Genomic DNA, 52,461 nt, shown 5'->3' with positions numbered 1-52,461 from the left:
TCAAGGGCGAAGAATTTCCGCACGCAAAGAGCGTTACGGAGTTTCTCTGTTTGCTTTAAACGATAGAGAAACAGATAGAGAGGAAAGAAAAAATACTTTTCCAAGAGCTTAAAAATTAGTCCCCACATGCGACGGACAAGAAAAGTGTTTGAAAAATTTGAAATTCCGAATATCTGTCCATGGGGCGCACTCTGCATTAAATTTTCCACCCTGATCATATTACCCAGCCTCGCATATGACGCACTGCACTCACGTGGCCTGGTGGAACAGAAATAGTTCTGTTGGCATGACAGGGGAAGTGAGGCTTGAAAATAGAATACCATTTCTATGAACATGAAGGAAATTGGGTAGGAGACGACTCGCTGGCTCTCGTAGACTGTATACCCGTGCCTGCTTTGTCCTGCTCCGTACGCCGCTATGTACTGATGAGTTCACAGTATTATCCGCGGCCCGAATACCTGCCCCGTAGATTGGAAAACGTTAGGTAAAGTTTCAATTTAAATCACAAATTTTTTGAACCGTTAGGTCTAATGCTGTTCTACGGCAGCAAGAACTGTGAAGAATATGACATTTATATACACGGAAAAATAAATGCCGGAGGCAGGGGACTCAAGGGTTAATGAGATATTGATAATTGTATAAAAATATAACATTTTAAAGACGAGATAATAACTTGTTGAAAGAAATAGTACAGACTGGGCCTAGCAATATCTCCTGATATTTTCGGAGACTGGTTTGACCTTTCACAGTTGCAATTAAATGGCGATAGAGGTATTAAAATAAATATATGATAGACCCAAACACACCCATACTTTCTTATCAATTTCTTATCTTTCTATTCTTCCCTGACCAAATATGGATTACTTTGCCATATCGGAGGGAGGGGTTCATACAGGGTAAACGATATTCGAGTCGCCATTAGCTTTAATCTGTAAAATTGATAAGATTCGCTGCACGCACTTTGATTGACCCGACCTCGTTGTTGTCCCGTTATTAACCCCTCCCTCGTCCCAGCCGTGAACTCGCAAGCATATAGGTCAGACAGGCAGATTTTTAATTTCCTCCTGTGACTTTTGAGTTGTTCATGGGGTCTGTTCTGTTTCGTTTTAATTTGCGTCTAAGTTGATTGAGAAACAAATATTGAATCATCAGTGTCCCGGAATACGTGATGTTATGAAGTGGTTTACTTGCGCGATTTGATGTTTTGGTTTACTTCATGGAGGGCGCTTATAACTATTTGTTGAGCCACAGGTAATAAAGGACGCTTATAAAAATATTTGTTGAGCCACCCTAGTTTTTTGATATCGTTTGATACAAACTGATAGACAGTTTTAGCGAAATATGTCTAAAAAGCAAATGTATGAGATCTTGCGACATAGCGGACACGTGATGGTGGTGGCGTGTTCGGGACACCTGTTCCGGTACGAACGCGTATACTTTGTGCAGTCTTCGAATCACTTTGCGCCGACGTTTTGCGTAACCAAATACCAATTATCAATTAAAAGTTGTATATTATTTATTTTAATATACATATATGTGGGTCAATAACAGGTTAACCACGAGCAACTGTATATATGGCAAATTTGTTAGAATATTTGCTAAATTAGTTATTTCGATTCGGTAAACTGGGGGTCAGAGACACGTGATCACCGTATCATTAACCGCGAATTCCATCGCTGTGTTTAAAAACCTCTGAAAAAATTGAATAATCTTTCGAAATTCGAGCTTGTTCTCGCAGTACCACATGCTGCAACCATATAATAAGGGCAATGGTCTGTCTTATATCACGAATATTTATGACGTACATTGTTGACACTGCCTTAAGAATTTCTTGAGAAAAACTAACACAGAAGAGCATCTGTGGTTCTCTGGCGGAACATTAACGATTTTATCTGACCCATTTCTTTAATTTTGCGAATAAACATGTGAATATGTCATGTTTTACTTCGTTTTAGCAAGTTGAATATGTGTATGTGTGTATGTGTGTGTATATGTATGTATGTATGTATGTATGTATGTATGTATGTATGTATGTATGTATGTATGTATGTATGTATGTATGTATGTATGTATGTATGTATGTATGTATGTATGTATGTATGTATGTATGGATGGATGGATGTATGGATGGATGGATGGATGGATGGATGGATGGATGGATGGATGGATGGATGGATGGATGGATGGATATATGGATGTATGTATGTATGTATGTATGTATGCATGCATGCATGCATGCATGCATGCATGCATGTATGTATGTATGTATGTATGTATGTATGTATGTATGTATGTATGTATGTATGTATGTATGTATGTATGTATGTATGTATGTATGTATGTATGTATGTATGTATGTATGTATGTATGTATGTATGTATGTATGTATGTATGTATAATGTATATGTAGTGAGAGAAACAGATGCAGAGAGAGTAAATTTGAACAGTAAAGGACGATGGCTTGGCCTGTGCAGTCCATTCGAATCATAAAAAGACTCTTCAAATGACTAAACTAAAAGTTTGAAACCGCGATATTCATCCCCTCAGTTATTACTTCAAGTATGCTCGCTGGAAAGTATGACAGACTTTATTTTAGGCTGCTCTATTTGGCGCAAATTGGTGTTTGTGACGACGATGTGGTTAGCAATCACAATTGTACAAAACTCTCCCGCAATGCGCATGTACAATAAGGTCACTCATATAGTGCAGAGCAATCTGCAGACAAGCGTGAGTAAAGAAAAGTATGGCAGAACTTTTGATAAACATTAGAATGATTGTGTCGATTTTACTTATCTCGGACGTAACTTTCTGGTCACTTTTACAAAAATTACAACACAACACACTATACTGAACTACGCGTCTGATAACTAGGGATTCGGAAACGTCTATAAAAAGGTAAACTTATTATTAGATCACGCGATAAACTAGCATCTATTCCATAACCTGGAACAAATCGGAAAATGCAAACATAGTGAAGATATCGTTTGTCAGATTTAACGAAATTTCACCTTCAGTCTAAAGATCCCACGGAAATGTCACAACCGGGAAAACAACAGATGTCTGTTACCGGATACGCCCTACTTATTTTAATTTCCTAGTCCCCCTCAGACCCCAGAAATCGGACAAGAGAATACCTAGGCCACATAATCTGATTTCATACATTCATGTACACGTAACTGCGTGACCATGGCAACAAGACAGCTAGAAGAGGATCGTGTTTCTCCGTCTCATGGAGTACTTACAATCTCTGCTACGTGACTCCCTGCCATGGCTTGTATTTCGCGCTCATTTGCTTTCATCAAACCAAAGGCCCCGCCGACTTCTCAAAAGTTTCAATCGTAAAGTTCGCCATTACGGTTCCCTTTCATCTTCTTAAAGTGTCTCTCTGCGATTCGTAGATGGGAAATAAAACACCGTTTGTAATCTTTTGTGAACTTAAAAGAAATACAAGCTGCATATCTTCAAAATGTCAATTGTATTCTTTTCTCAATCAAAGGGTGAGTTAGCGAGCCGTCATTATTTACGGCCTGGGGGTGGGTCGGAAGAATTTCGTCGGAAACTACGAAATTTCGAATAACCCTTCTGCCAACCATGATGAATTTGAGTAACCACCTCTCTAACTCAGAAATTTTGACTGACCCCCCCCCCCAATTTGAAAAGTTAAATACCAATACATGTATATAAAATTTACAAAAATACAGCAATAGTAAAGGCCTTTCAAATCGTGATTTATCCTGCTAGATTATCATCGGTTATCTTATGACGGTTGAAAAAGGTGAAACAACAATACAAAGTGACAACAAAATACGTATACGTATACAGATATAAAAGCTCCAGCATCCAACCATACAGTATTGTTCAATTCGGATAGGTATCATGACAGCTCTGAGAGGATTTTCACAAGGATATCTAACTGGACAGAATTTGAAAGTAAGCTTACAGGGAGAACACGCGAGAGGGGGTGTCCCCTATCTGGCGTAGAAAATTTTGAGAAATTGATGTGCGCAATGGTTCAGTCTGGTGCAATCTGAGAGGTGTTTCAGTTTATTTTGTACTCCGTAAAATTGTTTGAGAATGACATTGACCACTGATATTGAACACTGACATTACATTTTTGCATGATCAGTGTTTGAGTGACAATATTCAACAACCAAACAATGACGATACATTTTGTAAAAAACAGTTCTCAGTTTGCCAGAGATCGTAGACCAAATAATGGAAAATCTGTGACCTTCTTGTGTCATTTCACCAGCTGCCAACTTCTAACGAAAAGCCTGAATACCGTATGGTTCAATGTCAAAATGAAGCCAGTTAAAATGTAGGTTTCTGTGATAACAAAGGACTAATTCACAACAGTTCAGTTTTGTCCTAGATCCTGTGAAAATTTGAGAAATTGATGTGTGCAACGGTTCAGTCTGGTGCAATCTGAGAGGTGTTTTTCCCAATTTGTGTTTTTTACTTGCAAAACTGTCAGAACACCCTAGGGGGAGAGCTCGAGACGGGGTGGCCCCGACGACTTCTCAAAAGTCTCATTCGTAAAGTTCACCTTTACGGTTTTCTTTTATCTTCTTAAAGTGTCTCCATGCGATTCGTAGATGGGAAATAAAACACCGTTTGGAATCTTTTGTGAACTTAAAAGAAATAGAAGCTGCATATCTTAAAATGTCAATTGTATTCATTTCTCAGTTGAAGGGAGAGTTAAGTTTACAGATGTCCTTTCGGAGAAAATACGGTGCTCGATGCTAAAAGCAGAGCGTTATAATAATAACACGAATTACTTCGATTATAAATTCTATCTGTTACTTATAAGTTGATTGCTAGATGCATAAAACTTAAGTAACATATATAATGACTTTGTAATGAAGTAATTTCGTCATTATTGTAATATATATATAGATATATATATATAGATGTATATATATATATATATATATATATATATATATATATATATATATATATATATATATATATATATATATATATATATATTAACACAAAATTACTTCAAGTACAGAGTAATGATATCTGTTACTTAAGTTTCATGCACCCTGCAATCATTAGCCAGAAGAAGTGAAAAGATTCTTAGCTCGACACTCTTATGTATGTATGATCGGATTTCAAAACCACCTACAAATAGAACGGTACGTCCCTATCATACATATATAAATACACTTGAAGTAATTTTGTGTTATTATTTATAACGCTCTGCTTTAGCATCGAGCACTGTTATATATATATATACATATATATATATATATATATATATATATATATATATATATATATATATATATATATATATATATATATATATATATATATATATATATATATATATATATATATATATTGAAAGTCTAGGACCTTGTGGTTGCCACTTTACAGGTCGATTCATGCACTGAGCGATCATCAGGAGTGACGATTTGCCGGGAACAGGACTGTGTATGTTGTATAGCAGGTGGGTTTGCAAATGCAAATAGATATAGGCGGCTGCGGCCAATGGCAGGTCACTTTTTAACGAGAAGAAATTTGCTGCTGTGTCTGCAGAGGAATTATGCTGGCTTGTTAAGGATTAATTTACTGTGTGAATAGATTATATGGACAGAAAGTAACATTTTGAACTGTTTTATTCACACCTGCTTCGCATAACGAGATCCGCAATTTTATGCAAGCGCGCAGAAAACTAAGAAGTGAGAGATAGCCCCCGTCACATTGACTGTGCTGACACTCTATGCCTTTAGAAAGAAAATGTGTGGGACTTACGTGTAAAGCTGCGAATTCAATAATCACGTGTGTATATTGAGCCATACTATTTATAGCACCCCCGAAAAGATAGAGTTAGACTGCTGATTGAAACGTACCATCCGGCAAATGTGCATACATTCACAGACAGGTTTTAGGTCAAAGTTCCTATCCTCGCTTGGAGAGAAAAAAGAATCGAAAATTAATACAATGTGCTTCATACGCAACGTAGGAGTAGACGCACTTTTACAAGATGTAGTTCAGGTCTCTATAATTCAATTATGACATTTTAAACGTTCCTCGCAGGGAAATTTTCCAGACGTGTACATAGCAATTAGATACACAGTAATAGTGTATAGTAATGGTGATAGATTGGGAAGTGTGAGCACAGAAAATAGGGCAGACGGCACCCGACGTTGGTATGAGCAGTGCCGAGTGGCAGTAATTGCCAGCATGAGATAATAGGATTGCAATAGTTACTCTGTCACCGTGCGTAAAATATGCATAAATCAACACATGCTACAAAATGTACTTCGGCAAAAGTTCACGCATGGAAAGTCCACGAGCAAATTCAAAACATAGCAAGAAAAAAAATAATTACATCAAAATATCCATTTCGCCCTGAGAGACTCAGTCGTGTGCGGGCGCTAAGACTGGAATCATGAATATGACCAAATCTTTTAGACTTCCATAGTCTGCTGAAGTTTTCACTTTGGTGTCTATAATCTGTTTAAATACAAGAATAGCCCGTCTACTTTAAAGGGATACAGTCGTCGGAACTGCTCTCAAAGGTAGTATGGGACCAATACGACCAATGTAAACACTGTATCAAAGGTACAATGGTGATTGATGAAAGTTAAAACATGTCTGTCATAATCTACATCGTATAATTTAAAAGTTGCAGCTATGATGATGAGGTGCATCTAGATATTGTGTACGAAATACGTTGTTTGTAAACAAGAAACTCGCATAGGCGCAGTTCCGACGACCGTTTCCCTTTAAGTGTTTTCAACGTTTAGGAATATTTGTAGAAAACTTCATTGACCCAACCAACCACTGAAAAATTTCCATTCTGAACATGCAAAAAGGGCGAAGATTGTCAGAAGCTCCCATTGGTAGGGGACTGGTCAGTTTCTTCGGCCTGGGGGCGGTGGATTCATGGGGGGGTTCACCCAGTTTTTGACTTTTGTGATAGGGGGTCACCATGTTTTTGAAATGCCAAATAGGGGGGTCAGTGTGTTTTTGAATTTTGACACAGGCTCATCATTGCCTAAAATGCATCGTGTCAGCCACAAATTTCATCATTTAGTTGCATTTTTTTAAAGCGCGCGTAACTTTAATAATCAGACATATTTTTCAGCACACCCGACTTTAACACATCAGGCATACAGATATCAGAGATATTTGTATGTTTAATATTTTTCAGCGTGCTCTTTGAGCACACTACTTTAATATATCAAACATTTTTCACCACGTCCTTCCGGTGCATGACTTTAATATACAAGACATATATATCAGAGATATCAAGATGTTTCATATTTTACGGCGCGCCCTTCGGGCGCCATACTTTTATACATAAGAGATATGTGTCAGAGATATCTTGATGTTTGCTAAGTGAAAGTGTACTATTATGAATCTGCAGTTCATATGAAAAGCATGACAAATTTCTGATACTTTTCTGTTTTCTCTATGAGAATTTAGTATGAGAAAGCAACATGCACAAATATTTCACAATATATATTTGATACAGTGACTTATTTTAGAGATAGAAAAATGACAAGATATCTTTCCTTCTCATTGATGCAACTATTTTCCTTTGTGTCTCAGGTTTTCTGTAGAAAGATGCTTTTTTATGACCAAAATAACAGTTCAAAAAAGGCAGTTTTCTCATTATTAGCTGTGCTTTTATGGTTTCAATGTTAAAAGAAAAGGTCCTCTCAGACACTGCACTCATCAGATTTGGCTAAAATACCTCTCTATGGCTCCTCAGGAGGTTTAATTGGATGGCTGGCAAGTCTTAACACCCATCAAAGTTTTTGATTTACTGACATCCATTTCTGTACAACAGTTCTGGACATCTGGTTAAGCATAGAAAGTGTGAAACACATTCACAGCTCATTCAAAATGTACGTATACTGTATTCAAACTTTAAGAGTGACACTTTGAAATTCCTATCTTACAATGTACTGTATTCAAACTTTAAGATTGACACTTTGAAATTCCTATCTTACAACTGACCTGTCAACAATTTCATTAAAACACAGAATGACTGTTTAAATATATATATATATATATATATATATATATATATATATATATATATATATATATATATATATATATATATATATATATATATATATATATAATTTAATTTATATATACATATGATATAATTTATGTACACCTGTTTTTTTACCATTGTCACGCGGGGGGGCGGGTCACCCTGTTTTCGAAATTTAGAATAGGGGGGTCACCCTGTTTTCAAAATTTGGAATAGGGGGGTTCAGCCACTTTTTGACGTCGGCAAAAAATAATCCAAATAAGCCCCCCCCCCCCCCCTCCCGGCCGAACAAACTGGCCAGTCCCTAATACTTTCGGCATAGTGTGGGTCCTTAATGAGATTTTTGTTATAGCGTCACCGATCTGTAGCATTTTCAGCAAAGAAAAGGCTTTTGTCGGAGTTTCCCTTTCTCTTATATGAAATAGCGCACATTTCTTTCTTGCACACATACACACTGACAACAAAATCAGACGTGCGTCGGCAGCCGTTGCACGATCTACCGTTGGTGGCGTTTGTTGATTTGCGCGATCAACCATCTTAGCCTTCTAAAATGCTGGAGTTGGGTCAGTGAGCGTTCCCCATGCCTATACAAAACTCCTTGAGAAAGTCTAGATTTACGTCAGCGACAAGGAAAAAATGGAAAATATCAATAAACTGAAAAGAAATTTGTCAGGAACCATTCACTATAGCAAGATTCGGGACGAGAGAACGCTCAATGTGTGTTCCAAAATTCGAGGATTTCAGGACCACAATGTCAGGGACAATGTGAACAAAGGACGCGTCGGCGTCAAGTAACTAGGTAGTAGGGTAGTGCGCGATCAGAGACCGATGAAATTCAGATGAATATTATCATTCGACATCTAGATAACACCTTCATTCAGATTTACAACCTATGCATAAGCCGATTGATTCATACAGCCTTGGTAAGTACTCAAAACATTACTACCAGTATTTCGAGCGCAGGTCGACACATTCAACACGTGTTTGAAAAAGGCCTAGAGCACACGTATAGGTTCCTTTGTAAAGATTGTGGTATACGCTTACTACACAAGGATATGCGAAACATGGGCTGTTTGTAGGGAGTCATCCGTCATCTTGGATGACTACAAATATGCTATTGCTTTTAATTACTGTAAAGCCAACATTCCACACGCCTGCAAATGAAGAGCTTAGAATATCGGTATTTGCCAAAACTTTCGGCGGTCAGAATTTGATTTCTTCAAAGCGTAGTGACTATGGTGTCACGCTCAAATAATCAACGGAATTAAGATGGAGCGGCCATATATCTTGAACTTCAAAGTTTATCATGATCGTCGTCGTCGTCGTGGTAACGAAAGTAAACGAGGCTGAAAGAGAAAGAAAAGTACCCAAGAGCAATGGCACAGCGGGTTTGCGTTTTGACGACATTTACATGTATTCGATTTCTCAACTGTCCATACAATAAATCATATATATATTTGGAAATTTTTCAAGTGGCCCAACGGCATGTACACAGTTTACGAAGCAGTCACCCATGTTTTCCTATGAAGAACGGAATGACGACTTAATGTAACAAAACCCGTTGCTCTAATTTAAATGACGAAATTTAAAGGGGCGATAGTTATAGCTTTTTATAATATTTCCATATTTTTGCTCAAGAAAACGAATATATTGTGTAAAATAGCCTATACTCTTGTCAAAAATTGAATGTTGTTCGCACTAGAATTATGCCCTTACCAATGAAATTTGACAGAATACGCAAACACGGGTTGTGTTGACGCATTCCGATATGACCCGGGATATTTTAAAGCGCAGCAAAATTCATGAAAAATACTTCTAAAGTTACAATTTAATGGATCTTTAGAAAATCTGTCATTGACAAAATACTTCTGCTTTTAAATACCTAGAGTTTCATTGGGCTGCGACGATTAAAATCTGCCACGAAGACTTCCTCGAAGTGGCTGAGGATCTCTCACTGAATTCGTATACGTCACTTTTGAAAAGCAGATAAACTAAGTGACTGGAACGGAAAGGTGAAAAGATGTGAAAGGCAAACATGAAACTTAAATGTCAACATTATTCAAATAATTGAATCTCCGAGGAACATCGGTTGGATCACAACTCTTCCATCATTGTGAATCAATTCAGTGCCATGACCATGAATCGAAAGCTCACATAAACAAGGTCACAAAAGCTTCTATTGTAAATGTGAGATTTCAAGTTTGAATTGCCAAACTCCCTTAAAGTTGTCCTTTGCCCATGGTTTGTCGACGCTTACATGCCTGGCCTTTGACGAAAAACCAAACGAACATCTGACGAGACTGTAATTCCCAGGGTCTGTTTCCTCTGAACCGAGTCCCACCAGGTTGTTGGTGCGCCAGCTAGTGGCTGAAAGAACAAAGCAAGTTACTCCTCGCCGAGGTGAACATCGTATCGTTCAGCTCGGGTGTTTCTAAAAGCATCTTCTTTCACAAATACGACACGTTTTCGACATGATCCTTATACTGCAGGACACAAAAGTTTCGCAATAACATGATATCATCGTTAGCAGAGTGTGCTTGAAACTTTCTGAAAGTAGGTCACTATCTTAAAATAAAATTACCTACACATGATTTACTCATGAGGCCTTCGCGAGGTTGTCACGTCAAGAAATGTGTAATGTTGTTTCATATTTTTTGTCTTTACAAGGATAAAGATTGTCTCACTATACGTGTTCTTATCACAGTTAAGCAAACACTCACACACATAACATTACATAAGCTAATTCTTCTATATTTGTGGTTTGTGATGTGAAAAATTAATCCCAAGGAGGCCGATGTCATTGGATACCCCTGCAGTCAAAACAATGCCACGTCTTGAAACAGCCAAGATATATATTAGTATTTGAGAACTGTTCAGCGGGTACGGGTGCCTTCAAGCTGCTGAGCGTCTCTTAGCCGCCGTCTTATCTGCGCCACCACTTCAAAGAATACACCATAATTTCAAAGATACTAGGGTCTGCCATACAGCCTTGGTAGATACTCAGTGATGTAGTTGATTGCCGCACACGTACACAGCACGCAGTGCTCAGTTTACAAAGGACACTGAAATGGATAAGCAAACGTTTACAATTCGTTCCCAGTTCGTCCTGCTCATTCATCAGTCCCCGGATCAGTCCGCTCTACCGTGAAATGCCATTTCTATTGTGTCGCCCACAATGCATCGTTAAACGCCTGTGGTCAGCATTTATATCACAATTTAAAATTTCATATATTAGCATCGATCGGTCCTAGCATAATACTGATAATACTGTTGGCGTTGTAGACCCGTGTTCTAAATGTGTTTAATACTCACACTCTTGTTTACGTCTCTTGGCAGTCGGGGTCACCTTGAACGCCTTCAGAATTGAATCAAGGATGGCACGTACCTTCTAGGTGAGTACACAATCATGATATATTCGTGTTTCATTTCACAATGGTTATTTAAATTTACCTTTCCCCGCCTTCAGTATTACCTGAACATTTCTAGTGTGTCGAATGTCTGGTGAAGTCCGTCTCATGTTTCTCGAAGAGCAATTTGCGTGTACATTACTGTTCAGTCCAGTAATAGTCGCCATTTTAATCACTTGTACTTCTAATTAGTTGATTACTTTTGGAAATAGATGATACCAAAAGTACCCAGGGGAGTAGCTTCGATACGTCCATCCGTAGCAACCGGGTAATGCTCGCTCTCTCAGAATGTATGATAATCAACGAGATCTGTTCGCTGCTGTGTAGTACTGATAAGGCCAAAGTAAGTAAATTCTTTGTTTTGCGTCCGCGCGCGCCTAGGTTTTTGGAGATTTTAAGGAAAAAAAACACAAACGTTCCTTTCCAAATTTCGCCGTTGGTGGCGCTATTTTGTCGCAAAAAGAGGTCGTGGCTTTTTACTTTGCGGCGAAAACCTCCTTTACGGCAGCCGGATTTCACTAATAGACCATGCGGTGACGTAAAACGGTACTCTCTACACATTTACCTCTGTCGATACTCGCCGCCTCACAATCATTCTCGCTGTCTGTTGTGGCTTTACATGTAAAACGGTTGTTGCTTTGCCGTCACGAAAGAAAATGGATGAAAGCAGGGAAATAATCGACGTTACAAAACAGGAAACCTTTGCACGGCAATTAACTTGAAGGCATAGTCATCGCGAGCAACCCGGACTTAAACAGAGAGAGATTCAGTCGGCCGGTTGGACTTGAGTAAGCTTATGGCAGACGGAAAAATCGGAAAGTGTTGAAGCCTATCATAGTTTATCAGTCTTTCAGGTTTGCCAAAAATTTGGTTCATCTGTCCATTTTAACTTTAAACAAAAACAAACCAGTGATCAGTCCTGTAAACGAAATGCCTTTACGTGCTATTTTGTTCAGTTTGGGCAAGGGAAAGTTATCCTTAAGGATAAAATTCCTCTGTGAAAGTTAAAACTTGTAGTAGGCAGTCGTAGCTGCTTTTGAAGGAGGTCACACTTTCTGCATTAATGACATCGGCTGGTAATTTATTCCAGGTGTCCACAACTCTTGTTGAAAAAAGTACTTCTTTGTGTTAAGTCGAACGGCAAGTTCTCGAGTCTGCTGCTAACTCAAGTGAAAGATTACAGTGGTCGTAGTCTTTTTGATAATTTGTAGAGTTGAATCATCACGCCGCGAATTCTTTTTTGTTCAAGTGTTATTAAACCAAGCTGTTTAAGTCTATTTTGTTAATTGTAGTGTTGGAGTTCAGGTATCATTTTTGTTGCCCTGCGTTGCACTTTTTCTAAGATGTTTATGTCCTTTTGTAGCCATTGTGACCAAGCTTGTACCAAATATTCGAGCAAAACAGCAAGTTGCTTGTAAAGACGAAGAATGACATTTTTTGATTTGATTGACAGTGATCGTTTGTTGAAACCAAACATTCTGTTTGCCTTTTGCAAACTTAACACACTTGCTTGACGGTTTTAAGGTAGAATGCAGAAATTTTTTTGGTTTGTCAAAATCAGCTTGTTGAATTTTAGGGTCACTACAATTTCGCAAGGGGTGATATTTCTTGGTATTGTCAGTAAGTTCAGAGTTCAGAACTAATTTCACCGTCAGTGTGATTGATGTAGATTAGAAAGAGTACTGGTCCAAGAACTGAACCCTGAGTGACACCACTTGTGACGTATTCTCCATTCAGATGATGCTCCATTTATGACTACTCGCTGTTTTGTATTCGTCAACCAAGCTTTGATCCACTGTAGAATATTTCCATTTATGCCATGATACTTCATCTTTTCAAAAATCTGGGGTGTGGTACTTTGAAAGTGCAAGGAAAATAGATGTGAAGTGTCCACCTAAATTCGGGTCTGATGAGTCTGTGCTTTGAGACTGGCAATTGCGAAATGATTTCATTGATTTGATGGAAAGGAAAGGTGCTGGTTTTACGGATTGTCCCGAGGAAGGTACAGGGAAGACTTTTGTCGATAATATCGCCAGTGTCTTGTTCTCTCTGATACCCCATCTTTCTAAAATTGAATACAGAGGCTTTAAGTTACCCGATCTGTTTGGTGTTTTCTTTCAAAACAAAGACACCTTTCAGCAAAACTATGACATTCCATCAGAGCATAAACATTACCCAAGAAAATTAAACTTGAAAGAACTTGAGGACAAAAGACTGCTACTGTATACCGTTATAGTGTACCCATTCCTCAAAGTGTCCAGATATAAGTTATTTGATGAGGCTGTCAAGGTGCTGTGCATGTGGATCCTTTGAATTAATGCACAAGAAAGACATCTAAAACTAATAAGAGAAAAGCAAACTTTCAAGAATGACTTTATTTTGATCCATTTGTTATGAAAATGCATACAGCGATCATACAGTGTGTCACACTGCGACAGGAGTCTGGGAGTATTCATGTGGTTGAGAAAAATTGTCCAATAAAGGCAAACAGGTTTTGTGTTAAATTTTCTGTGTGTGTTTTTAACCGCTTACCCGCGTACCTTTTAGGATTTTGAGTGGACGCAAAACAAAGAATTTACTTACTTTGTCAATGATCAATTACTGTGTGTGCTAATTAAATGATAGCTTTGTTCGATATATTGGTCACGTTGTCTACGTCGCTTTGAGGTACACAAACCGTGTATCCCTGAAGTTCCATTCAGTGGCATAGGTGGTTGCCATGGCAACGGAACGATGACGACACCCTCGATTATTCCTCTCTCTCTCTCTCTCTCTCTCTCTCTCTCTCTCTCTCTCTCTCTCTCTCTCTCTTCTCTCTCTCTCTCTCTCTCTCTCTCTCTCTCTCTCTCTCTCTCTCTCTCTTCCGCTTCCAACTAACGATATTAAGGCGCACGTCTTCTGCATAGAGTATTGCCGCCCTCTCTATAACCCTACATAAATATTGATGTACGTCTCATCCAAAAGGATGCCAAAAACGTGATATTGAATATGTCAATTCATTTTCCGTAATGCATTTCAACGCTCTCCAGATTGCTTTATTTGAATTCATCCAATGTCCACAGACAGACAGACAGACTGACAGGAAAGGAAACGGATATCCTTTGCTTTGCCTTGGCATCCTTTGGTAGCCCTTGTGAAACATGAAACTGCGTTCAAAGTCGTTGGAAAATTCTCTTCTGGTTTTATCTTGTCAGTCTGTGCAGAGTCACCCAGCATTCCTCCCTCCCCTCCCATCCATGTAACGCGTAAGTCTAAAGTTGGCCATACTGAGCACCTTATTACCTAGGGTTTAATATGACTTGTTTTAATGTTGGCTCTAATTCATATGTGAGGGAATGTGCGGGTGATCTGTGCAATATTGGATTGTCAAATGCTTTTAAGAAGATCGTCATCCTCGGAAAATTCTATCGAACTGCCCTTGAAACACGTTGACGTCGCCATGACAACATGCAATTTAGAGAAACATAATCAGCATAAGGTACAATCGTAAGATATTATGGAAGGTTAAGAGGTCATATACCGATTGTGAATATGATCACACGAGCACAAGCAGAAGCGGAAAACTGTTCATGTTACAGTGCCTTGTTATCATTTTCAGAATATTCCAGCATTTGGAGGCGACAATTGCAGTAACTTTACACGAAGCACGGCATAGAGCATACTAGACGATGCTAGCAGTATGGAACCAACGGAGGTGAAGGTTATAGGTTCGTAAAAAACATGTGAAGTAGCTTTTAATGACGGTAGAATATTAAGAATACTAGATTTGGTTTAAATCTGTGATTTGAGAATTTTTGTGTGCTGTTTTCATATGAAACGCCTTAGTGGGGTGAACGCGATGAGTGAGGTGGACGCTATACAGGGGAGTTTCTCCCGGAATTCGTCAGAAACTAACTCACTACTACCGCAGACTCAAAGGTAACGCGTTCAATCGCAAGGAAAACCTGGCCGGGGCTGCCAAATTCCAAATAGGTTTGTATGAAGTGGGAGAGACACAAGAGAAACTATTACATTTTTTTTTTAAATTCACCGACTTGAACCAAGTCTATGAGGGTACGTGCAGAAGAAGATAATCTCAACCATGTACAGTAAAACGGTATAGCGGTAAACATTTAACCGACAGCGTCCTCTCCACACATACAGTTACAAGATCTTTAAAATTTCGACAAATCGCGACCTATTTCTACTTCAGATTGTTCGAACACATGGCACGGCAGATTATTGTTTACTCATCGCATCAAATACAAAACACTGTTTCCAAAAAGCGTTCATACCTCAGAAAAAAATGATCGTTTCTTAGATGTTCTCATTTAATGATGTTGAAATTATAGTGTCTCTTCATCTCTCTTCACTAGTGTATGGTGCCAGAAACTTACAAGGAAAGAAGTCAGGTACGGTAACTCCCTTAATACTTCTCTTGAACCCTGAAAAGGTTCCGTCTTTCGGCGGTAGTTTTGGCTCATATAAGAATGGCCAGTTGCTGCGACCGAAGTAGAGAGTTGCGCCAATTATTTCCATAGTACGACATCTCCGAACCTTTATTCATGTACTTACCATAAGAAACAAAGGGACAATTCCTTGACTTATCATGCTAACCCAACGTATTTAAGGCGATGAGTGTCACCCACGGCTGTTAAGCGAATTTCTTGGCATGACCATGTAGCGTATTGTCAGCTACAACAATTAATGCTTGAACTCTGAACTAGAACAGAACAGTGTGTATCAGGAATGTATTTGTCACTGACCCATCGACACTTCTCCACAGGCCGGTGTAAAACATCGGTTATATTTGGTATTGGAGATGATAAATACCGAACAGCTGTCATCAACAGCAGCAACCCAGACTGGAACGAAGAATCTGTCTTGTGAGTTGGAAATCCTGTTAATTATACAATATCGATTCAGCTTTATAATTAATTAGGGACACTGTAAATTTTGATAATGTTTTCATTGTTTCCGTTCTGTACTGAATGCGAATCCACTTTCTCATTATTCTCCCTAAATTATGTTCAAATACAAAATATTAGCCTGTAGCCAACACATTGCATTCTATAAATTCAATCTTTTGACTGATCAATTACGATCCAGAATATAATACATTTTAGTAAATGACGTCGCTAAAACTCCTGTTAATTATACAGACAATATCCTCGGAGTAGATGGTAACATAATTGCATAATACTCATTCGTATGTTCATCACTCCATGTTGCATAGGGCTCTGCCTGTGTCGACTGGTCTGTAACAGTACAATGGCAATCAGTCAAACAGGCAGGGACATATACAACTCTGCCTCCATCACCCAGCTATCCAAAAAAGACGAACATGTGATCAGTATCAAATGTCACATTGCCATTTTGGTTGCTTGTGGCATTATACTTCCCTACAGCTTTGGGTATATAAGCACACTTGAAATTCGTCGTAAGTGTTAAAAGCGTTATTGTTAGTTATCGTTAGTTCCCGGCGTTAGTTGAACCACAGCCGGGTGCTTTGCAGCGTTGCTTGGATAGTTGATCGATGGCCCGGGATCGACGTGTTACTAGTGTTAGGCCGAAGCACATGCGCCCGTGCGCTGGGTAGTCTGCTAAATCGATCGATTTTCTGCTCTATCTATCGATCCCGTATATACTCTGCCCGCCACTACCTATTTAGGTTGCAGTGGCGGGCAGATCGAGTACGGGATCGATAGATCGAGAAGAAAATCGATCGATTTAGCAGACTACCTAGTACAAGGGCGCCTGTGGGCTACCCAGCTACCCAGGCCGAACCTGCGTAGCTGTGCAAAGAACAATCTTTACACAACTACCTAGAATAGTTCTTTACGCAACTACCGAGGTTCGGCTTTCGGCCTCACACTTCCATCCCGGGTATTCGATCGACTATCCAAGCAACGCTGCAAGCACCTGTGGTTGAACCACAGATGGTAGAGACGTCTATGGTCGAACTTTACCGTTGTATTGATTCGGATTCACAGTCGAATAAAAGATGACGATCGCATATTGCTTTACCTATGTCGACTAATTAATAGTACTACGCATACAGATTATATAGGTACTATATCGACAAATTGAACACTATAGGCATTTCGGCATGGTTTTTACAGCAGAGCAAGAAATATGATTTTACAGACAGGACAAAACTATTCGAAAATACATCAAAAGTTACAGGTAATGGAGCTTGATCTAGGATATTGTTGAAATGCATCCATTCTACTGTGCATAGATTTCCCGCATCTCTGTGTGTGTGTGTCGCATCAAGACCAATGTTATCGTTTGCTATCACTCTGACAGACAATATGATAATAGCATTAGAAAATGGATCTTATTATTAGACAATAGATACTTAGCTTCTCTAGTGAACATTTTGCTCTTCAGCAGTTAGTTAGGGAGCATTCATTGTTTACGGGGGGGCGGTTGAAATCAGGGCCCGGGTGAGCTTTACAAAACGGTCAAGGGTCAAATTTTACAGTAGTTGTACAAAGCTATTACAGTGATATTAAAAGAGAACTATACAAGTGACGAGATCTAGACGAGATCGTGCGCAACATGGAAATCACGCTACCATGAAGACTAGACTTAGTTATAGACACACCGATTATGCTGTAACATAAACCCTGTTTGACGGGTGACAAGAAGATTACACAGTTTAATGCTCGTCTACCTGTAACTTAATCTATAGTTATTCAATATTTGTATTAATTTGTCAACAATATCAATGATCGTGCCACATGTTAAAGCTATGTTTACCATCAGTATTCTGATAATTTAGGATTCTGTCAGGAGTAGAACAAGAAACTGGCAAAATTCTGAAAATAGCCAAAAATTAAATAACAGATAGTGTCCATAGTGCAAAGTTATGTGATTGTGCTGTTAAAATCCAGCGCCACACCTTGACAGCACATTATGGCTACATTATATTTTGATCAATTTATTATCAGACCAACAATTTTGACCTGGGGGAGGGGTCATATTTAATCGATAGGGGTCATGTTTTACAATGAATACTTTGAGGGGATTATTTTACATTTCTTTCGTCTCTTAAATTCCACCGCTTCCCCCCCCCCCCCCCCCCCCCTCCGCCCGTAAATAACGAAGGCTCCCGTTGGGCCTAAATGAGTTCTGTCAACGTGGACCATGAAAACCACTGCTAGTCATAACTGGTTCATAACTTTCTACGGGCAAAGTCGAGAACACCGAGTGACATGGTCGTATTTTCTGTATTTTTCTCTATACTCTAGCGAGATACAGGGCACATACGACCCGTTGGTGTTTACAGTAAGAGACAAGCAAGACATTTTAGGTGAACTAACGATTCCCATAGCAGCCATACCACACAGATGCCTGGGTCGGAGACGAACCGAAGATCTTCAACCTCACAGGAGATGCCCAAACCCAGTGGGGCAGCTGATATACGACTGCTGGGTTGCTAAATCACGGAAGACGTCCAAAGCAAGCCCGGGAAAAGATGAAACGCAAGTTGACAGGACAACTCTGAAAGGTAGCTTGTCAGGAACGCTGACATGGATGAGGGGGACCCTGCTCGGCTCACCTAGTGTTACCAAGAAGACTCCGTCTTTCAACTATAACCGACGCGGCTCGCGGTCTGTTTCTGACATCGCCGGACTGTTCGAAGACGAAATGAATCAGACACTTCTATTAAAAACGTCAAGCCATCAAGACATCAGAGAGCGCGCAGTGAGTGAGCCTAGCGCCAGCGGAGAGAGCATTGCCGACAATAGACCAGAGATTTCAGGCCTATCGCCGAGAGAGGGACCCGTAGATGGCGGTACAAAAATCACCATACGCGGGCGTAATTTAGGAGAAAGTGAGGACGATATCGTGAAATTCACTATTTGTGGCGCCGACTGCCTCGCAAATGTCGAATACGACTCACCGAACAAAATCCGCTGTACAACTACACAGTGGAAAGTTTGTTCCGGGCCCGTGCTCATCGAAACACGGTCGGGCGGTTTAGGTATATCCCTGGTGAGATTTGAATTTGTCGACGCGGACACGTTGACCAGGAAAATGTCATCGGAAAGGGAACTTGAAAGTGAAGGAGAGTCACCCAAGGGATTCTTTGGTTTCCTCTTCCGAGATCAAAAAAAGGATGACTATCTGGGCAAAAATGAAACGTGTAAGTAATGTTTTACCTCTACTGTAAAAATCCTTGTTCATACATATGATGATACTTCTGTACACAGAAATGTAGACAACAGTGGCACGCACGGTCGTTACCCTCATATAGTTTGAGCAGACAAGGGGCGAAATTCTAAAATTCGAGTAAATTCTTATTAGGCCCTCTTTATGCCTCTCTTTCTGTGTGAGACACAGATATAACGGTTATTTTATTCGAAAGTGCTGTGGTCATAATTGTTTCATAGTTTTGGAAATTACACAACGCAATAGAAAGAGACAGAGATGGAGAATCTTACTCTGTATGGCATTGCAAAGGTACAGAATCGGAAACCCTTGTATTCGTGCTATGTACGAAAAATCTGTTCATGAGTCGATTTTATGAACGCTGATTGGACAATGACTGCTAGCCTGGGTAAAATCAGACGTATCAAATCGTTGTTGATATACTCGTGACTTCTCAACTGTATTAAAGTAACAGCATGTACTATGTAAGCGAGAACATAATTAGCTTGGTTCTCACCTCTCAATTAATCACTTTGCGACAGCTTTTTGTTTTGTTTTGTTTTGTTTTGTTTTTTTTGAACAGGGAAGGGTTCATAAACTTATTAGTGCATATATTTTTTCTCTCTATATGTCAGTCGATAATACTTCTGACAACGTTCATGACGAAATCCAACGACTTCGGAAAACCGTTAGAGGTAAGACTCAGTTAACTGAAAAGTGGGCTTCCGGACCCACCTATAGCGAACTTTCTTTACTGAACTTATCGATGGGCATTGCCAGGTGATGATACGTCATGGAAGTTTTCGTCGGAAGGTTTAGTAGACGAGTAGTGACCAACAGCACTGAGGTTATCCAGATTCTCTATACATATATGAGTTCGGCTGGCCTGAAAGGCCTGAAAGAAAACACGATTCAGCGTATATCATTTAGGAGAGACTCTGGCCGCAAATCTCGGCATGCTTGCCAATGCTATTCAATCATGCGTCTGATTTCGAGAAAGGCAAAAGACCCGACGCGTGAATTATACCAATATATCCACGCTTTGGAGAATCGCTTTGAGATTTTTTCGTAAGTCAATATCATGCAAGATCCAGATGCTCTTGGGCCAGGTTCCCTGCATAGTATCATGAGAATCATGGGTTATGAGCCCAGCGAAAATGACGCACCAAATGGCGCACGAAGGATAACTAGACAGAAACAAATTTTCATGCATTTCGTGACTTTTGGAACGCAGTTTGCCTTTTGTTTCTGAATCAACATCATGCCTGTGTTATTCGTCCTGTACAGATCTTAAAGAAGAAAACAGAAATATGCGGAAGTACATAAATAGCCTTTTGACGAAAGTGATGGAGAAATGTCCGGAGATTCTAGAGCACGATTTGGAAATCGCTTAAAGCTACCGTCGAGAATTCCTCGTGCTCGTAGTGTTACATCATGATTGAACTTTTGACCAGTTGATATTCTACGCGAAATGGTCGGGTAGACGTGTGGCCACGATCTTTACGTCAAAATGCAGCTTTAGCGTCTGACATAAAAATTGTTTTTTTTCCTGACTTTAAGCATATACTTTTCTGTAATAAACCAGTGAAATTTCTGTTTTGCCGAGGTAGGCTACAGTGTATGTTGATCGCAACCTTCAAACTGCAAGAACGTAACGGCATGCCTTTGGGTAGTGTTGGCAGTCCGTACTCACACACAGCCGGAGAAAATAACTTGTATTACTCGTCAAATGAATGTGCAACAGAAATAAAATATGCAGCTTTGCATAAGTTTTATTTGAATCTCATCAAATAGAACAATTTTCCCAAGTTTTTGATAGAGATATCAACTCAAAGGCGCCATAGCAGTAATCACAAAAGCATCCTGGGTGGACTCCTTGTGAGAGCGCCCTCTAGCGATGGAAATTTTCCTTACTGAGGAAAAGACTACATACCAAATGTGAAATATCATGACGAACACATATTTGTTATTAAAGCAGAAACCTTATTATATATATCTTTGATTTCAAGATATGAAGTTCTTGTCTCAACTCTGGGATTGTCAAGATCTTGCTCTACATGAATATTCTTGATATCGGCAAAATTACAGCATACTACTTTAGATCTACATTAGTATACTTTGTCAAGTTTTTTATTTACATTTGCAACACAAATATGCAACGAATTTTAAATTTTTCATAGGCAATGTACATCATTTGTGTAGACATCATACTGTTACAATAGAAAGCTCGCAAACAAACCGACATTTCACTTAGCAAAATGCATGCACCTACAGCCAAAGGTGAATCTGGTACGTGCACAATAGTTACCATGGCAACTTAACATAGTATTTTGGGGACAGCCTCTGAAGACTGGAATCAACGTACCTCAGCATCTGACTTTATAACTTGCCCAGTAATTAAAGAGTACTGTTTCATGAGCTCACAGAATAGTATGTAGGTCATATATTTATCCAAAGCATCAATTTTTTCCACCATGGACCAACCAATTATCAGCAAATGCTTATTCAAATAAAAAATTACCTGAAAGAAGTGACCAAGACTCAAAAATCTTTGTAAAATGATGTTGCAACTACAAACTAATCAACAATGAAAATATTAAAATCATGCAAAAGAAATGTCATATCAATGCAAGGAAAACTTACAGAAATGCAAATTTGATTGTCGACAAGATATATATTGTAACGAGGCAGCTCTCTTTAGTATGGACTCTCTTATAACCCTCACTAGATATACACCGTGACCCTTTCCTACCCTGATTTTGAAGTGGTGTAACCCAGCTCAGCGACTGACATAGCCAGCAAGGTACATTTGACTTTAGGTAACTCATTAGAAGCCGTGTTGTGAAACCGGGGATTTAAGAGAGACTATTGTCCACACAGTGGCTCACACCTGCTCATAAAAATGCTTGCTTTTCCTATAATTGTCTTTTTGAAAATGCCAGTTGAAATCAAAATCTACCATTCTCCTTTCAATATCGCAGTTAGACTGACAGAGATAAACCCACTTTACATAAATTGTGAATGAACCACACGATTTGTCTAATTTTAAGCGATAAAAAAGTATTGACATAGACCTTTGAGAAAGAATACAATATGTATTAGAAACGAACTCAGTTTACAAATTTTAGCACCCAGTCAATTTCCCTACTTTCTACCAGTCCCTCTTTATCTTTACCAAATTTTGGAAATTTGGAGTTGCTTAATTATACAAGTGTTGTAAGATTTCACTATATTCAGTCCCATTTTACAACCTGGTCTATCTCTCTCTTTCCAAAGAAAGACGATTTCAGTCTAGTTCTGGTGTTTCTTGACACAATCAAGATATTCATTGACGTCCTCAGGTGATCCAAGTACTATGGGTACTCGTTGGTGAATGCTTTCGGGTACAACATCCAGAACTCGCTGCGTCCCTGTGGATGCAATGCCACCAGCCTGTTCAATAATGTAGGCCATAGGGTTACACTCATAGAGCAAGCGAAGCTAGAAGGAAATGAGAAAAATCGTTTAATAAAAGTCTGTATTATGGTCTGACTTAGACAAAGTTACTTAGGTTATGTACTGTTTGAGGTACTGAGTTATCCGGTGGGTAAGCACTCATCACTGGCTGTGCTAGGAGTGGAAGGCATACCACAGAACAATGTTTCCAACTGTATTTACCCTTTGAGTGCCGTAATTTTGTCCCACCTAAATTTCAGTACAAAAATTTTCACACCAGTTTTTGCAAATTTTTCTGTACTTTTCTTGATAATTTTGGACCAAATAGACATTTTTTATTTGCTACAGTTTGTTATCAAAATTTTGGCAAAAATCTGGTAAAAATTTACTAATTTACTAATTTTCATAAAGGTGACAAAAATTGACTTTGGTGCTCAAAGAGTTAAAGTCTGAATGGGAAAGAAATATGAGATTCACTTAGCATTACTTTATTGTTTACAAGTTGCAAACAACAGATATGATCTGATGCACTAAATTTGACCCTTTCACCACCATACCCTGGTTTTAGAAGTCAACCTGAAAAACTGAAAACGGTAATTGGACCAAACCATGTTGGTGAAGGGGTGAAAGTCAAGAGACTTTGCCACGAACACTTACAAAGTAAGGCCAAAAAAAAAAAAAGAAATGTTTCTGGTCAGGTCTTTCTTTAAAAAATGGTGCAGCGACGCGCATTTTATATTTTTTTTTTATTTTTTATTTTTTTCCCTCAAGGGAGGGAAAAAGGTTAGTTTTATAGTTTTATCAATATAGTCACATATATACTGTTCATGCAGTCACTGATCACGCCCCCCAAAGAATTTTCTCTTTCTCTTCAGCCATTTTGGTTTGGTGTAAGCCACGACCGCCGGCCACAAACAGAAAAAAAAAGCGTGACGCACTGTTGTTCAAGTGACGCGCGCGCTGACCAGAAACATTTCTTTTTCTTTTTTTGGCCTAACAGCCTTTTGGCCATTCTGCAAAAGCAGCTCAGCGAATCTTTCACCACAATATATTGTCAGTTCTCTGACAAGCTTGTAAACTCACCAACAAGATACAGAAACACACTGTGACTACTACGAACTGCATCTCACACTAGGTCATTCAGCTACCATTTCAGGGAACAGATAATTACTGACACTAACCTTGCCCTTTGGTGCCTTCTTATGTGCTGGGTAAACAAATATGCCACCATACATGACAGTTCTGTGAACATCGGCCACCATGGAACCAATGTAACGGGCATTGTACGGGTTGCCTTCCTAAAAAATTAAACATAAATAATGCTGTCAGCACTTTTCTTTTAATCAAGCTCTTGTGCATTTCTATACAACAAATATCACTAGATTGGTTGCTAATAACTCATAAGAAATCAAAAACGTTCAATCTTTTCATTCTGATAAAGTTGTAAACAAGGTCCCAAGTCATGTAGACAAACCTGACTCTTAGTCTGTGTACATTCAATTTTTCTGTCATACAACTTAATGGTTGCCTTATCACTTGATCAGTTGGCAAGCAGAAATGCCCTAGTCATGAAAGGTCATGTCTGATAATGGAGAGGTCAACACAGTTACAAATGTCATCTCCCGAGGTCAGTCAGAGGGCAACCAACATCCTTCAGCAGGGCTCGAAATTAACTTTTCCCCCTTGTTGTCCACTTGGGCTACCATTTTCTGAAGTTGGTAGCACAGAAACAATGGCTGGTAGCCCATGCATATTTTAGTTTAGGGATTTGTTTTCATTAACAAGAGAAGAAAAAACTATTTTTCAAGATTCTGCCCATGAAGTGAATTTGTTAGACATTTGATCATGTGAATACTTGCACACCTTTGTTACCCAAAGGAAACTGGTATAATTGACGACAGTGATACTAAAAAGTTTGGTGACCTATCATTGTATTGACAACCCATTCCATTCTCAGAGTTGCGTGCCAATTTTGATAGTCTTCATGGCAATGACCACCACCTTCTCAGCAGGGCTAAAACAGACCATGGGCTTTCTGTAGTAGGGAGGAGTTTGTGATTGATACCTTTTGATCAAAATGCAATGAGAATACGTTTTCATTGGCTATCATTTTCTGTGCCTGTCATCCAAGTACATCGGTTGAGATATTGAAACTTTCTTGCAAAGTTCCATCTCAAGGTCGTCTTTGTAATTTGCAAAACAAAGTCATGGTCTGGCCTTACTGTGTCCAGCTGGGTTCGACTGCATTTAGCTCATCCAAAAGTGAGAGACCAGACATGGCATGCCAAGTACTGACTTTGGTAGTCCATGTGGGCTACCATTTCATGGACTTTGGTAGCCCCAGGGAAAAGTTGGTAGTCTGTGGACGCGGGACTACCGCTAATTTCGAGCCCTGTTCAGTGATAACATTTCCTAGTCATGATTATGACAACAGATTCATCGTACTCTTCTTTCAGTAAGTACATCTCTTTTTGCAAGATTCTTATCTCAAGAATAGTTTTCAGTCATACATTGATAATATATTCCAATTTTAAATACATGTTCTTTCTTCCCAAGACTTGCCTTGGGAAATCTCTTTTTGCAATATTCTTATCTCAAGAATAGTTCTGCACGTTTTCAGTCATACATTGATAATATATTCCAATTTTAAATACATGTTCTTTCTTCCCAAGACTTGCCTTGGGAAACTTCTTGTTCTGGACATACTCCTTGGTGGCTTCATCCCAATACTGGGAGTATCCCTCATTGATGCTGTAGTATTTGCCACGTGGCTTGATTTTCACGTTTCTCTCTGTCAGCAAAAATTCTCCAATTGCCTATGAACAACAAAGAGAATCAGTAATCATTGAACACTTACTCTTTAATATACTTTCTGAGAACTGTTTGCTCTAAGTGCAAACTTAAGTGTTCCTGGAGCTTTCAATTGTCATAGCAAAGCAAAAATTTACTGAATTAAATCTCAGTATTTTAGTTGTCTTGAATGCATGTTTGAGAACAAAGTATGGTCTGACTGGTGAGGACGCCAAATCAATATCAATTTGACTTGTCAAAGATCATTTAATGTCAGTTTTTGTAAACACGTTTTTGATGGATTGTCATTTTGATTGTTTGCTAATGCCTGACATGTCAAAAGATAAGAATGCTTACAGTTATATGTATTCAAAATAAATCCATCTATCCTAACAGGTCATACTGTTACCAATGTTTTCACAGAAAAAAGGTATTTATTCACCACTGAACAAACACATGTCATGGTCTTGTATTGTAGAATTGGACCGAGTTCAAAGGTCAACTGTTTTGTACGAAACACCAAACAATAAATATAATTAATGTCTCTGATCGCAAGAGTTCAAAGGTCAACTGTCTTGGACAAAATGCCAAGTAATAAATACCATTTAAGGCTGTGATTGCCCAGATGAAATATACATGCAAGACTTATTTCTCATTTAACCCTGTCACAGCAGACAAATATTTAAAACACAAACTATATTATTCAATACCCATCAACAATGTCACATCATAAGCTTTTGTATTTCAATGAATAAATATTTACATCCAAATGATGCACTTTTGAAAAAACAATTGTTAATTACTTACAGGATCCAACATGAATCCATTGACGCCTTGACCCGTTGACAGCATCACCATGGTTGCACTACCATATAAGGCATAGCCAGCTGCTACGATTTGATTTCCCGGTTGCAAGGCATCATCCAATCCAGGTGTACCTTCTGATCTCTATCAAATGAAACAATCACATTATTGGAGGAGATTATACTGGTATATATAGAAATGACTTGTTGTACCCAATCAATGTGAACTTAAAGGTATACAGTCACCTGTAATCTAAATATGTCCATATATGGTCAAAGGAGCATTCCTCAGTATTCAAAATGCCCATGTGAAGGCACTGTTTTTAAAAAGCGGCCACCCGCTTAAAATCTGTGATTGGTTAGATTTTCTCTTTCCATGGTAACTGTGGCAAAATTGGAACAGGTGACAGTATACCTTTAACATCAAACAAATTGAATGTCAGTTTCATGTTCCTGTTGTTTTGTGCATTGTGCTGTTTGCAAAATAAAACTACTCATTTTGTATTCATGTGTAATATTATACCAGTATGGTGATGGCAAAATTACAGCATTTCGATAGACTGAGATGAGAAGATAACAGCGCTTTATTCATGACATAACAAAGTTTGAACATCCCTTTGCTAATATTTCACACCGGAATTTTGATATACTGCTATAATATCAACAGCAAATAAATCATTCCAGCAATGGATAAACCTCACAGTTTTGTCCAGTAGACTCAGATCAATCCACTAAAATTTGGTGGAGGGAGTGTGATTAACTCAGACAATCCACCAAAATTTTGTTGAGGGACATCTTAGCTTGCCAAGGTCTCTTGTCTGGGCAGGTAGCTGGCGGGAAACTGTGGTTCAAGTGCAACGGATGTGTACAAGCAGACTATGGTGGAGGGACTGTGGTTTTGAATTTCAGATATGCACCCACTATTCCTCATGTATTTATTTTGAACTGGTCAAATTTTATGGCATACCTGTCTCAGTGGGTAAGATTTATAGCTTAAAGGTAGGGGAATTGATCCCAGGGATCAAGTTTGTCCTAGTCTGTAAGAAAATTATGAAGGTGTCATGGCGTTTTGTTTTCCATTGAAATTGTAATCTGGTAAGTAAATTTCCTAGCAAGACAATCTGACGCCTGAACCATGCCTTTAAATATCATATTCATTTAGGGAGATGCAGCAAATCTGTGCAGTACCTTTTTCACAATCGAAAAGATTGAACCGATGGACACAAGGCAGTCGATGTTGGAAGAGCCATCCAGAGGGTCAAAGCTGACCACATATTTTCCTTGCTTGTCAGTTTCAACTTCTATGATGTTTTCATTCTCTTCTGAGACCAGCACACACGTTGTAAAGGAAGACTTCAGCATATTAATGAATAGCTTGTTGGCAATGACGTCAATCTTGTGTTGGTCTTCACCCTGGATGTTGGATCCGCCTGCCATTCCGTGCCTGGACATGACAGAAAGGAAATCAGAATTTGCTATTGTCATATTTTGATCCCTGGTTTTCAATAACTCATATGAGATGTTTTAATTGACAGATTACTTTGATGTATACCTGTCATGTTTCAGTGTTACAGGTAACATGTGTGTTCACTTGCAAGCCACTTGGTAGTCACATGACATCTTATGTGACTAACATTAGTGATTTGTAATATGGATACATTATTGATCTAAAAACTGCCACAATGTTTTTGGCTGTGACCTCCAAATCTTTGATACACAATACACTATACACTATATGCAAAGAAGGCATACATATGAACAATGAAAATGATGGACATTGCTGCAATGTAAATTATTTTCATTGTTCATTATGTCAATGCTGTCAGTGATATAGATAGGGTTTTGAAACTTGAAATTTTACTAACTTGCCAAATTCTTTGTAATATTCAAAAATTTATTGAAAAAATTGGTCAAAATAACTAATGAAATGATGAGCCTTCGGGCTCATACAGCTGACAGGAAAATCCTAACAATTTTTACTAATTTTAGGGACAGTATTTCTCGTCAACACAAACCATGAAAGTGTTCAAAACATCGTTGAGACAGGGCTGAACTGTCTAAGAGATTGCTCTTATTTCTATATCCGTATTTTCACATTTTACAGTCATTTCTGGGAACCATTCTCTCTTGCTGTCATGACTAATGTATTTTTACATTGACCTTGAAAATGAAGGTCAATAGTTGGATCTGGCTGTACACACTTTATCTCAATTATACACTCACAGTCCCTCCACTGTGATATACTGTATATTTGCTGCAGAGATATCTTTTTCATGAAGTGGACCAAAATTGCAAGTTGATGGTTACATTCATTCATCAATACTTTCTTCTTTTTGTCAACACGCTTCCTTTAGACAGAGTTCTCTCCCGGGTTCTATCCCTTCATGAATGAACAGATTGGGCGTCACATCGAAAGCTCAATTGAGACTGCCAAATTTGCCTAATCATGCCGGAACAACATATTCATCAAACCTGAAACGTTGGTCGGAAATAGGACAATACTGGTTTGTTTGCTTCGTTCGAACCCTGCAAATGACCCTTGGAGCTTTGGATGTCAATTTTTGTGCGTGGGGTCAAACAGCCGTCGAATATTTTAAGACATCAGTGCATGAGTATTGATTCATAACTCTGAGAAACGTGTCTACGACTTCTTTATGAAGTCTTTCACTTATAATAATCCGCCAAAATCGATACTTACAATTTGGCGATTCCAGCCTTCCTTACCGCTGTTGACACGGCTTTGATGGCCGTACACATCGCCGTCAGCAGTTGAGTCAATTCACCCGTTGCCTGTGGGACTTTCCTCTGTTCGGTCAGAACGAACCGAGTCAGAGTCATCGTGTCTGTGTCGACCTGAGCCATTTTTTTGAGAATGAGAAGTGGATTTCGGTCAGAGATGCGTAAAAAATACTATGTCGAGGGCTGGGCTACGTGCACCCTGAAGCTTTGAATGAAAAGACTTATCATTGGCTCTGTGTGTGGATGTGGCAGTCACGTGACAAGACACACCTCCACTTATTTACATATAATGGCTTCTTCCACGTACATGTATTTCATTTTTTTATTTGAAAATCATTCTTTACTCGTGAAATATATTTTATTGTTATTATGTCCAATTATTAAATATCTCAGTCGGATCAATTGTCGTACTAACGGGAAATTTCTTTAGTTCCCCACAATGATTTTTTAAATACTTTAACCTTTAACCCTGACTAAATATGCTGGTTGAAAATAAGGTCAGTTCAGCTGGCAAGCTTGCAAGATGAACGCGGCTCACGACATCTCGAACTCGTAGTCGTCAATGCATTATGCTTTCTGTCCTGTCTGCCGCTACCTCTTATTTCAAAGGAAGTGGTAAAATGTCTGAAAGCGATGTGACGAGAATAAACGCTGCAAATGACGATCAGGCAACAGAATTAGCAGGAGATATTTACGGTAAGGCCAAAACGTAACGACTCGCTTCTCGGGCTCACGACGAACGGGCTTGACCGATCAAAAATAGAGATCCAATGCACAAATGGACCATAAAATATTGAATTTGGAAGGTTTATAGTTGTCTCAAAACAGACTACAAGAAGTATCAAGGACATTTGGGGTATAAATGGCTCCACTGTCGACCAAAAGAGCAACGCCGCGGACACCATGGTGTGATAAGCTTTATGCGGTGTGCACGTGAAGTCATGATATGCATCGCTCTAAAGGTCTATCAAAGTTCACGGATCGCTTATTTCATTGTTAGTGATATCGAAAACTCGAAAACATGGCATTGATTGTACATATGTCGTTGCATCTCACAAAAAGTCGATATCAGACGTAACTCTACAAAAAACGGAGTTGCCGCTTTGCTCAGCCTAGCCGTGCTCATCAACTCAAGCTCTACTTGAGAACGAGAAAGTGATTACGTGACGTCTGGGTTTGCAAATATGTCCGACTCGATTTCGACTTGCTCATCATCAGAATTATGTCTACGGAATTTTCGTGAGCTTTCCAAATGCACCGAAGGATAGCAATAAACGCCACAAGTGGCAAGTTCAGAATTTATTAAGGGAAACGAAATAGGATAAATTTTGAATAGGGTCTGATGTCAAAACATGCATTCATAAAATGCATTAAAACATACCCCTTTCTGCTGTTGCTGTTGACTCGCCATGATCGTCACTGTCTTCGTCTCTGAGAACTGTATTTGGTTGTTGCAGATATAATTCGAACAATAAGGGATCCCGAAAAGCCACAAAGCCTAGAAGAGCTTGACGTTGTGTATGAAGACTGTGTCTCCGTGAGTCATAGAGGGAACGATGAATATTTAATCAGGATAGAGTTTATGCCGACAGTTCCGCACTGCTCGCTGGCGACTTTAATAGGTATGCGACCTTTTAACGACCTTGCTTGTATTATTTCCCAATGCTCATGAAAGACTGAGGGTCACCATAGCAACATGCCATGGAAACCTGAGCGACTGTTGAGATGGAGTATATCGATGTGCATCATCATCGTGAATGTGAATATTTTGCAAAGAATGTAATTGTATTGTTAAACCCAGTCCTTATTATCATAATTTTGCTGTAACAACATCAGGCACTTGAAGGTTATAGTTTTACTACCAGTGGTGTAACACTGTGTAACTGAAAACTAAATAAAGACCATGGTATGTCTTTTTCTTAATTGGAGGATGGTTACAGTGAGTTTATACTTGTGGGAGATGTTTCTTTTTTTGGGGGGGGGGGGTATGTACCTATCATGATTATTGTTTTCTTTTCATTTCCCTTCCAGGCCTGTGTTTGAGAGTCAAGTTGGAAAGGTCTCTACCTCACAAATTTAAGGTATTATGAAATTCTGTATGCATCTCCCAAACTGCAGAGGCCTTTCTTTCACTCTGTTTAGATACATAGCCTTCATATATTTGAATTTGAAAATTCACATCAAACAGAAAGCTGCTTGAAATTTTTTTTGAATATTCATTGACCGTGACTTTAAATGTAAGATTGATACCAAGTGGACAGTTTTTTGATTTGCACAGACTAGAACAACTGCCTCAAATCAAACTAATTTATTCATGCCCACCTTGATATTGAAGCCCTGATAAAGTATCTAGTTATCACATGAGCCCTAATACTTCCAAATCTCTAGTGAAGTAAGACTGTCAGTGTCATCTGCTCTACAGTTCAGTGTTGAGAAATTGGACGAATATTTCCTGTTTTTTGGTCAAAGAAGTTACTCTGCACATATTTTTGCTAGACAACACATGCATGACAAGGAGGCTCACTGTGTTTAAGGGGTAGACTGGAGTTCAGCTGTATTTCTGTTATCATGAACAAATTCCTACTAAGGCACAACCATGGAGAAACCTTCTGCATAATATTCAATCACTGTCAGATTGTGTTTTCAAATGTGCAATTCACAAATCTGTCAGCAGTGTAAACTTCCAACAACCTATTCGCGGTTGCTTCATGATCCATTTCAGCAATTTGTCATGTTTTGGAGAACTACAAATAATTTCGTCCTTGCATTTTTGCACTGTGTGAGGTCAAGCAGAAGGATTTTGTTTGCTTTGCGCATGGTTTAGTTATCAATGATCTATAATGTGAAGGAGAGTCCACAAAATAACAGACCAGAGATACATGATCGCTAGTTGGCCTGTGTTTTGGCTCAATTGAGGCTGATGTATTAGATAGGTATATATAGAATCAAAAGCTGTAACTTGAGAAAAAGTAAACTAGTGAGACAAAAATTGTTGAAAGAACAAAGAGAAAGAATGAAATTTTGTAGCGTTTATTTGTTCATTACGTGGAGAATAGAAATTTTATGCTCTACCATCCTTTGATTACTTACTTTCTTTTCAATTACAGCTTGACATATTTATAAAGAAAGGTGGTCATTCAACAGAAGATGAGAGTAAGTAGTCCTCATTCTGTTTAATCAAAAATTTTCTCTTTACTTGAACATATGTGGTTAACTAGAAAACAACCATCGTGCCGGCAGTAAAACTTGGGCAAAACAAGACACTGTCACTAATAACATTACTTTGGTAAGTTTTTGAACAGCTGCCCATGTTTTCACCTCTAAATAGCCAACACACACACAGCATCTGGCCCATCTCAGAAATCACAGCAGTGTTGTTCCATGTGATTGCAGACTGTTTCTTAGCACCTCAGGGGAAAACAATTGAAACCACACAATCAATAATGTACAGCAGTGCATACCTAAAGAGGCAAACAATTTAAATTTTGTCAGTTATGTTTTATGCGTTTCTAAAATAGCACTGGGGCACAGAATGTGTCATTATATCTTTCTAAAAACAATTTTCTTTATCTCACTGTATACAAATAATTGCCTGCATTGTACTATATGCTATAGTATTACAACCTCAAGATTGCCTTGGAGGCATGAAAACAGGCATCCATAGACACAAATTACTGAATCTCCGTTCACTATACTGAGACAGCAAACCCTACCTAACTGGCGCTACTAGTAATTCTATGACAAATTTATTCTAGTATTGTTCCTCTGACCCGCAAGTACAGTAATGATATAATGTCATTTACCAATTGGAAAACATGGGAGACAGAGAGAGCAAGGGAAATGTTGTAATGTCACATGATTAACAAGAACAGAGAATGTACCATAATAATTTCAGTATTGTTTGTTGTCATTATTAAAGCTGGATGATACACCAGGATCATGTTTACATGTAGGCTCAGTCCCTCTGCCATTGTTACGTATTGGTAATAGAAAACTTTGTCTGAAATGGTAAAGTGTAATTCATTACTTTCCAGTTAATTCCTTCATGAAATAAAACCAATATGTTGACTCATTTGCCATACTTTGACTTAGCTGTTCTATATTGTAAGTGTTTATGGAGGAACTGTGATCTGAACCGTGTAAATGTAAACAAATAGTACCACTTCCTTGTTTTTCTTGCAGTGCGCCCTCTATACCAATTACGCTGACAATTGTTTATGAAGAGACTGAGGGGATTTCTTTGAAGAATATTTGATGTTTTCATTATAGGGCATGAAGCTTGTAAAAGAAATTTAAACAAATACCGGTAACTCAAAAATTATTTTCAGAGGAGTACAAATTTTACAGTGAGGATTACGAATGTATGAAACAGCTATCCCTCGCATGTACAATTCTGAACAAGGAAGTGTTATGAAAAATACATATCGCTGGGCATGCCATCATGGACACTTGGTAATATCTCCTGTCCATAGTTAGCCATTTTTAGTTTCTACCTGTGAAGAAAGTAGGAATGGAAATTTTGCAAATGAAGTGTGCAAATCAACTTCACATTTAAAGGTCACATAAAATTTATGGAGAATAAAACAACCTTTAGAATAGGGCCGTTCAGAGTTTACGTCACTGTTCTCTCATTAATATGCAAAAATAAATATTTGTCCGCATTTTTAGATTACGCTTTTGAAAATTACGCATGCAAGAACGACGACAATACATCGCAGGGGGCGACTGCTAGTGTAACAGTGAATACTAAAAAACATATTCACGACTCACAGTACAAGCTACAAAAACAGCCACGCATGCAACATTGATAAAATTTGTCCGCATTTCAAGCTGCGTGTCCGATGTCGCGCGCGTACAGCTATATTTAGTAACACACCTGTAACCGTGAACAGCGCTATTGTTGGATGATAAAGAGGCCCTTGAGACACAGCTTGCAGAGATAGTTTGTGATCATGAAAGTTCACAGTCTATCTAGGCTCTACAAAGATGATCCTAGTGGCATTTGAATTCCAGTATTTGGTTTATGCAAGGTCAGGTCACAATTTGACCTCAGAAAGCCAATTCTTTCATCTGTTTCCCGGAAATGATCAGTTTAAAAGAGAAATTGGCGCAGAATGCATACAGACAGTTCCAGTGAAAGACTGATTCATTTCCTCTTGTAATTTTACCAACTTCAGTTGCTTTCAGTATGAGACAGTTGTTGTTGTTCACCCCAAGCACAGTTACTCTACCATGCCCCACGTGACAGAAATTTGTTTTTACATGGTAATATACGGTATATAACTAAATATGTGACATTGATAGCAATGATAAAAAAAGACAAGGTCCAAACCTGTAACACATGGTTCATACTTAATGTGGTGTGTTTGCCAAATATTGACATGATCAGTCCGGGTCAGCTCCAAAATTGGAGACGCTATACCATAATATTTTCCCCCTCTCATTAGCCAATCAGCGGCCAGCGCGCCATCAGTAAAAATTGTATTTCCTGGCAACCTCCACATGCGTCCTTCGTTACGTACGCCATACTGTGTCGAACTCCCGCGCCGTATTCTGTCATAATGTCGAACAGTTGTGTGGCCACTCTGTCAAAACACAATTTCAAAATCGCGTACCAGTTTTATTCTGGCTAAGACAACCAAACCCCGTATATCGCTGTGATTCCTAGACTCTGGCTTGAAGTCCTGCGAAATATAAATCGTGTACCTACACAGATCGTTCAGAATACCCCATTTGTATCGGAGATGGCAGCGATACAAATTCTACCGTATGGGGAACAGTTGTGTGGCCACTCTGTCAACACATTTTCAAAATCGCGTACCATTTTTAGTCTGCGTTTGACAACTACAAAACAGGTATCGTTTTAAAGCTCTGACATTGCTCTTCTTTCTTGCAAAATGTTATACGCGTACCTACACAAATAACCTTTATAACAGTATTTCTAATAGAGATGACGAACATCCACAAAATGATTCTCGGTACGTGAGCGAAATCGATAAACTGGGGGTAGAAATGAATCGTCAATATTTCGAATATTTGTTCACTAATCGGACTCCTTGTTGGACATGACCTTCTGCAGAACACGTGGATTATGTTGACTGTCGAAATTCGTCGAAATTCACAAGACAGGGGCTTAATAAGCGGCCCAAAACTGCCGATCACACTTGGTGGGTAATTTGTGACCCAGCGTGACCTGTACTTTATTAATGATGTAATCTGGTCGATGATTGGCTGAATGGCAGAATACATTATCATAATGAGTCTCCAATTTTGGAGCTGACCCGGACTGACATGATTATGTACCATTTCAAATTGTTTCAATTTCATGTCACTCTGATAGAGATTTCACGTGTTGATCTCTCAATTTTTATCTTTCACAGTAAACAAACAAATCAACGACAAGGAGAGAATAGCAGCTGCCATGGAAAATCCCAACTTGCGTGAACTTGTGGAACGGTGTCTGATTGAGGAAGAGTGAACGCGACCAAATGCAAAATACCATTGAGGAACTGTATTGTAGAGTGACTGTGTTTAAGTGCAATAACTGCAATATCACTCCTCAAGACACTTTGTATATTGCTTACTGTTACAGTCATCTACCGGTATGCAGAGTAGAATTACATGTCGAAGTGCATCATGGCTGTTCATTAAGACTTCACTGTGGCAACACCATATTTTATGGGAAAACCAACAAAAAGATATTTGTTTTTCTTCACACACTTCCATATACCGTGAAAGCAAAAATTACTTGCCATATTCGATGAGAGATAAAATCCACTGAACTCAAGTGACATGTTAGATAACAAAGGATGCTGTTGTTTTACTGGCAAATTAGTGAATTTAAATCACAGTGAAAATGCCTGAAACATTAAAATTAGTGAAAGGGAGGGTGTTGTCGGAACTGCGCGTTTGCGACTTTCTTGTTTACAAACTGTATTTTATAAACGATATCTCAATGCATCACGTCAATTTAGCTGCAACATTTAAATTTTATAATATTCATTGTTAACAAACATGTTTTAATTTTCATTAATCGCCAACGTCTGAGTAGATACAGTGTTTACATCAGCCATTGGGGTCCCTGGCAACCTTTGAGCAGAGTTCCGACGACACCTTCCCTTGAAATTAAATCCATGTTAAAATTAATGCTTTTACAGAATCTTTTGTAGGCCTGCCACCGTACTGTTACTCCAGTGTGGTAAGGGCTTACCCAGTGTGATTCAATAAATATAATTTATTCATTGTAATATATTGAGATATAGAAATTTGTATTTGCAATTTTGATCAGTCCAGTGGTCAAATGATTTATTAAATACGCAAAACATACTGGAACTTTTACTCAGAATAGAGAGTTATCCTTTAGCTTTACCATGTTGAATTTTACGGCCAACATGAAAACCCTTAACATTTTTGAAAGTCAACACGTTTTTCTTGTTATAAGGATTAAGAATATGAACACTGATCTTAGTTGGGTGATTGTGGTTCTGATATGAAAAATAGGTCCTTGCAATCTTCCCCACCTATACACAGGCATCCCTTACATCTCCCCCTCCTTCAAAAAAGAAAACAAAACAGGAACACCTATGTTGAACAAAGATTTCAAACACTTGCCAACAAGCTTGCTTTATTTCTGCAGGATCTGGAGATTCCTTTAATCATTGTGAAAGATGGAACTTTTATACAATACAGGTTGCTTATTGAGAAACTCATGAAAAATACTTGAAACTCATGCATAATAGTGTATTTTATTTCCTTCTATATTATGTCAAGAAGGACAGCTACAGTCTGGCAAAGCTGTTCTTGTGACATTTGTTAATACTTTGTTTGCTCATGAAGTCCATAAATACCATGCCAGAAGGGTGCATTCGTGAGAGCTTTCATGATAAGTAAACTGAATATGGACAATATTTCAGGGTTTTTTACCCATTTTATGAGATCATTCAAAGTTTATGATGAAACGCAAACAATACAGGACATCACTCGGTAGAACGTGAATTTTGTTTGTGCAACTCCCTGGTGTCTTGGGTACCATCAGTGTTTTTTGACATAGATTTATGATTTAGCTGCTATGGTAACATTTCTGCTGTCCTTTCACATGATTGGTGATGTACTGAGCGATACCACAGTATTGACTGGGAACCGAGGTGCTGGCTGAATTGCCATCCTCAATGAAAACACGATGATGTTGATTGATTATACTGTATACCAGCATTTTCTACTTGAATTGGGAATTAAAATATTCAGTGTAATAAATCTACATGTTTTAGAGCTGTCGCTTGCATTGTTGTGATAATCAGTTTACACAACGATACCGTCAGTCTATGACGTTGCCTGTATTTTGCTATTTATTCATTTGCCGTATACCAATCTAACATTGATGTATATGATTGTTTTCATGATAGAATGTCTACTGTGCCTTAGACAGTATGATTACATTTTTATGGATTTCAAGGATCACCATCTAATACCAACACAAATGCTTTGTCATGTCAAGAAACGCTGTTTGTCAGGAATTATATTTTCACAGAACTCAATAATGAAAACTTTTGTATGTTACCTGTCACATATTCAAATTCACCCCGGTTACCACTGGTATATTTGTGCACAATCAAAAGACAGGCACAGACTTTTGGGAATAGCTGTGATGGAAATTTGAATATTACAAATTAATGGACACAAGGTAAAACTAAATTGAAACTCAAGGTCAATAAACGAAGGATCATTGTTCAGAACAAACTTGCCTAACTAAATTTGACATCGCTGAAGCATTTTTGCCCCCCTCCCCCCAGTGTGCAAAAGGCACACCAGGCGACCAATGTCATCTGTGCATGGGTCAGTCTGTTTTTAGATCAAATATGTGAAACTCAATAGCTCAAATATTATATTGCACTAAATGTGACCAGTTTTGGTTTGGGGAATGTTTGGATGGTTATCTAAAACTAAGTGGAACTTCATAGATATGAAAGTAGTATATATGTTGGTGAGGACAATTCATTCAATATGTTCCAATTAGCATAAAATTTGCATTTTATTGAATTTTCAGGGTCAGTTTTTGTCAAAATTTTCTCTTCAGGAACTTGTCTGATAAGTCTTGATTGTAATTAAGTTTTTTAGCCAAGCTGATTAACATTATCCAAATGATGAAATTTAAATATGTAAATATTTGGCCTGAATTTGTCATTTTTTCAAACCTGCTGGGGTGATTATAAACATATTGATAGGTTTGTAAGAGTGATTTAATTTTGACGTGTGAAAATCATGTCATTTATTCATGCAAATTTTTAGGGCAGTTTTCTGTTTCTTGTGTAAGAACATAGTTTCATAAAATGCTGGTTCAACAGTTTTCAAATTTAGTTCACAGGTTCCAGGCATCTTCGCTTTGAGTTTTATGAAGCTGATGATAAAATTAGCAGAATAGTTTTACTTTTTGGGGAAAAAAGTCAAGATACACCTATTTCACTTATTTCCATATTTCATTTCCGAGATGCAATTAAGTTCCAGAAAAAAATCATCTACGATTACATCACATTTTTTCATATTGCATGGGGTCATGAAAGTCTTACTTTGAGTCTTACTCGACTTGTTTGGAAGTCTGTGATATCACATTAATTACTAATATCACAACAGCATGTACGCCCAATAATCTTGTATTTGTTTATCAACTTATGAAGATGCAACTTTGTCTGAATACTATACACTTTCATCCTCCCCCATGTAGCTTAGCAACCAACATTTCACTGTCCCTGGCAAAGAGAATTACAGCTTTGATGAAAAATTTAAAGACATTCCCTTAAAAAGTCTTACACAAGAATTCCTTTCTCTGACTTTTTTACTACAAAATAATCTCTACAGCAACTTCATGAGTATGAAATATGATGAAACTGGCATCCCTATATTTCAGCCTAGCATGGGGCATGGAGGTAGGAAGAGTTCTTCCTACCTCCAAGTTGGTAGCAATAACTCTGACCAAAGTAATAAAATAGCGTCAATGACACTGTAGCTCCCATCCTGGACTATTTAGTGTTTGTTCTCTGGTCAGATATTTGAACATGTGTGAAAGGGATAAAGTGCATGAAGTGAAAATACTTAAAGGTAATGTACTGGAGACAGTGAAATATGTTTAATGTATTTATTCAGAATATAAAATGGAAAAAATACAGAATTAGATATATCGTATACTGTGATACAACCATTAACTCAAAAAGTCATTTACAATGACATAGTCCCCACTTGTAATAGGAGTATTAGTCTTGATGGGCAGGAAAATGTGGTCATTAAGAAGTATCACTGGAATGTATATGTTGAGATCTATGGGCACATAGGTCTATGTCGTTGTTCCCAATTTGAAACACATGAGGCATGTCTAAGTTATGGTTCTCAATCGGGAAAAAAGATCAGACCTCTAGCAGTATTGGCCAGCCAAGAAATACATATGCGCATTATAAATGAGGTACAAGATGTGACATCTTAAGGTCTAATATCCTATCAAAATTGGAGGGTATAGAACTTGTGGTTACTGAGATATGCATATATATGTATAATCAAGGTCAAAGGTCATCGAGGTCACATGACATTTTGAAAAAAAAATTTATATTGCTAATTAATCCCTATATGCCAAAAAATCAGATCTCTAGCTCTATTCATTTGCCCAGAATTAGATGTGTACATAATTAATAAGGTAAAGCGTGTGTTGTCATAAGGTCTCCCATCCTACTAAATACAAAGGACATAGCACTTGTTGTTACTATTTTATTGACATAAACATATATTTTAGGTAAAAGGTCATCGAGGTCACATGACATTTGGTCAAAAAATTTCTCTCTATAGTTATCCCTATATACCAAAAATCAGACATAGGCTCTATTGGCTTACTCAGAATGAGATATGTGCATAATTATTGAGGTACAGTATGTGGTGTCATAAGGTGTCCAATCATACCAAATATGACGGGTGTAGCACTTGTGGTTACTGAGTTATGGACAAATATGTATATTTGAGGTCAAAGGTCACCGAGGTCACGTGACATTTTGTCAAAAAAATTGTATTGCTAAGTTATCCCTATATACCAAAATTCAGACCTCTAGCTCTATTGGCTCGCTCAAAATTAGATATGTGCATAATTAATGAGGTACAATATGTGGCGTCATAAGGTGTCCCATCATACCATATATGAAGGGTGTAGCACTTGTGGTTACTGAGTTATGGACAAATATGTATATTTGAGGTCAAAGGTCACCGAGGTCACGTGACATTTTGTCAAAAAAATTGTATTGCTACGTTATCCCTATATACCAAAAATCAGACCTCTAGCTCTATTGGCTCGCTCAAAATTAGATATGCACATAATTAATGAGGTACAATATGTGGCGTCATAAGGTGTCCCATCATACCATATATGAAGGGTGTAGCACTTGTGGTTACTGAATTATGGACAAATATGTATATTTGAGGTCAAAGGTCACCGAGGCCACGTGACATTTTGTCAAAAAAATTGTTTTGCTAAGTTATCCCTATATACCAAAAATCAGACCTCTAGCTTTATTGGCTCGCTCAAAATTAGATATGTGCATAATTAATGAGGTACAATATGTGGCGTCATAAGGTGTCCCATCATACCATATATGAAGGATGGTAGCACTTGTGGTTACTGAGTTATGGACAAATATGTATATTTGAGATCAAAGGTCATCAAGGTCACATGACATTTTGTCAAAATATCTGAGATATCTGCGTAAACGGATGGACTCAGGATGGACGAACAAACGGACATGACCCAATCTATAAGCCCACCGGACTTCATCCGTGGGGACTAAAAATTGTGTCACTGCATCCTTTTTGCAATATGAATACGATGAGAAACTAAATTTTATTTTCGTGGCCTTATACATGGCAGTGTGGGGCCCCGCGTCTATGGACGTGTAAACTAAAAATATGCAAATTTCACCATGATTTGCCCAAATTTGGAAAAGGTCACTCCTATGCACTTCCATACCAAGTTTCAAATCAATCGGACTTGTGGTTTCAGAGAAGATTTTTTGACCAAAAATTGGAGAAAATTACAAAAAAATTCATGAAAAATAGCAAGTCCAAGATAATGACCCAAGATGTGCACAATCATTTCATGTCAGCCCAAAGTACTTACTGCTAATTTTTCATGTAATCTGCTCAGTGGTTATTGAGTTTTTTCAATTTTGACTATTTTTCCATTTTTCACTTAATTGCATATTTTTGGCAATGACAACTTCATTTGAAAAAAATCTCATCTTCAGCCCATCATCCATGTACACACCAAATATCAAGATGAAATGTACAGCAGTTTTGGAGTTTTTGATGTTGACGGACAGACATACAGACATACAGACATACATACAGACATTTCCCTAGCCTATAAGAATAGCTTCCATTGCCATATATTCATATGGCTATGGGAGCTAATAACACAACAAAACAAGGAACTGTAGACAGTACATACCGGTACAACAATCCTCTCAGGCTTCAATCATCATCCCCAAACTCATGCCATCCGAGAGGGCATGAAACAGGCTTTGAACAATCACATTACATTATTAAATATTTGACAAAGGTTTATTTTCATTTTCTTCAAATATACATTGTTTTTAACAGGAAATCACTAAAACAATTACAGATGCTATGCAATCGAAGTAAAAACTTCAAAAAAAAAATTTTAACTTTTATTTTGCTCTGGGTTATGTAGGTGTAACTTAGGCACCCATTTCTCAGAAATAAGGTACTACTGTAATGCTATGAATGATAATAATATTTTTGTATTGTTTTGCACACACACAAAAAAAAATTCTGAAAGCCAACAGGAAAACGTGTTGAGTGCAGCTGTCTCTGTGACTACCTGAATACACACGTACCAAAGACAATGTCATTGTTATCAGCTACATCATACAAGACAGGATGGCACACACACCTGAAACAAAAATAAGAAAGATGAAACACTGATACTCGATCCAAGTGGTTTTGGCCATCTGAAGTGCTAACCTCCATGGCGCAAGCCAATGTACTGAAAAGACAAGCAATAGGTTCATGAGAAGAGCTAAATGTTAACAAGTATCCGAGAGGCCTGAGGTGGCACAGATGCATAAGCAGTTCATGTTATGTTCATGCTGAGATTTTATATAATAGCATGACAAAAGAACATAAAAGCTTTATGATATGCAAATATCAAAGTCAAAGTGATTATACTTCAAAGGTGAAAGTGCCACTGTTTGGCTCAGTGTAACAAATACTAAACAGTTTGCCATCATGATGAAATAGCAGCCGATACTTAAAGCCATTGAATGTTTTTTTCTATGCACATATATATGAAAGACAACCTTCACAAAGTACTGTAAATGTAGAAATCTGATAATAGAGGCACTTGTGATAATTAAGAATTGTGTTAGTCCATACAAGGCTAAGTAATGACTTGCTGAATATGGACTTTGCCAATGCAGAGCCGAGGTTCAGTTATATTCAAGAAGTACACTCACAGTGGTTTGTTATTGAGCAGGCTTATCTAGATCCAATTCTTCTGGTGTGCTAATTCCCAGTTCTTCCAGTATTGGTTTAATTTCTTGTAGAACGTATGGGTATATTGTGTTCTTGTTACTGCCTGCCTTGAACTGTATATAAAACAAAAAGAAAAATTACCCTTACCAGAAGATAAATGATCTAGTTTTTCTTGAGCAGATGATTTACAAATGTAAGAAGTGGTCCATTCCATCAAAAGGCAAGTTGTACATGAATTAATTTTGGAATTTTACTTTAGTGGAGTAGAGTACACAAAAAAATAGACTTGTACTGTAACATACATGGCTTCTGTATGTACTCTGTATAAAAACAATGCAATTTTCTAGCTTTACAATACATCACTTTCAGTGCTTTATCACACATGCTTATCATGAATAAAGAAATACAGTGCTCTAAAGCAGCAAAAATTACAACTACAACAGAATACACAAAACAGTCTTAGAATCATGTTCCCTTGACATGATTACATGATAATTATAATTAGCTGACATTGAAAACACTTGACTTCATATTGGAAACTTGCATACCAGTGTTCAGGTCGCATTCAACAATTCTTACCTTTACAGCTTCAAGGATGCGTATCGCCATTGCACTATCATTGAGCCGCCGACAGGCCTTCAAAGCTGCTGCAATGATTTTAGGTTCTGGTACAAGATCGTGACCGTGAAGTTCATTTAGACCTCTTCGGAGTTCCCAGTCATCAATGTCAGGTTTGTTGAAGTAGGCCTCCCATCTAGCATCAAACTGTTCATCGCTTTCCTCGTGCTTTGCTGAATATTGGCGTAGACTTGTAGCAGCTGGGTATATGGAAAGAGACCAGGATTTTCAAATTTGACAGACTTTGAGAAGTAGAACATTTTGTTTCATTGATACTGAACCTAAAGCAGTTGTTGTTACAACACTGTCACTTGTGCAAGTATTATTTTTTTTATCATTTCAAATAAAGCCCTGGTAATTCCCATTAAAACTGCAGCTAGGCTGCCACATATGATACAATCTGGCCATACCACATTTGCCACATCATTCTTTTCCTCTATTCACAGACGTCCCTCAAGCCTCTCGTCCAAAGAAAATTGATCTTGTGCATTGAACTCTGCTCATTTACTCACATAATGCCAAACTAAATTTTTTTGGATTGCAGGTTACAAGCAGCAAGATACTACAACACTGTTTTTCAAAAAAACAAGGGCTGTGAGAGAAGTCTCACTGTATACGCTTATTTGTTTGTTTACACTGACCTTAAAGACCATAAGTTGGCAAGCAAAAGGTAATATCTGCACACAAACACATAGAGTTTGAATTTGTATCATGAAAAATAAATAATCACTGTAGTGTACACTGGTGTACTGTAGACACTTATTGAAAGTGGAAAATAATTATGATGGTTAAATGGCAAGTGAAGATAGAGTCTATGGATGTAGCATTGTGTAGAAAAGTGCATGCAAAACAAATGTGCATAATTACTAAACCTACATGAGTGATTCGTGAGATAGAATAGAGATTTTATGAAAAATTTGACATCGTCACCAAAGACAGACCAGTATATGCTTCATGGTGTAAACTGCAAATACGTAAGACCCAGCTTGTAAGACCAATGAGAGCAATAAATGACGGACTTCAGTGTCTGAGATAAAAAATTAGGAACTTCAGTGTCTTGGTCTTGGTGCTGAGGTTCATCTGCACTGTACATGGATATGACCTACCCTAACCAGGTTATAAAATTCTACTAGTATTTATCTTTGTGTTTAAAGATAAAGGCATAAAGGAGAACCAAGTTTCACTTATGCCTTTAGGAGGGATCATGCCACTACAGAAACGTACATTGAGCTGAAATTTATGGCAATGATGTGACAATATTTAGAACTTAGAAGGGCCATATATTGGTACTACATAGTACATGAATAAATTTCGGAATTAGGCCTAAAAGAGCTCGTCGGTATTACATTCGCTGATTATGATTGACTAATCTACTAGTACTACTACTTTGACATTTGAAGTTTCACAGTGCAAACCCTATTCGGGTCTATGGTTTCAAACAGCCAAGAGACTTGACCTTGACCAAGAGAGTGATATATTGGATTGTCACGTCATAGCCGATCATCAGATCTATCGAGTAATTTTCGGTATTTTAAATAGCATACACCACTCGTTTTAATAACAAATAGTAGAAAAGTTGGGTGAAAAGCTGTTAACGTGGAGAAAGCATGTGGACTAATGGCTGCTGTTCTCATCGTAAAAAAGCCGCCCGGCATCAAAGCTCGGCCCGGCACGTGCCAAGTTAGTATTTAACGACAGAATAATGAAATTATTTTAAACCCTATATACATACCAAGTGACTGTCTGTATACCCTTTGCGTCACTGAAGGTCTGATGGACGTACTAAGACGCTGAAGTGCGATCCTGAACATTTTGAAATATCTACAGTTGTCTACGTGCCAAGGAACTTACACGACCCAAAATGGCGGCGTCGGCGTTAAAACTGGGCCGTTCCCAGCATGCAACCCGAGTAATCGATCAACTCGAGAGGGCGGCTGGCAGCTGCCTGCCAAGTCCTCAACTCAAGGCAATCAGCTGTGCAACTGGCTGTGCAAACTCAGGTTTCTTGCTCCTTGCATTGCATTGCATGATTGCCTTCGTTCTGCTGCCCATCTCATCTCGGACAACGTGGTGGTGCTTCAAGGTCAAGATAGCGTAACTGCATTAGCTCTTTGAATATTCTCATCTTCCGAGTCGGTAAGATCGATCAGTCTGGTGGAGCGACTGAAAAAATGTCTGCACTGCCATCTTTCCTCCTTTTCTCAGGCTTCGTGACTCCTCAGTCTCTTTTTAACATCCATGCATGGTTTCAGAGCCACGTCTCCATGCCCATTCTTCACTCCAGTTTGATGTGCGGATCACAAGCGGATCACAAGTTCATGATCATGTGAAATACAATAGTTCCCAGATTGAAGTATGCATGATACACATCTACAAAATGACACAAAGAATGTACTCTTACTCAATATTATATCATATATGTTTTGTCGACATTGAATTTTGTTCTGTAAAATATTTGAGATCAAATTGGGCGTGGGTTGTGTACAAATTGTCGGTAGGGTTTTTGTTTGTTTGTCTTTTACTCTGTCTACAATTTAAAGTTTAAATGAGTACAACTGGTAAAACTCATGTAGCATTGCTGTTATTTACTGGTAATATGGTTATATACTAATGTTGTATTTATTCAATAACACGAAAGTGTGTATACCTTTGTATTTCCAACTCTGGAATCATTTGTTTAATCATTGAAATTTTAAGAACAGAATCAGGGACTGGTTTCTTCAGCTGGAGCAGGGGGGATTAGGGATGTGTGGGGTTTTGATTCGGTTAAGGGGGAGGGGGTGTTGTGGGTGGGAGGGTCACCATGTTTTTGAAACGCTGAATAGAAGGATTTGGTCCAGTGAATTTTTGACTGTAAGATCCAGCCCATAATGGCATAAAATTCAATGTATCAAAATGAAAGCCACTTTTTTGGTGTCCAGAAAATTTTATCCCCAGGCTGCAGAAACTGACCAGTCCCTTACACGTTAAGAATTTTCATTGCAGAGTGTGTGTCACAGAGAAGCTGATTCTTCTTGCTTTCTGAACTGTTTTCCAGACAATATCATAATCAATGGCTGCAGCTTCTCACGGCTCATATAACTTCCATGCAACACGGCATCCTGAAGATCTTTTACAAGGCCTGAACAACTTGAAATCCCAGAAACAGTTCTCTGATGTGACGCTCTCTGTCAATGGAAAAGAGTTTCCCTGTCACCGGGTGGTGCTGGCGTCCAGCAGCAGCTATTTCAAGGCTATGTTTTATCATGACTTGAAAGAAAGCACTACACCAAAAGTGCGCCTCAATCAAGTCGATGCTGATATTCTCGAACAACTGATAGATTTCATTTACACCTCCAAGCTAACTATTACTGACGCAAATGTGCAGTCTTTGCTGGAAACTGCAGATTTGCTTCAGATACTCCCAGTCAAAGGAGCCTGTGCGGAGTATATGGGCAGACAGATTGATTCATCAAACTGTCTTGGCATACAACAGTTTGCCGAACTTCACAATTGCATGTCCCTGAGTGAAAAGGCAGAAAATTTTGCTTTGGAGGAATTCTCACAGGTAAGCAAGGAAGAGGAAGCAATGTCTCTTTCCAAAGATCGGCTGTTGCATTATGTATCATCACCCAAAGTTCAAGTGCAAAGAGAAGAGGACCTGTATGAATTGTGTATGAATTGGATGAAATATGACAAAGGTGCCAGGAGTCGGTTCCTACCAGACTTACTCCAGCACATTCGATTTGCATTTATAAATGATAAATACGTTAAAGAGAATGTTGAAAAAGAAGAACTCCTTCTGGGTTCTGAATTGGTCTCAGATCGTCTGCGAGCTGCCAATGCATACAAAACCATGGGCGTAATAGAAAGACAGGCTTTGACGTCGCCATTGTATACCTCGCGTATTTATTCTGAGGTGATTGTCACTTTGGGTGGTGATGCTGGGATGGGACAGGAAAGTCAAGTGCAATCTTATAATCCCCTGACAGGGAAATGGAAGGACCTGGAAGACATACCCATCTCCAGGGACAGGGTAGCCACGGCTGTCGCCATCGGAAACAACATCTTTGTATCTTCCAGGAAGGGATGTGCATTGCTATATGAAACCTCTGAGGACAAGTGGTATACCTTAGCCACCCCCTTGCTGAAGGAGAGATGGTCACACCGATCTGTAGCATTGGATGGGTATGTCTACATTCTCGGCGGGAAAGATGTTGACTGGAGTACAATTAACAGCGTTGAAAGATACAATCCTCATTGCACTACATGTGGTTGGAAAGAAGTCACACCAATGCGATACGCAGTGAGAAATCCAGCAGCCACAGCTTGCCAGGGAAAAATTTACGTTATAGGCGGTTACTCTGAGATTGACCCACCACCCACTCAATGCTACAACCCCCTACAAGACATTTGGACTATTCTGTCGCCCTGTCCCCTTTCAGCCAGACAACCTGCCTGCTGTGCAGTGACTCTGAGAGGTTTCATCTATGTCATCAGTGATGGCAGTGGGAATATGTACTGCTACGATCCAATGACGGACACATGGCAGTCAAAAGCATCCCTGACTATCGGTCGGGTTGATCCAGGTGTAACTGTTTGCAATGGAATCATTTACATATTTGGAGGATACAGAGAGGGCCATGGGGTTGTTGAAACCATTGAGGCGTATGACCTAGCTGAGGACCGATGGTCCCCGGTTGGTTACATGCCTGTTGCTGTATACAGACATGGATGTGTAACAATCAGAAAGTGTAGTAGATAATGGTAGCACCATCCAGATCAACTGCAAGATAGATATTTACATGTGAATGTGTAATCAGATCGAACAAAGAAAGAACATGTTTTGGTGGAAATACAGTGGTCTTCAACAGCATCAGTTGCATGTTCACCTCCAAGGGTTACGTGGGATCCAGACAACTAAAAAAACAACAAAAAATTGTATCATTTAACTTAAATAACAGCGTACATTAAAAAAAAGCAATTATTTAATTTATTATTTATTATTATTATTATTATTATTATCATTATTATTATTATTCATGTCCACATGCATCAAGAAGGAAATTTACAAAAGTAGTCTCACTATATAGCTCATTCACTTCCAACAAACTATATCTTCCTTCTCAGAAATCTCTTTAAGTTCTTTCAAGACTTTGCTACATTGCACATGTGAGAGTCATCAGAGTATGACGAAATATACCTGATAAGAGAATTCATACCAAAACTTTTCTACTTAACCTGAATATCGATAATTCTATAAGCAAAAATTTTTCTGTATGGGCTTTCAGAAAGTGAATGGTACATTCATCACCAATATCAAGAATATATAAGCACAGTATAGGAAAATGTACATAACCTTGGGCTTTGTGGCAATGGTTTTAAACGGGTGATGGCATTTTCGAAACAAATTATCAAAGATGTATGTTCCTGAAACTTGCATTTGCTGATGATTATCATGTTTTACCGTGTAATTTCAATCCCTTTCTAGATGATTCTGGATATGAGCAAAATATGATACATTTACTTTGCTGTCATAAACAAAACTTCTACTATGAATTTACCAATATACAGTGTACTTAGCAGTGTTTCATCTAGGGTGACATCAACGGGGGGATTTTCCCATTTACCGGAAAATTTAGGGAGATTTCACCAGTTCATGTGTTCTACTTTAATATCTCTAAAGTGTGACTGGCACCATTTCATTGGGGGAGGGGAGCTGGTCCCCCCTTGACAAATTACTAGGGGTGCCAACATGTCAACAGAGGGGGAATCCCCCCGTCCCCCTCTCTAGATGAAACACTGACTTAGCATCTACTACTAATACTAATAATAATTGCATGTAGAAGAACTCAAAGTTATATTTTCAGCACATTATAGTTACTGCAGTACTTATTAAATGTAATAAATATATATTTGAAATACGTAAAACTTTCGGTAAAAAGTTGAATCATATACAAGTCATGTAGAGTTTAGATTTGTTTGTGCAGTATTGACACCTTTTAGAAACTTTGTGAGGCAAAGGGAACAAAAATTTCACATTATTTTTTTAACTTTTTAATAGGATTAATGTCACTTTAAAGACGAGAGTGTTCGTTTACATTTTCAAAATCACTGACACAGAAAAGTTATGTGGGTGATATGTACAAAAGACATGTTGGTGTTTTTAAACAGGGCTAAGGTGACTCAGGGGAGGTAAAGGATTATTGTGCACTTGCTCATATCATATGCCATGCAACTACCACAAATACATTATTATGTAATGGTCTGTGCTGGACAATAGAGACAAAATACTGAAAAATAGTTCATTAGATGCAATTGATTTACATAATTTATTCCATGTATATTGATTGTTCAGAAATAAAAAATGCAGTAATTTTCCTGTTTTCCTCTCATAATTTGACTAATTTCGATTAAAACATTTTAAAACTATGAAAATTCTGCACTCTATTTCTGAGACAGTTAACAATTAACACAGGAACATTTAAACTAAGAGCTCTAAATACATGTATTTTGTGTCACAACCCTAACTAGAGTTTTTGTTTTCATGATGTTACTTGTATTTGTGTGATACTCATTTCACAATGAGATTCTTCATATTGTTGTATACATGTCATGGGTCTACTGTGCGTTGAACTCAGCTATTGACTGCTGCAACTAAAGTGAAAAAAAGAAGAAGATGGCATTCTTATCAGCAACTAGTCATTTTCACATAAAATCCTCCATTAAATCCAAAAAGTCATAAAAACTATGTAGGAATGATACAGTAATCTACGGAAAGAATTTTCAAAGTTGGCACTTTATCAGACTGCTTCATACCAACATTTTTCCAGAACTATCTCTTTTCGTAAGTGTCAGTATCTGTAACCTTTGAAAGTTTAAAGCCCCACTAGCTGTAACTCTTGAAAGTTGTTGACCTCAAAATATCTTCCTATTCTCTCCTGGTTCCCTCTGAGTTCTACCCTCTGAAGGGATTGGGCTTTTACTGCATTAGGAAACCATTCCGTTGTGAAACATTTGCAAAGTATATGCAAATTTTAATCGTCATTTTGATTTTCTGCCATTTTCAAAAATTGGTAATACAAAGGGAAAAGAACATACAATGTCACAGTTGAAAACATTCACCCTTTATGCATTACATTGGACTACTCTGTGCAGTTTATGTGAAGATTTTAGTGCAGATATGAAAAGTATCCATGGTTTTTGCTTTTCCGCACCAGGCTGCGATTTAATGTTGGTGCAAACATTTAATGGCAGTGTAATCTTTATCTTGTTCAAAATCTCACATATAGTCCCTGCAGGTAGTGAATAATAAGTGTATACACACACCTAAATTAGTACATTCTCACAAACTTGTTTTAGTTTGAAGGTAAAATCATAAAAATAAAGTTAAAAGATACAGTTAGTGGGGCTTTAATGTCCATTTTTAGACACTACTATGGTGCTTGTGATCTGATGAAGTAACCGCTAGAGTTACTTTGAATGTCCTTTTAGTGTGAACATTAGTTCATGAGAGTTCATAGGAGGTGTATCTGACTTGTCATCAACTAGGCACATCTGAGGAATCCCAGCCCTGTATGTGTTTCATTTAGCGGAAATTTGATTGTCAGAAGATACCTTTCAATAGAGCTGTTTGCAAATAATGTCATCGTTGTCTCATTAATATGCAGAAAGAAATGTTTGTCTACATTTTTAGATCACACTAGAATGATGAAAATACGTGGTAGGTCAATGCTAGCTTTACCATGAATACTGAAAGACATTTATTGCTGAGACTGCAAGGACCAACAACAACAGCCATGCATGCATTACTGACAAGCTGCTGTGTCCGATGTCGCATGCGTGCAGCCATATTTACTAACAAATCTGTAACAATGAACAGCGCCATACCAATAAACAGAAACATACTGTCTACAATATATATAATTGTGTTTATTGAACACACTGGTGGTCAGTCTTTCTCCAAATTGAAGTGTAGAGATGAAATACACATTTTGATATTTACAGACTGTACATACAGGAAGCATCAAACATTATTGTGTAATTTAAGAGTGTTTCCACATGTCCTCAGAGCAAAGGTCAAGAAAGTTAATACAGAATAGAAAAAGAAAACTGGGAAAATATATCATGAGTCAACATAATGACCATTTCATCAAAGTGTCTTACAGAAATATAAAATGTTGTAAACCATATATTTACCTTACATAGCCAGTATCATACTGATTTCATTCTAATTAGAATTTTCAAATAAATGAAACCTCTACTGTCTTAGATTCATTGTAAACGGTTGTGTTAAGTGCATTCTCGCGAGCCAGAGCAATAATTTCCGCTCCGCTGACCTATGCAAGCGCTGAGCTGTTGCCGTAAAGAGGCGCGTGGTTTACAACGATGGTTAAGTGTGATTGAAAGCATTTAGTGACCTTCCATGAACTACACAGAGCAGAAAGGAAATGCAATTTTATTGAACCCAGTCAGTTATGTTTCAAGTATTGCAGAACTTGAAAGGGAGCTCAAATCTGATCACATACCAAACTTAGGGAGCCATCATTATTTACGGCCTGGGGGGTCAGAGGAATTTCATCAGAAACTCCCAAATTTTAGTACCCCCCTTGCCAACCATGATGAATTTGAGTAACCCCCTTCTCTAACTCAGTAATTTTGACTAACACCCCCAAACTTACAAAGCTTAAATACCAATCCGTGTATTTGTAAAATTTACAAAATACAGCAATAGTAAAGACCTTTCAAATCCTGATGTACCCTGCTAGATTATTATTGGTTATCTCATGACGGCTGAAAATGGTGAAACCCATCAAAATGAATTCGAAATTCTAAGTCACTACAAAATACAGATATAAAAACTCGCGCTATAACTAGTATCCAACCATATTGTTTGATGGGTATCATGACAGGGATTTCACTAGGATATCTGACTGGGCAGAATTTGAAAGTACAGGGGGAGAATACGCGAGAGGGGGGAAGAGTGTTAGAGGGGGCTGTCCCC

At 38.2% G+C, this 52,461-nt stretch overlaps 5 protein-coding genes across 8 annotated transcripts; 3 read left to right on the top strand and 2 right to left on the bottom strand.

Annotated features, from left to right (window-relative positions):
- The first annotated feature begins 10,762 nt into the window (after positions 1-10,762).
- LOC139121700 (uncharacterized) lies at positions 10,763-21,482 on the top strand. Of its 3 annotated transcripts, none has more exons than XM_070686784.1 (8): positions 10,763-11,021; positions 11,366-11,421; positions 15,035-15,143; positions 15,792-15,827; positions 16,202-16,301; positions 18,672-19,570; positions 20,211-20,270; positions 20,863-21,482. In XM_070686784.1, exons 3-8 carry the CDS (start codon positions 15,116-15,118, stop codon positions 20,967-20,969), a joined length of 1,230 nt encoding a protein of 409 aa, XP_070542885.1. In that variant the 5' UTR covers positions 10,763-11,021; positions 11,366-11,421; positions 15,035-15,115; the 3' UTR covers positions 20,970-21,482. The 3 variants fall into 3 exon arrangements, with proteins under 3 accessions (XP_070542885.1, XP_070542886.1, XP_070542887.1); XM_070686785.1 differs by having other exon boundaries at positions 11,015-11,225; XM_070686786.1 differs by lacking the exons at positions 10,763-11,021; positions 11,366-11,421 and adding an exon at positions 11,641-11,779.
- On the bottom strand, positions 21,330-30,862 carry LOC139121701 (fructose-1,6-bisphosphatase isozyme 2-like). Of its 2 annotated transcripts, none has more exons than XM_070686787.1 (7): positions 30,724-30,862; positions 29,302-29,456; positions 27,792-28,047; positions 26,608-26,748; positions 25,685-25,826; positions 24,192-24,304; positions 21,330-23,055 (listed from the first exon to the last, which is right to left on the bottom strand). In XM_070686787.1, the coding sequence occupies exons 1-7, from the start codon at positions 30,751-30,753 to the stop codon at positions 22,867-22,869; spliced, it is 1,026 nt and encodes a 341-aa protein (XP_070542888.1). In that variant the 5' UTR covers positions 30,754-30,862; the 3' UTR covers positions 21,330-22,866. The 2 variants fall into 2 exon arrangements, with proteins under 2 accessions (XP_070542888.1, XP_070542889.1); XM_070686788.1 differs by having other exon boundaries at positions 24,192-24,308; positions 25,689-25,826.
- Positions 29,828-37,615, top strand: LOC139121705 (cytosolic iron-sulfur assembly component 2A-like). The gene is made up of 5 exons (XM_070686794.1): positions 29,828-30,038; positions 30,800-30,964; positions 31,374-31,423; positions 32,450-32,495; positions 35,723-37,615. The coding sequence occupies exons 1-5, from the start codon at positions 29,912-29,914 to the stop codon at positions 35,818-35,820; spliced, it is 486 nt and encodes a 161-aa protein (XP_070542895.1). The 5' UTR covers positions 29,828-29,911; the 3' UTR covers positions 35,821-37,615.
- A 4,285-nt stretch (positions 37,616-41,900) lies between these two features.
- Positions 41,901-45,384, bottom strand: LOC139121706 (cytochrome c oxidase subunit 5A, mitochondrial-like). The gene is made up of 4 exons (XM_070686795.1): positions 45,211-45,384; positions 43,440-43,678; positions 42,842-42,973; positions 41,901-42,279 (listed from the first exon to the last, which is right to left on the bottom strand). The coding sequence occupies exons 1-3, from the start codon at positions 45,287-45,289 to the stop codon at positions 42,851-42,853; spliced, it is 441 nt and encodes a 146-aa protein (XP_070542896.1). The 5' UTR covers positions 45,290-45,384; the 3' UTR covers positions 41,901-42,279; positions 42,842-42,850.
- Positions 45,385-45,408: 24 nt separating this feature from the next.
- Positions 45,409-51,744, top strand: LOC139121699 (kelch-like protein 24). Its single transcript, XM_070686783.1, has 2 exons — positions 45,409-45,614; positions 46,516-51,744. The coding sequence occupies exon 2, from the start codon at positions 46,531-46,533 to the stop codon at positions 48,220-48,222; it is 1,692 nt and encodes a 563-aa protein (XP_070542884.1). The 5' UTR covers positions 45,409-45,614; positions 46,516-46,530; the 3' UTR covers positions 48,223-51,744.
- The last annotated feature ends 717 nt before the right edge of the window (positions 51,745-52,461 follow it).

The sequence above is a fragment of the Ptychodera flava genome, chromosome 21 (assembly GCF_041260155.1).
Source record: "Ptychodera flava strain L36383 chromosome 21, AS_Pfla_20210202, whole genome shotgun sequence".
Classification (NCBI taxonomy): Eukaryota; Metazoa; Hemichordata; class Enteropneusta; family Ptychoderidae; genus Ptychodera; species Ptychodera flava.
The sequence above is the reverse complement of the archived record's forward strand: the minus strand, read 5'-3'. Positions and strand labels throughout refer to the sequence as shown.

Excerpts from the sequence above, each read along its gene's own strand:
- LOC139121700 (XM_070686784.1), top strand. The coding sequence starts at position 15,116 with ATGGAACCAACGGAGGTGAAGGTTATAG. Across the intron at positions 16,302-18,671 it reads TGGAACGAAGAATCTGTCTT|CGAGATACAGGGCACATACG; the intron begins GTGAGTTGGAAA and ends TCTATACTCTAG. Across the intron at positions 20,271-20,862 it reads ACTTCGGAAAACCGTTAGAG|ATCTTAAAGAAGAAAACAGA; the intron begins GTAAGACTCAGT and ends CGTCCTGTACAG.
- LOC139121705 (XM_070686794.1), top strand. The coding sequence starts at position 29,912 with ATGCTTTCTGTCCTGTCTGCCGCTACCTCTTATTTCAAAGGAAGTGGT. Across the intron at positions 30,039-30,799 it reads ATTAGCAGGAGATATTTACG|ATATAATTCGAACAATAAGG; the intron begins GTAAGGCCAAAA and ends TGGTTGTTGCAG. Across the intron at positions 31,424-32,449 it reads CTCTACCTCACAAATTTAAG|CTTGACATATTTATAAAGAA; the intron begins GTATTATGAAAT and ends TTTCAATTACAG.
- LOC139121701 (XM_070686787.1), bottom strand. The coding sequence starts at position 30,753 with ATGGCGAGTCAACAGCAACAGCAGAAAGGG. Across the intron at positions 26,749-27,791 it reads TCTTTTCGATTGTGAAAAAG|AGATCAGAAGGTACACCTGG; the intron begins GTACTGCACAGA and ends TTCATTTGATAG. Across the intron at positions 24,305-25,684 it reads CAAGAAGTTTCCCAAGGCAA|GCAACCCGTACAATGCCCGT; the intron begins GTCTTGGGAAGA and ends TTTTTTAGGAAG.
- LOC139121706 (XM_070686795.1), bottom strand. The coding sequence starts at position 45,289 with ATGTTCAGGATCGCACTTCAGCGTCTTAGTACGTCCATCAGACCTTCA. Across the intron at positions 43,679-45,210 it reads GGTATACAGACAGTCACTTG|CTGCTACAAGTCTACGCCAA; the intron begins GTATGTATATAG and ends CCATATACCCAG. Across the intron at positions 42,974-43,439 it reads GCATCCTTGAAGCTGTAAAG|TTCAAGGCAGGCAGTAACAA; the intron begins GTAAGAATTGTT and ends TTTTATATACAG.
- LOC139121699 (XM_070686783.1), top strand. The coding sequence starts at position 46,531 with ATGGCTGCAGCTTCTCACGGCTCATATAACTTCCATGCAACACGGCAT.